Source organism: Daphnia magna, linkage group LG8 (genome assembly GCF_020631705.1).
Source record: "Daphnia magna isolate NIES linkage group LG8, ASM2063170v1.1, whole genome shotgun sequence".
In the NCBI taxonomy this organism is placed as follows: Eukaryota; Metazoa; Arthropoda; class Branchiopoda; order Diplostraca; family Daphniidae; genus Daphnia; species Daphnia magna.
Genome location: NC_059189.1, coordinates 8,423,558 through 8,495,646, shown reverse-complemented (window position 1 = coordinate 8,495,646; position 72,089 = coordinate 8,423,558). Strand labels below are relative to the sequence as shown.

At 42.9% G+C, this 72,089-nt stretch overlaps 2 protein-coding genes and 1 pseudogene across 2 annotated transcripts; all 3 read right to left on the bottom strand.

The window, feature by feature from the left end:
• Positions 1-2,053: 2,053 nt before the first annotated feature.
• On the bottom strand, positions 2,054-3,001 carry LOC116928667 (annotated as a pseudogene).
• Positions 3,002-14,653: 11,652 nt separating this feature from the next.
• On the bottom strand, positions 14,654-18,325 carry LOC123475563. Its single transcript, XM_045178429.1, has 2 exons — positions 16,048-18,325; positions 14,654-15,981 (listed from the first exon to the last, which is right to left on the bottom strand). The coding sequence occupies exons 1-2, from the start codon at positions 18,314-18,316 to the stop codon at positions 14,654-14,656; spliced, it is 3,597 nt and encodes a 1,198-aa protein (XP_045034364.1). The 5' UTR covers positions 18,317-18,325.
• Positions 18,326-24,159: 5,834 nt separating this feature from the next.
• On the bottom strand, positions 24,160-50,011 carry LOC116929676 (roundabout homolog 1). Its single transcript, XM_032936979.2, has 9 exons — positions 49,146-50,011; positions 42,227-42,550; positions 31,290-31,461; positions 29,930-30,060; positions 28,881-29,167; positions 27,290-28,760; positions 27,068-27,183; positions 25,820-26,950; positions 24,160-25,719 (listed from the first exon to the last, which is right to left on the bottom strand). Exons 1-9 carry the CDS (start codon positions 49,312-49,314, stop codon positions 25,138-25,140), a joined length of 4,383 nt encoding a protein of 1,460 aa, XP_032792870.2. The 5' UTR covers positions 49,315-50,011; the 3' UTR covers positions 24,160-25,137.
• Between the last annotated feature and the right edge of the window lie 22,078 nt (positions 50,012-72,089).

Below are 72,089 nucleotides of genomic sequence, written 5' to 3'. Positions count from 1 at the left end.
CCGGTGACGATCAGACATGGTGGAATAAGTGGTTCGTCACCCTTAAACAACTGAATTCAGTAGAAATGCCACGCTGTTTGTTTCCCGATGGAGCCAATATAGTGTCGTCTGAATTTCACTCTTCTGTGACGTGTCGAAGGAAGCCTACGCGGCCGTAATCTACATTTACAAGGTCTACTCCGACGGTAGTATAATCGTCCGCCAGGCGAGGGCGGCCAGCAAGCTTGCACCGAAGAAGGTAATTTCGGTGCCAAAACTGGAGCTTAACGCAGCACTCTTAGGATCATAGCCATCTAAATATAATGGGCTCTGAACGGGGAACCTTTCCTGCACCAGTTGGAAAAGCATCCTCCCACCCCACCTCCCACCACGACTGCATAAAGGCGCAACGTACCAGTTACACATCGTTGCCATTTTTTAAATGCATCAGCCAACTTCCACTTCCCGCAATACCTTCCCACAGTTAACATAGCGTCCCAGTACAAAAAATCGGAATGTAACATTGACATGGTAATTATTTGTTTCTTGTTTACTCTTTGTTACTTTTAACTGACATTTCACAATCTTTCAGGAAAAAGCATCGTAGTCTGCACGATGAAAATAAGAAAAGTTGGATGAACATACGAAAGAGGAAACACAGTAAATGCATTTGAAAGAGGAAAGACAGTAAATGCCATTATTCATTTCTGCAATTTCAAAACCTTTCGGTTTTCTGGTTTGTGATGTACTATTGGTTTGTTTTCGTTGTGCAAACTATTCTTCTTCTCTCTAGTCCGTAGACAAGATTTAAATAAAGTTTTCATCATAAATTTATAAAGGCCTTGAGTGTGTGTATCATCTGTAGAACATTGAAACTCCGGGCAAGCAGACAAGAATGGAGTAAGAAAAAAAATCATCTACGATATTGGTACAGTAGCGTAACTGAGGCAGCATCTTCTTAAAGAAGGTGTGTTTAGTTAAAAATCTAGCTGCAACACACTAGGTATTTCAGTCCACCTCTGTCTGTTTCAGGAAATATTATTTATTAGTTTATTTAGGTAGAATGTATCTTACGTATTTCTTCTTGTTTCAGAATCACTACCCAAGTGCTTTATTAGTCGGAGATATCTTGCTGAACTCGTTGGCCTAACAATGCGGGTATAACAGTCAATGCAGAAATTATCAAGCTTTCCGAATTTGTGGATTGCAAATCCAAGGACATTCACTAAGGTAAGTGAATCCCTTGTGAGAGGCATATGTGCTAAGGTTACATTCAAAGAATTGTTTAAATAAATTATTAATTATTGGAAATTAATCAAGTCTTTTACATGGGTCTCCAGTAAGTTATTGTAGTAGTTGAATACGGACCGGATCAGTTTTTTCAAGAACGGTTTATCCTCGTTTAAGTTTACTTAATCTTGGATTCTTAACTGTTGTAATCAATGGAGAATTTTGCCTCAATACCGCTTTTGTCAGTAACGGTGTGTTCGACGACATCGAAGTAAGTGATAGTTGTGTTCTAGAAATCTTTTCAATTGCACTCAGGCAATGGGCGACTGATGGATGGTCGTTACTGCCACAGTAGTATCGGACAGAACCGTGGAACCGTTCAATGTTAAAACAAATTTTAATCCGCTTTTCAAAAGGTAACGAATGCAGTTGGCTGTAGAGCGACTAGTAAATGCTTCTTGAGTTTCTTTTGTTAGACATTCGTGGTCCTTTTTTTTCTTCATTCCATTTCTTTATTTCACTGGGGAATATTTCGTCTAGTCAATTAGTCGCTGATCTGTAGTGTCTATAAATGGGTTTTAGCTTCAAGTCGTTGTAGGACGTGTTGCGTAAGATTTGATACATCATGGTAAGACCAAGTCCACATCCGTTCAAGAAATCGGCAGAGTGGTTCAACATTATTGAAACCGATTTCATTGAGATCACTCATGGTTCTCAAGGAAGCGACCAATTCCGGTTTAAATATGTCGATTGCCAAATTTACTTACATTTTTTCGTAATTTGTTGGCTCTACATGTTTTCTTGTTAGAAAATGACAAATATGGTAATTGTCGTTAATTGTTTTTTAAAATAGAAGTTTGATGAGGTCAAAATCAATTTTTTCTCCGTCTTTTACCAAACTTCTACCAATGAGTTGATTACGAACGTTTTTGATTAAATGCGTATAGTCATATGATGGGAAAAGCCTGCGCATCGGGTTGGCTGGGTGCGCCAAAATGAAATTTTCAGTATCGTTTGGTCGCCGGAGTAGTTTGAAATACGTAGACTGTTAAGAAAAACAACTGACGTCCATTTAATTTTTAAACTGGCCAGCACCCAACAAGTGCAGAAAATTTCTTCGTCAGACCAGTCATTACAAAATTGATAAGACTGTTTGCAAGCACTGGTTTTTTCGGATTGTTAATTTTCTTTTATTGTCGTCTTATTCGCATATTGCTCCTTCCGATATTTTTCCATCGTTTTTTTCGGTACATTTTCGAAACGCTTCATCAATGCAATCGTCATCTTCACAATCATCCTCTTTATTGTATACATCGTCAATGTCACAATCAACATTCACATCACCAAAATCACTTTCTCCAAAAAATTGTTGTCTTGACCGGATCCAAAGCAGTAGAGATTTGCAGGACATTTCATCGATCTCCAGACTATTTTTTTTTTCATAATTATTTTCACGAGACTTTAACATCATATTCTTTCTTCGTTCACATTGGTTATGCCAACTAGACCTTTAGTTCGTCCTGTATAGCTAAACAAAGTATTCAAACAGGGAATGGTTAGAACGTTATGCTTCCGGATGAAGTCGTATGTTGTTAGGCTACGTCCTTGGATCACAATGCAATACTTTATTGTCTATTGTCCGTATTTAACTTGATGTTTTTCTTTGGAAAAGTTCAGTAGCTACAATATTAATCAAAAATAAAGTTACAATTCATCTGTATAATGTGAAGAAATTTTTTTATACCTGATCAAGATTTGGCTTGATTATCTGAGTTGTTGTTTGTTTCTTCATCAAAGATCAGATTAATTGACTGTAAATACCGTTTCATACGTTTGTCTGATTTGCATAGGGAAAAGGTTTCTAATCCAACGAGACTAGTGATTTCCATAATGCTTTTTTCCAGCTGTGCTATTTTTGATCGAAGATTTCTAACTAATTTTTTTTAAACGAATATATGGGTTTCTACTCCAAGATTTATTGATCCGGAAATTGACGGATTGTTTATCAGTAGCAAGAAGAACGCCAAGATTATCCTTGGAAGCATCAAATTTCTCTTGCGCAGATCGTCCTTTATTAATTACATACTCCGAAGTATGGTTCTCGAACTGATTCTAGAATAAGGTAAACATAAAGGTAAACATTTACTCCATTGTACGGCATGTGGACTTTTGCCCCCTTTAACTAATGCCCCCTCGCGTTTACAACTGTTGCCCCTTAAAACTATTGCCCCCTTAACTAATGCCCCCCTAACTAATGCCCCCCAAAAATAATTAATAATTGCCCCCTAATTCCTATATCCTATAAGTAAGTTTTAAATCAAATTAATCATAATGATTTAAAATAGGTCGCGGTTACAATTTCATATGTACGATTAAGTATTCTACCGTTAATTGGCTTTATTTCTCGCTAGATGGTTCTTTTACTCACGTTAAACTATATTAATGCCGTAGATAGCCGTAATTCAAAAGAGTAAAAAAAACTTGTTTATTCTGGCCTCCCATTTCGTAGTAGCAGATTCAGACAAAATAGTGAAAACACTTAGATTGAAGTGATTGTTTTTTTTTATTGTTTGAAAAGTGTGCTGAACGATGGAAGGTATGTTATACAGCAAACCAGATATAGGAATTAAGTGCAAGAAATAAGTGCAATTTGAATTGTGCTTAAATGTTGTATTCTCTCTTAGACAGCTATTGATGAAGAAAAGTAGCCGACAAAGCCAGACGCAAGAGACTCTTAATTATGAGAAAGTTACATATTGTAATGGTCCAAAGCCTCTGTTTCTGCATACTTTGGGTGGGTAATTATTTTATTATGATATATACAAGTTCAGAATTATAAAATGTGACTATTTTCTTCCATGAAGATATGATTTTCCATGGCGACATGGAATTGTGAAGGCTATTCACCCTAAATGCACTCCTTTGAGATGATGAAATTGTCAAACTTACAAAATTGTGGGCTTAAGATATTGGAAAGTCAAGTATCCTCCCTCTTGCAGCATTCTGCCCCAGAACACCAATAAATCTATTATGAATTTTGATGAGGCTTTTGCCATAACATTTGACAATACTAATATGATTGGAATATGTTTAAAACCAAATTGACAGAGTTCGTTGGAGCCTGGATCAAAATAAACTGATTCCCCTAGAGGAAATCAATTGGGAATGGTCCTTGAAGTTCAGGTTTGTTTTTTAAAAAACAGCCCCTTGCATATAACATTTAGTGAGAATTATAATTGATTGGTTGTTTATTTTGTAGTTTGATAGCTGAAAGTGTAAGTAACCGGTGAATGATTTCAGACGAGAAATCAAGCGAAAAAATGATAGTAAAGTGTCCAGAGGTTTTCATGGCCACTTGCATTGGGTATGTCCTTGAACTGGCGATTCAGGTGCTTTCTCGAATTTACGTGCTTATCTCGATGTTTCTGACGTAAAGAAGGGCGTCATCAAAGCCAACATCCCGTTCATCACTGTCGCCTATGAGCAAGTTTAAAACAATTGAAAATTCAATTAGCCATACATTTAATTGGTTGATTAAGCAGGAGAGGAGCGGACAAGAATATCGAGCATTCAGCTGGCGTCATTGGTGATAAAAGTTATTTGATAAAGGACGATGGCAGCAGTGAAGCCAGTAACTCCAGTCCAGTCACGGAAGCATAGTCGAGTAATTTTAGATTTTTTGGTTAGAAGTTTGAATAAGAGACTGTTGTTTTCATTTGCGAACTTTTCAAAATACATTAACTCAATCTAGATTTCAGAAGTTTTTCTTATGTTAAATTTGCACGCACACAAACTGATTCTTGGAACAATGTTTTTTCTTAAAAGCGAAAACCCCATTCTCAGTTCTTGCCTAGCTTGTGTTCCTTGGAACCTTATGTCCTGTAGTTACCTAGCGCACAGGGCCCTTGAGAATATTACGACTAGGCTTGTTTGTAGTTTAGTCTTGTCGGTGTCTTGTGTGATCAAGCCGACTTCCTCTCTTTGCCTCCGATTGGTTTGCGACATGGTGTAACCTTGTCGAAAAAACATATATATAGGAAGAAGACAGCAAGAAGTGTTAATTCTTTCTTCTATGGCACATCTTGCACATCTTTCTTTCACATCTCCAACCTTTCAGTTTGTAAAATGTTTTTTGAAGAAGACGAGCATCCACTGATTGAACCTGTCAAAGGTGTTAAGTACACTGGTACCCGCTACAACTCCAAAAAGGCTTTATTTACCATTTCCAGAAAAAACGTAAGAATTTTGTTTCGTATTCTAGATTTTTAACTACATTTGTATTACTTATTTTTTTAAAACAGATCTAGACACAACATTTATCATTGCAAGTATTACAAGAAAGTGCATGGGGGTTGCAAGGCGAGAGTTAAATGTCAGCTTGAAGACGCAATTTTCACCCGCCACGGTGATGCCAAACACAACCATCCACCGGAGCCGGAGGAACAACAATTGCTCCGTGTTGTTAATGCGTGTGTTGATGCTGCAGCTATGGATCGCCGAAGACCTAGGGTCGTTTTTGACGCTGTTCGTCAACAGAAAGCCAATCTTAATTTCCGTTTAAAATTAAACGCTCATTGTCTAATTTATTTTAGGAATCCTGGGGTCCCCATTGGGTATGGCGACGCTATGCAGCGTAGAATGCAGCGATCAAAAAGAAGAAGACAGTCGCCCATACCAAAAACAGTCGAAGAAATTGCTGGATTTATTGAAGAATATCCGGAGTATAAGTAATTGCAAAATTTTTTCATGTTTTTAAAGTTTCAATATCCGTATTTTGATTATACTTACACCGTATCTTGATTATTATACCTTGATCTGAGGGAAATTCTTCAGAGGTCACGTAAAGACACCTGAAGGAGACGCACTGGTCTTTTTATCACCGACACTTCTGCCTAAACTCAGTGAGGCTAGTGAAATTCAATCGGATGCGACTTTTCGGATTGTTCCCGGACTTGTTAAGCAGCTTTTTACTCTTCACATCACTAAAGGACACTTGGTAATAACTGTTAATAAAACTCTTTTTATTGTTTGAATATGATATCAATATTTTATTTTAGGCATTTCCTTTTGCATACATTCTAATGACCAGAAAATCACGCGTTCTCTATGATGCCGCCTTACAAAAAGTGATCGAGATTTTCGACGAACTTTATCCGGACCGTTATATTGCCGTTGACCTCGTCATGTCCGACTATGAGGCAGCAATACAGGAATCTATGTCAGCCGCTTTTCATGGAAGCGAATGCATTGGTTGCTTCTTTCATTATGCTCAGGTATAATTTGTGCAATTATTCTATGAAATTTATTTCTTATTCTTAAATTGCGCCTTAATTTGATTTCATTTGTTTTCATTTAGGCTATCTCGAGGAGAGTTCAGAAGTACGGGCTTCAGTTTACCTACAAGAACCGTGCCGTCATAGAGAAATACGTCAAGGAGAAATACGTCAATAGCGCTTGCGCTATTGCCGGCGGATAAAGTTTTGAGTGGTTTTCAAGTAAGTGGACGGTAAAGAAATTGTTATTCGTAAAAATATAACAATCAAATTCATTACAGAACATAAAGGCTATTTTTCGTGATGGTCTTCGCCTCGAAACGGTAGCAATTCAGGACGGGATTAAGAAGCTTAATAACTATTTTCTTAGTTATTGGATTGGCGAAATAACCCCGGAAGTCTTTAGCGTGTTTGGTCTCGTCAACCGGACCAAAAATTTAGTAGAATTATGGCATCGGTGGTTGAATCAGCGCATGGGAACCTCACATCTGAACCCCTGTGACTTTCTTTGTAAGTGCAGCTTTAAATTTCATGTTTTTTTTATTATGATTGGAAAATCATTTTAATTTCCGGGTTTTCTAGATTTCCTAAAAGAAGCGGAGGATTCAAAAGCTCGTGATTATCTAGCGGTGTGTCAAGACATCCGAACCACACGAAGGCAACCTCTGTCGCAGCGAAAAAGGAATGAGTCATTTCTCAAAACGAAAAGGATTTCGTTGAAGAAATAATTTCTTTGCGTGATTTCTTAAAAAATCAAGGAATCTCACAGAACCAGATGTAAATTTCCAAAAAATTTCATGTAAAGATTTTGTGTTAATATTTTTTTTTTAGTTGATCCGTCGTAATCGAACCGATTCAACTGAAAGGCCAACTGTGGAACCAAGGAGAAGGTTTTTGGCTGGCACAATCAGGACACCAGAAGATGTTGCTCTTCCAGCTGAGCCTCTTGATGCACTTCTTATGGAGTTGTTGGATGCTCCTCCTGTCGAGCCTGAACCCGAAGCTGCTCCAGCTCCTCGTCGTCCACGTCGTGTGACCCAAGTACCTCGCCACTTGTCAGCAGAAGGGGATTCACCTATCACGCCTCCCAACCGCAGGGCTCGGGCTCACACAAGAGTAGCTCGAAGTGAGTTAAGAGAGAGGCTGTAGACTTCTCCATTACATTAAAAAATGTAAATTAAATGTGTTTTATGTACCATTTTGTACACTTGACAAAATATAACTCCGATATTTTTCATTAATTAAAGTATTGTGTATTTTACTGGGGGTGGGGGGGGCAATTGTTAATTATTTTGGGGGGGGCATTAGTTAGGGGGGCATTAGTTAAGGGGGCAATAGTTTTAAGGGGCAACAGTCTGGTGGGCAACTGTAGCAACCACGAGGGGCATTAGTTAAAGGGGGCGATCGTCGCCAACCCCATTGTACAGTACGTATGTAAGTAATACCTGACTTAAAGCATTGCAAAGTGGACTTGGTTCTACCACCTCAACCCTTTTCTCACAATGACTAGGCCCATCGCTGTTATCTTGTAACTCAGATGTCTGTCCATTTCCCGGTCTCTTGTTGGCGAGTCTTGACCTTATAGGATAACTGTTGGCCAAAACAGGCAATCGATTTGCAGTGTAATTCTGAATAATAAAAAGTAGTTAAATGGCTGTGTTTGTGTTTTTTTATTAGTGGTATACTTCATGACTAGAAGGGTAGGAGTTTTCCAAAACAACAGGAATAGGTTCTAGAGAGAAAAAACAAATAAACAACAAACTATCTGAAACTTAATCGTAATGTGTCAAACTTACTATGGAATATGGTTGGAACTGCTCCTGTTTTTAATCGACGAATTCTGTCAAAACAGATCTCCTCGAAGTGGTCACTACAGATGTAACTGGTTTTACATATTTTTATATCGGAGACCATGGTGAAGCCAGTAAAAGTACTGTTAATGATCAAGTTTTTGGCCCATTGATCAATGAGATTGCCGTTTTCAGGCCAACGTTGGAAAGCCACTTTCTTCTACACATTGTAATAGTTTCCTCGCGTGACTGCGTAGACTATTAACGACGAATTTTGGGGTTTAATGTAATTTTTGTATTTACCGCATTGAAAGTATACCGAAACACCGTGAGGAAGAATGCAGCATGATGATGAAGCAGAGGACAGGGATTCTAGAACATTGGAGAACAGAAATAACGCACAAGCTAAGGGAAGAAGGGTCCGTCTAAGAATCTACTTGTTTCTGCTTTTTTGGTCCTATTTGTTACCTTTCGGGGTAGGCTTTTCTGGCTAAGCGTCACTTTCTTAGAGGTCAAATGAAAAGGAAGCAGTATATGGTCTATTCTTGGCCTTGCCCTAGTGACAAGTAAGGGGGAATATTCTAGACTAGCTAGATGGGTTTCCGATTGAAGGTCACGAGTCGAAAGTCATTCCTACGGTCAACTCCCTGCATTGCTTTGTGACAATAACAAGGGTTACCCTGAGAACGTTGAACTCTCAAGGTTCTTTGCAATCTGAGACATCGATTCTTTACAACATCACCATAAGTTAAAATTCTCACAAAATTTCAAGAAACACTTTCTTCTCATTTCAAATTCATTGCATTAATGACAGGAAAGACGCGAAAATGGACTGGTGTACGACCATGTATTACCATGCCGTGTGCAGACTGCAGAGCATGGTGGGAAAAAGTGGGAATGTATTGCGGGAAGTGGAAGTTGGCTGGTGCATTTAAAAAATGGCAGCAATGTGTAACTGGTACGTTGTGCCTTCAGGCAGTCGTGGGTGTGTGGGAGGATGTTTTCCCAACTGGTGCAGGAGAGGTTCCCCGTTGAGAGACCATTATATTTAGATGGCTATGGTTAGGATCCAGATCGGATTGGACCGTGGAGGTCCAATCTGCCTTAACGATCAAAATTAAGAGTCGGAGGTTTTGGACGGACAGCAGCACTGTCCCGAAACTGGGTCCGAGCCACAGCCACTAACTATCAAGTTTTCGTCGGCAACCGTGTCGGTAAAATCCAGACTATTACGGAATCGGAGGAATGGCGATTCGTGATTCGTCCCGGGCATTCTCAATCCAGCCGACGCCGCCACCCGTTCTACTCTTGACGGGAAGACATTTCCTACCGTTTAGAAAACCGGACCGAACTTTCTAGTCCTTCCGGAAGAAGAATGGCTGGTAGATATACAATGTACGGTCAGCACGGAGGAAATCAGAACGGCTCGGGTCTGTCTCGCAACAGGTCAAAATTTCGTGTTCGACTGGACGAATTTCGAATTGAAACCTAGCGACGTCACCGCTCTTACCAAGTTAGATCCGAGATTTCTCGACCTCGTCAAACGTTGCCAAAATGAGGTCAATGTCGAAGAATTGCAGCGTATCAAGAAGGGAAAGCTGCCCCAGACCCCCTCCAGTTTGCTGGCGTTAGCTCCAGTTCTCGATTCCGACGGAGTCTTGCGTCTTGTGGGTCGAGCGGGCCGAGCGAAGCTGCCTTACGACCAGTTTCAGCCTCTTCTTCTTCCAATAAAATATTTGTTCTCGGAAAAAGGTCATCGGTGCTTTCCACGAGCACCTGAACCACGTAGGAACCGATTTCCTGCTCGCCTATATATGGCAACATTTCTGGATCATCAGAGGAAGAGAGGCGGTGAAGAAGGCCCGCCGAGCTGGTCTTACCTGCCGCCGTAATCGAGCCAAGCCTGGAGAGCCATACATTGCCGATCTACCGGAGTCACGTCTCGATTCCGGATCACTTCCATTTACCAGAACTGCGATCGATTTATTTGGTCCATTCGACGTGGGTCTCTATCGAAATCGAGCAGCCAAGCGTTGGGGAGTGCTGTACACCTGCATGGTGACTCGGGCGATATTTCTCGAATTGGTGCCGTCCCTCTCTACCTTCGATTTCTTGCTTCCATGCAAAAATTGAACGAGTGCTGCGGGAGGCAGTAGGAGCTTTCCACGTTTCTAAAGGAATCTTTCGACGCGGTATCACCGAATTATGTCTCCTGGAATCTAGCTTGGCCAGCTAACTGGCCCTGGGGAGAGTATTGTTACACTTGGGGGTGATGTGTAACACGAGTGTATTAGGACGTCCACACGGTAAGACGTTAAGTAAGAACATTACATTCAAGAGACACTACACCGCCTATTTATGGTAGGTGAACAGCAAGGTTGAATCATCGAGTGCTTTCGCCCTTGCTGTTTCTACGAACAATCGAAATAACCCGTATGACTTATTACTGAGCAAGGTCGGTTGTACGAGTACATCCGCCCTTGCTTGTTTCTACAAAAAAAGAAGATACCCTTAACCATTTACTACAAAGCAAGGCCGAACGTTCGAGTACATTCGCCCTTGCTTGTTTCCCCGAAGCGTTAGAGAAGGTGCAAGCGTCCTGTGATGCTACCGCAACATTCAGACAAAACAAGGTCGAATGTACTCGTACATTCGCCCTTGCTTGTTTCCAAGAAGGAGGTGAGTGTGTGGTGTGTCTCACGCGTATGTCACGTGATCTCCACGTGACAGATCCCCCCTCGTGAAGGCGGTCGCCCCCGACTGCTTGATAAAAATAAAACCCCCAGAACGGTAACCCCCAAAAAGTCCTAAAACCCTAAATCAGAAAACCCAACACACCAAAAATAAAGAACAAACAAAAAATCCCGAAAACAAAAAATTCCAAACGAACACCCCAAAAGAAGCATTCAAAAAAAAAAAAAAAGGAAATGTCGTGTCAAACCTCCGCCACCTGTTCGAGGTGCGGTAGGAAGTGATCGTCTTGAACATCTAATTGTTCGTGGGCCCTCATACGGCCTCTCAGCCAAACAGTTTGGTAACTGAGATAAGTTGTTGCCACCACTAGTAATAGTAACATGATCAGAAGTTCAAACGGATATCTTGGCTCCGACAGCTGAAATTCTTCGGTCGTCTTCTTCATTAACTCTTGAATCTGGAATCCTGTCATTTCAGACGACGCACGAGCACCGTCGTTTCGGCGCAGTAGGTCGCTGATGAAATTAATTGATGTGGCATTCGCCTTCGGGAGCTCGATGATGGCGACCGATTTGAACGTTGTTACATTAAACCCCACTGCGGCCAGCGTGGGTGCCACCAGAGGATCTAACGAGGCCTCCAATCGTCCGTCTAAACTGGCGGGGAAGACCCAGTCTTCCGTTCGAGCCGTACATCCAGGAGGGACATCAAAAATCCCAAACGGAGGCAGCAACAGTGATTGCGGGGGCCCTTGGCTGCTACCGATCGGACATGAGAACACCACCTCATGAGCTGTAACGGCTGAGAACACCCAGCGATTCTCTCCAAGATAAGCTACTTCGGATCCTTTCCATTCTTTAAATTGTTGTCTGCATTGCGTTAGCTTACGGTTGGCGTCATTGGTGAATAACGAAATCGCACAGGATTTCCGTGCTCCCCGTTTTCCTAAACCTGTATGAAAATTACAAATTAATCGTTCCAATTGTTTGCAACCCCGAACGTCGGCAGTCGAAAGTTCAATAAAAGTCTCCAAATCTGTGGAAACGGCCAGAAAATTCGGTAGGTCCCCGATCGCCACTCCATGGGTGCCATTGTCTGTTGCTCGTGGTAAACTGAAAATTTCAAACAGGGTATACTGCTGTGCGTGATCGTAGATCGGAATTTTGATAAAGAGACGAAAACGTCCCTCCACCGCTGCCACCGTCACCATAGCTTCACGATAGGTCACCCATAATTCTTCACTCGATACTGCCCAACCCAAGGGTAGTTGTCGATTAACTGCTTTCAACACCGAAGCCATTTGAGCAGGTGGAAATATCTGAGGCGCTAATCGGCCGTTTGCCAAGAGGGCCAACCCTTCGTCAAGAGCGTCTGCCAAGTCTCGAAGCCACTGCAGGCTCGCTTCCATCGACTCGAATGCTGTGTCTAGATTGATGAAAAAATCGAAATACTCGATCATGTAAGCTTGACGCTCTGCCATTCGTCCAAGCAAATTTTTGTAATTCTTTGTTAGTTCCGCCGTTTGCCCTTCCAATTCCTGGATCAGCTTGGTATTTGTCCGGATCTCCCAAAGTGATTCGTTCACTACAGTTGCCTGCTGGTCCATCAAATGGACTATTTCATTTTCCCGGTGTGTAAGGCCGGTGATCTTCTTATTCAATCCAGCGAGATCAGCCTGGGTGGCAACTCCGAACAGCCACTTTAACGCTGATCCGCCGCCATCGATCACCGCTCGACGTTGTTTGGAAGGAGAACCAATGGCGTCCCGAAAAGTTGCTAGTCGATGTTCGGATTGATTTAATTCACGTTCAAACCAATGACACTTGACATCAAGTTTTTGGCCGCCGATGCACCTTGTTGATTTCCTGTTTTACGGCATTTAACGGCCATGTCCGCGTACTCCTTCAGCCTCACTTTCAATGTCTGAACCACTGCCTCTGCCGGTCGTATATCGAGGTCTGTTATGACTGTCCAGAATGATTCTCCGAACGCGACACCCGGCTTTTCATTGAAAATCACGGTGTCTCGGACAAGCAACGCCTCTACATTGACTGACCCGAGAACGGCCAATACACAAATTGTGTAAGGCAGCAACAAAGCGAGGTAACGATTCGGTCGACCAGCTCGACGAGCCGGCTGTATCCTTGTGGGGAGGCGGGCCGGCCTGCTTGCTGTCTCTGGCTGTCGAACTCTCCCAGATGACGGTACTGGATGGACGCTGTTGTCGGATAAAACTGCAGCCCTCTCACCGTGGTTTCCATTATCCGTACCCGTCTCCCGATGAATCCTCACAGGTGGTTGAGGGGCGTTTGGTAGAGGTGTCTCACGTGTCGCCTCTGTGGATTCCGTATTCAAATTTGGACCTCGTTCGACCAAGTCGTGAAAAAGTTTCATCTTTATGACGTGCACAATCTCCGATTTTCTTGATCCGGAACTTAACTTCACTTCGTAGTTCACGGGAGTTGTCTGTCGGATCACTTTGAACGGTCCTTGCCAGCGATGAAGCAATTTTTCTGCTCGTTTTACTTTCGAAAGGGTTTGTACACCAGGACTTGGTCTCCTACTTGAAATTGAAGCTCTCTGTGTCGACTGTCATACTCTCGTCGCTGGTTGTCCTGGGCGACTCCCAATCGCGTGTGCACCAATGCTCGAGCCTTCGCCAATTCGGTCACAACCTGGGTTGCATAATCCGGAGCCGTTCCCGACGTAACCAGCCGAGGGTTGGCATCCGCACCTAATTCCAAATCAATAGGTAACATTGGTTCACGCCCGTAAAGCAAAAAAATGGTGAATATCCCGTAGATTCCTGCCGCGCCGTGTTGTAAGCAAAACACACGTAAGGTAATGCCTCGTCCCAGTCTCTATGGTCCGCGCTGACATACATTGAGAGCATAGCCGCCAAGGTGGGATTCATTCGCTCAACCAATCCGTTTGCCTGTGGATGGTAGCTTGACGTTGTCTTGTGGTTGGTTCCAAGATTCTTCATGACTTCTTGGGTAAGCTCAGCTATAAAACATTTCCCTTGATCCGAAATGATGGATTCCGGTGCTCCATGACGCAGCACAATTTGTTCAACGAAAAATGTTGCCACCATATCCGCCTTTCCGTTGGGCATGGCCCGTAGTTCCACCCACTTCGTTAAGTAGTCAACAGCAACGATGATCATCTTATTTCCGGCGTTGGACATAGGAAACGGACCTAAGAGGTCGATTCCCACCTTTTGAAATGGACGTGCCACCTGAATACACTGCAGGAAACCGGCTGGCCGTTTGTTCACTCCTTTTCGACCCTGGCAATTAGGACATGATTGCACATAATTCGTAACATCAATCGCCAAACGCTCCCAAAAGAATCGATTAGCAATTTTCGTTAGGGTGCGTCGAACTCCCATATGCCCTGATATCAAGTCGTCATGGTATGCCTTTACGACGCGTTCCCGAAAGGAACGTGGGACGCACAGGCGACGATACTGTTTACCGTTTTTAATGGTCTGTAAGCATAGTCGCCCATTGAATAGACAGAAGTTTTTTAACGTTGCACGACCTGCTTCCAACTGGTCCATCAGACGACGCCACCGCGGGACCCGACGCTGCTCCGCAACGAATTCTTCCTCCGGTCCAAAATCCACCGATCTGCCACTCCCCACAAGTCCAATGGCCACACAGCGATCTTCTTCTTGGTCTTCGGTCACGGGTAAAGGGCATCGCGAGAGGCAATCTGCGTTGTCATGGAGTTTTCCGCTTCTATACCGGATTTCGATGTCATACTCCTGTATCGACAAGCTCCAACGAGTAGCCGTCCAGCGAGATCTCGTTTGGTTAACAACCAACACAGCGCCTGGTGGTCTGTAACTACCACGATCTTGCATCCCCATACATAACCTTTAAATTTTTTTAAGGCCCAAACCAAGGCCAGGCATTCTTTCTCGGTGATGCTGTAGTTTATTTCGGAGCTGCTTAACAGGCGGCTGGCATAGGCCAACGGATGTTCTTGCCCTTCCACTCGTTGTGCCAATACCGCACCAATGCCATAGCCACAGGCATCGGGAATGATTTCCATTGGTAGGTCATAATTCGGATGAGCCAGGACTGGGGCTGCAAGCAGCGCTTGCTTCAGTGTGTTGAAGCTGGACTCCTGGTCAGGACCCCAATCAAACACTGCATCCTTTTTGGTTAACAAAATTAACGGGCGTGCAATTATAGAAAAATCTTTGATGTGTGGACGATAATAAGAGCACAGGCCAAGATAGCTCTGTACTTTCTTCACTTTAAGAGCCACCGTCTTTCCTTCGTTGCACGGTGGGAACTCCTTTACCGCTGCTAATTTGTCCGGGTCTGGACGAATACCATCCGCATCCACTACATGACCTAATACTTTCAAACTGGTTTCCGCAAAATGACATTTGGACACCTTCAACTTAAGGCCCGCTTTCTTTAAACTCTCCAATACCAACCTTAGTCGTTCGACATGGAGGTCGATTGTTGACGAGTACACTATAACATCATCCAAGTAGACGAGGCACGCTGTCCATCGAAGTCCGGCCAGTATAATATCCATGGACCGCTGGAATGAACTGGGACCGTTCGATAGGCCAAATGGGAGTACCTTGAACTGGTACAACCCATCAGCCGTAATGAAGGCAGTCTTGTGACGGTCCTCGTCTCTCACCGGAATCTGATGATATCCGGCTTGTAAGTCGAGGATGGAAAAAAATTCTGCTCCTTCCAATCGACTCAGCACATCCGCAATTCTTGGTAGAGGATAAACATCCCGTACCGTGACTGAATTCAGCTTTCTGTAATCGACACAGAATCTCCATGTTCCATCCTTCTTTCTGATTAGTACCACCGGTGCGGACCACGAGCTGTCCGAAATTTCGATAATTCCCGCCTCTTCCAAACTTTTTACTTGTTCGTTCACGATGGTTCTAGCCTTCCACGCGCTGGCATACGGGGCCTGATGGATTGGCGGGGAATCTCCCGTTTCAATGTTATGTTCGGATATGTTGCAGCGGCCTACTTCCGAAGCGTTTGCCGCAAAACATTCCAAATTTTCTTCTAGCAATTGGAACATTTTTTCACGTTTGTCTTTCGGAATGCCATGATTTACTTGTTTTTTGAGGTCGTCTATGAGTCTCCTCCGCTGATTCACTTCTTCCTTTGTTGGTGGTCTGGTCATTGGGGAGTTCTCTTCTTTTGTCGTTAGGCCACAGCTCAGCACTTCTCCGTCGTAGCCACTGATGACTCCCAATGTCGTCCCCTTTGGAATCCACACGCTAGTCGACGTTAAATTGGCCAACGGGGTGAAATCCACTTTGGCTGCCAGTAACGCGTGTCCCACCGACACTCCCTTGGTTTGTAGAAGTTTTCCTGATGGTTCGAAACAAAAGTTCTCCGCCTCTAAAGCTGGCGCTACTGTCATCACATTGGCCACTGAGAAAGAAGGGATTGTTACATCAGCGTTGGTAATCAATTTAACCGACCGTGTTTGGTGATCTGTCCGCTGCGATGTAATGGCTGCAAGAGGCTGATCTCCAAAAGTAATTGAGGCCTTCGGCTCTCGATAATCGATTTGTACTTTGCCATACTGTTTCAGGAAATCATTGCCCAAAATCAAATCAATTCCGTCCATCCCAAATACCACCGCTTCGCCAGTTGCTGTTCCCATTTTGTGGTTGACCGAAATGGTGGCTGCTCCCATCAACGTTGCTTGTTCTCCATTAGCCATCACCACCCGCGGTCCGTCCCATGGACGCAGCACGAACTGGGATGCACGTAGCAGCTCCGGTGATATAACTGTCAGTGCTGCCCCTGTGTCGACGACTGCCATTACTTGCCGTGTTCCACAAGTGACTTCTTCTCTGATCAGCTTGCTGAAATCTAGTCTAAGGATAGGTTGCTCCTTTATCTCCTCCTGTGATGATGAATCTGCAGTCGTCTCGGCTAGCTGGGACACGATGTTGATTGGCGCGGGAGGACCCAACGGCCCTCTCTGTGGGCCAGGAGGACCTGAGTAGGATCGTTGTCGGAAACGAGCAGATTGCGGATTTTCCCAACAATTCCGGGCCATGTGCCCCGTTCCGTTACAACAGTAACATTTGAGTACTCCGTTATTGTTTCTGTAGATTCTCTCCGACTCTCCCCACGTAACTGTCTTCTCGTTTCCTGGTCTCTGCGGAGGTGGAGTTGCTTGAATCTTCAAACTTTCTACCGCACCTTGCAGTTCTTTAATTACTTTCCATAATTCCGTATCAGCCACAGTTGGAGCTGGTTTTGGAAGGGTCCGAATGAAATCAATTGGAACATCCGCCACTCTGGTTGCTGCCACCCCGAGCACCGCGTCCGGCCAGTTTCGTCTATTGGCCAAGAGCTTGGCATCAGTAAACCGTTTCGCCGCCTCTAAAAATTCTTCGCCTGTTTTGGGTTGTAACGGGTACAATTTTTCGACCAACGAGGGCCGTAATCCCCAAAAAAGATAGTCGACTTTGGTGGCTTCCGCCATTGTTGGATCCACCACCCTACAAAGATCAATAACATCGTAATAGTAGTTAGTTGTCGCTTCTTCGATACCTTGAACCCGGTTCCGCAAGCGTGTTTCCTGGAACAGCTTGTAGTTTTGTTGCTGAAACTCTTTCAAAGACAGTGTTCTGACTCCAGTTACTGCCGGAAGATCAGCTGCGTTGAGGCCAACCCCCGGTCGTATGGGTAAATCACGCCACTCCGTCGGAAGTGTGGAGCACAGGTACCATTTTCTTGCCGCTCCATCCAGATACATGCTGAAATTCGCCCTTAGCTCCGTATCGCCCCATTGATTGTACGCTCCCGTTGATTCGTAACGCTCAAGCCAGTCGAAGGCGTCATCTTCCGGCGTTGCCTTAAAGACCTTGGGACTCAAAAACTTTATCTGAGGAGGCATAATGCCAGTACCTGAATCACTATCGGTATCTGCAAATAACTGCTCCTCGTCAGTGCTATCCCCGTTTTCCTCTTCTTCGCTTTCTTCGCTACTTTCGTGTGCGTCGTCAATACTCTTGTCTACGTTAGATTCTTCAAGATCTTTCGCAGTACTCTCCAACTCGTCGTCTTCACTTTTTTCGCTACCTTCTTTAACTGCCTCAATACTCTTGTCTACGTAAGATTCTTCAAGATCTTTCGCAGTACTCTCCAACCTTTTTTCAGCCTGGATTATCCGCTGCCCACTTCCCACTACGTCCTCTGTGCTGTCCGGCTCAACAGTTTTTCCTTCCAGATGCTGTTCCGGTACCGGGCGCGTAGATGGAGGCAAAGGGTGTAAACGTCTGCTCGGATCCCTTGGACAACTAGGCCAACGTCGATTCGATGACTTTCTCATTTACCTCCGGCAAAAAAAAATGATTAATGTCTTTCTGCATCACAATACCTCAAAATCTTGTCACAGCAATAAACGATTTCCTTGAGAGAAAGCTAATAGAAACCAAATAGTCTTCCCCACTGTCAGCCGAAAACGTGGCTCCGTATCCAACAATTTAAGATTTGGCACAACCCGTTGGTTAAACCGCTTGTGGTAGAGCTCCTAAACGATTTTCGCCTCTGACAATGAATAATACTATAAGATAAACTTCCTTGCCTTGTCTCCTTAGTAATGCTGCATCTCCACCATTTGTTACACTTGGGGGTGATGTGTAACACGAGTGTATTAGGACGTCCACACGGTAAGACGTTAAGTAAGAACATTACATTCAAGAGACACTACACCGCCTATTTATGGTAGGTGAACAGCAAGGTTGAATCATCGAGTGCTTTCGCCCTTGCTGTTTCTACGAACAATCGAAATAACCCGTATGACTTATTACTGAGCAAGGTCGGTTGTACGAGTACATCCGCCCTTGCTTGTTTCTACAAAAGAAGAAGATACCCTTAACCATTTACTACAAAGCAAGGCCGAACGTTCGCGTACATTCGCCCTGGCTTGTTTCCCCGAAGCGTTAGAGAAGGTGCAAGCGTCCTGTGATGCTACCGCAACATTCAGACAAAACAAGGTCGAATGTACTCGTACATTCGCCCTTGCTTGTTTCCAAGAAGGAGGTGAGTGTGTGGTGTGTCTCACGCGTATGTCACGTGATCTCCACGTGACAGTATGTTCCGGTGACAACGGCCCACTTAATTTGGCAACTAAGCCAAACCTAAAATCGCGCCTCGCTTTGTTTCCTCTCCCTACCTTTTCGTCTTCGTCTGTGTCCCCTAAGTCTAGTCTTTGTTAGAAAAGAGTCGATATTACACCGATAAACCAGACAGTCATGCTGTTTTCGAGTTTACTGTTCTCAGTATGCCATTTTCGAAAGAAAACGATACAGGTTTCAATCGTGGGAACAGTTGCAGTAACTTTTCTGCGCTTTGTACGTCTTCACTAAGCTCCATCATCACTTTAATTAGGTCTTCTGCACCGACAAACTTCGGCTGGCTTCGCCCCGTCGCCACCAGCAGATCCGCTGGAATCACTGCTTCCCTTCCATACACCATCATGATAGGTGTGTGGCTGGCCCTCTCTTGTCACGTGGTGTTGTAGGCAAATGTCACAAATCCTAGGAATTCATCCCAGTCTTCGTGACTCTCATTCACGTACAGTATCCTGCACAAAAATCCGAAAACCGATTTAAATGTTGAAAGCCACCTATTGGCGAAGTAACGGGTTTTTCGTTTGTTTTTCTTTAAGGGGGAGGGTAGACGGGTGATGGACACGACAGGGCAGGATTGGGTAAGTCTAGAAATTTTTTTTTATGCCTTAAGGTATTACGCTATAAGACAAGTTACAGGTCGGGACATTTTTGCAACCCACAGGATGGTGTGTTTTTTTAAACGGCAGTTGTAAATGTTGGACTTACGCTGTGTAATATTCCTTACCCGGATTTTTTATTCAGATTTTTTTTTTTCAGATGACATAGCGGCAGAGTTCAACGTCACATTTTTTTATATATTTATATGTGTTGATTAAGTAGGGCAATGCAAAGCCCTACTCTAGGTTTGCCAAAGGTAAGTAGCTAACGCTAGAAGACGTTTAACTTGAAAACTAGTTCATCCGGTTTTGACGTTTGTTAAAGAAACTGTACGTCCGTTGATATACTAACTTGATTTTCTTGATTAGTCGGATATCCCCTGTCATTATAGTTTTGCCGGCAGAGCATACGGTTTCCGGGATTTTTATGGCGACCAGACCGGTCCCTATTGAGAACTTCGCGAACGGATTGAGGGCCCCTAGTAAAAATAGTAAAATTTCCCGATAGGGATTCTATCAAACCTCTGGGGCACCCAGTGATACACTCGTTTTTCGACCACTTTTTTTTCCGAGACTTTGCTTCATAGCTGACACGGAAATTTTGGGGTATCGGCACTAATCTCTCGTTAATTGTTTTTTTTATTTTGACGCTATGCCGCTAAAATAGATCTGGTTTTGTAGAGGAATTAACGAAGCAGTCCGTGGTCGATTCCTCATTTTTTTCGGTCGAACGATGAAGGAGTGTGAAGCAGTTTAGGTAGTCAACTCAAGTCGATTTCGGGGTCTCGTATGTATCCTTTATACTTTTTCTTATTTTAGATGCTGGTGTCGCAAAAAGCAACATCGTCTTGTAGAGGAAATAACGCGGACACTAGCGAAGAAGTCGTATCAATCATCGGCTCAACGATGAAGGAGTGTGGAGCAATCAAAGAGTGACTTGGAGTTTCTGTCGATTTTTTTCAGAGAGATTGCGCGTCGATCACGAAGATAGGGAAAATCAGGCCACGAAGTTATCATTTAAGGTGGGGCTTCGTCTGCGTCGCCTGGCAACGGACTGGTTTATCTACAGGCCGTATGCGCTCCATTGTTTCGAGCAATGGTCGTCTAGATCAAAGGGGGAACCATCGCAGTTATTCAGTCACTTCGATTGGAATTTTAGCTAATAGCATGGACATGGAGCAGTTCAATTGGAGTCTTAATTGGCCAATTAACTAAAAACAAGTAAGTATGTTGATCCTCGTCCATGGATCCCAAAGCCAAGAAACAAATTTTATAGAATCCCTTCGGGAAACTCATGAGCTCATCTAGACAAAATCCCTATCGGAAAATGTATCGCTGTTTTAAGGGTATAGGTATAGTAAAAGTTTTGCGGTTATTGCATTGGGCCTTTGCCAGTGTTGTCAAAATCAAATGAAAAAAAGATTTAAATCTAAATCAAATGATTTCGCCAAAATTGCTAAAAACTAAATCTTAAATCAAATCAAATCATTCTCTAGAATAGATTAAAATCCCAATTTAAATTATAAAACAAAATCATGAAATAAATTAATGGATATTATATATTAATGAAATCATGAATCGATTTCGAAATCAAAATTAACATCACTTCAACATTTTTTGCTTGAATATAACCATATGTTTGTTAGCAAAGCAATGGGAAATCTCTTCGTCATTTCCATCCACAAACTCGTAATTATCCCTGAGAGATTTTCCTTGGGAAAGATTGAAGGCTATCCCGTGGTTATGGGCCCCAAAATGTTTATTGTTTCCCCAGGGGTTCTAGCCGGGTTTTGATTGGTTGTCAATTGGAGGGAATTATCGCGTGTAAACTGGGGAACTTTTCGTTTTCATTTATTTCTTATTCGATTCGCCGTATTAAACTACGTGTCTGAGCAGAATTTCCAATCTGTTGGTGTTTGTGTTCATTTTATATATTTATTTATTCGGTCGAAATTCACATTTTTGAGGTTCCAGCCGGTTTGTGATTGGCTGCAAAATTGGGGGGAATTATCGCGTGTAAACTGGGGAACTTTTCGTTTTCATTTATTTCTTATTCGATTTGCCGTATTAAACTACGTGTCTGAGCAGAATTTCAAATCTGTTGGTGTTTATGTTCATTTTATATATTTATTTATTCGGTCGAAATTCAAATTTTTGAGGTTCCAGCCGGTTTGTGATTGGCTGCAAAATTGGGGGGAATTATCGCGTGTAAAATGGGGAACTTTTCGTTTTCATTTATTTCTTCTTCGATTCGCCGTATTAAACTACGTGTCTGAGCAGAATTTCAAATCTGTTGGTGTTTATGTTCATTTTATATATTTATTTATTCGGTCGAAATTCAAATTTTTGAGGTTCCAGCCGGTTTGTGATTGGCTGCAAAATTGGGGGGAATTATCGCGTGTAAAATGGGGAACTTTTCGTTTTCATTTATTTCTTCTTCGATTCGCCGTATTAAACTACGTGTCTGAGCAGAATTTCAAATCTGTTGGTATTTGTGTTCATTTTATAACTTTTATTTTGTGTGTGACTGTTTGTTTACAAATATCGTACGCGGCTGTCGTTTGTCATTTGTTTTATTGGCATTTTAAGAACAATGAAGTCAGCCGTGAAAACTGCTTGTATAATCATTCATTCGTGTGGTGCCATCTAGTGGCAAAGGCAACGACGAAATGTGCGATCGTAACCTAACCTAACCCACCGTAGCGTTTTGGCACTACAACTATTTTACTTATTTTAGCCATCGTGGGCCTTTTATTATTTTTATATTATTATTTTATTATTGATCAACTTAACCGGTACTTGGTTTCAAACTAGGCTATCCCGTTGCTGTTTTTTTAATTGAATAATTGCGCAATAGCGCGCCACTTCACCATTCAGCCCGGTTCAGCCATTGACGTATGCCCAACTAAATCTCGAAGGCGGACACCCAGTGGCCTTTTTTTTGTATTTTTTTTTTTTTTTTGGCAATTGATTGATAGCAAGGGCAAAATTAGTGTAGGGTAGAATGGGTTCAAATGAAACACTTCGTGTATTTTTGGTCCCCCCGACTAAAGTACTGATTTAATTCAGCAAAAAAGTATATAATTGTGTAGAAAATTATCTATTCTTTAACGCATTTTTCAAAATTTTTGTCAGACGCCAAGAGCTAGATTTTTGTTTCAATTGACCCCGCGTTTCAATTGGACCCATCCTCCCTACAAAATCAGTACAAAACTAAAAGTATCGGGCGCGATTCCCACAATGATCGTTATATTTTAGAAAGAATGATGAAGGTTCTGTAATCTGTATTAAAATTTAGATTTTTCCAAAAAACGGTGATTTTGATTTTAAAAAATGATTTATTTTCGCATAAATCAAATCAAAAATCGCAAAATTTTTAAATAATTTTAATCAAAATTAAAATCATTTGTGATTTAAATCGCAATAGATTTGGACAACACATGTCTTTGCTCAATGATAAACGATGATAAGCTGTCTGTCCCCTACGTTATGTATCTGGGAATGGAACAGATTTTCTCACTTGAGCAGCTATTATTAAGAGTAAATTCAAGCTTTGGTTATGGCATTGTCTCTAGGTTAAACCGGAAACTGATGTTACAACCTGTGAGTTGCCGATTCTCTTATCACTGTATCTAATATATGTTATAAGGTTTCATCTTTGTGACAGCACAGCTCTATCTACGGAACATCTTATTGATCGTGTGTAAAGTGATTAGCTAAGAATTCTAATAAGAGATTTTTGAATGATTTCCTTAGGAATTAGGTATTATTTGGCCAATTGGGTTAAGGGGGGAAGAAAGTGAAGGTAACGAGAATCGATTACGGGAGTACCCATTACAAGCTGGGAAACGATAATCACGACAAAGTTGGAGCGACGGGAGGAAATGAATCTCTATTTCGCGCGTTAGCAAACCAAGGAAAAGTGGGGAACGCGTGGATACTGTAAATAGAAATGGCCTATATAAAGTTCCTTTCTTTCATCCCGAGGAAATGATCGAAATTGTTGACAAAATGACACAATTAAAACTTTACTCGTTTAACTGAAGTGACGAACCCCCATAAACCAGCTGCGAGAAAAATGACATGAAGTTCATCATAGAAATTCATTTAATAAATGCATCTTTTGAACACCCTTGATAGGAAAACGTCGCAAACAATAAAGCCCATTTTTGTTTTTGGCAATGAAGCGAGCAATAAACAAGCCTATTTCATCGTTTCGTGATATACCGTTCATTCGTGTAAACTCTGCTCCCAACCGCATCATAATTTCTTAAGTATTCAACTCGCTTTCCGTTGTTTGATTAGATCAAGAAAAGGCCTACAACACGTCGAATCGTTCGAGAACCGCCGAGAACGTGACTTGTTGTCTTCATTCACGAGTAGCCTAACTACCACAATAATCAAATTATCGACACGTAGTGAAGTTAAACATAATTTCAATATAAGGGCCATAGTTTGTATTCTCCATTGGCAGGAAATACGTGTGACAATGAAACGGTATTCAGACAGGGAAGAAAATAATACAGGTATACTGCAAATATATATATTTATATATATATAAACTACATTCATTGTAGTTTTGTGATGAAAAAAACAAAGAACGTTACGACATTCAACGTATAGATCCATATCCAATGATGTAAAATAACACGCAAGACTTATGATTGGAACCAGTTGAACACAGGAACATTACTGTACACGTATGCACAGCACAAAAAAAAATGATAATAATAATAAATGAAAATATACACTTAATTTTGACACAAACATTCAGTGGCGATGTGGTTTTTTCTATGTAAACCTATCGAGTGGCATGAGCTCAAAATGTGGGGTGAGATATGTGCTGTGCTTGTATGGCCGATGGACTTTATTCCGTCTCTCCTTAGACGTGTTGTTTTAGGAAGTTCGGCTGGATGCTTACAAAACGAAATGGAGATAGACACGGTGGAGTAGTCGCTTCCTGGTCAAGTGCCCCGTTAAGGTATAAAACATTGGCTTGCAAGGGGAAAGGATATGCAAATATAGACGACGGATGAAAATGAAGTAGAGCAAGAACAAACAAACAAAAAATGTTGATGGTATTATCACAGACCAGCGGCATTTTGCATTATCATTAATTTTTTTTTTTTTCAGTTTTATGATTATTATTATTTATTTGTATCCGATATTTATCATTTCACTCCGCCGCATTTTTCGAGCACAATATTCTGCAACGCAAACTGAATAATCATTAAGAGAGGGGGGCTGACAAAATTCATCGAATTGAAAATATCAAGTAGATCAAACAAAAAAAAGTTTCAAATGTATAGTCCTATAAAATCCGACAGGAGGCGACAATTATCTGGTATACTTGTATTGTAGCAAGATTTCGCAGTGCTGACTAGTAGACCGGATGGTGGACGGAGATGCCCAGCACATCATCAAGTCAAAGTCAATTGTTTCCGACGAGGCAGAGGAGCTGCCGCCTGCGACGGTGGTTTGCCACAAGGTGGCCGGTACACGACGGGGCTGTTGTCGTAAACAGAAGAGGCCACGTCGTCGCCATCAGAATGGCTGTCGTCACCCTGACTGTAATCCGCCCCGTTGCCACAGCTGATGCTGCGGCTGTAGTCGTCGACATCATCGTCCCAATCGGTCGTCATATTCTCCAACGGATTCGACTGATAATTCATCGGCGCTGTGTAGCTGCCCTGAGTGAAATTGCGCTCGGATCCAGAATCTGGATATCCTTTCGCTGCTGCATGTTCCATTTCCGTGTGGCATCCTGCAGATCTCTGCGCTGGCGATTTTGTTAGTTTGTTCCGCGCGTTGCGGGATATCTGATTGCGGTTGCCGTTCGGCACCGTTTCCTCATCGACACCGCCATGATACATCGGCGATGGCGGTTTGAACGTGCTCGATGTCGATCCGACGGGAGCACTGCGCTTCGACATCGCCGGACTGGGATTAGCAGAATTGAATTTCAATGAAGGTTTGATAGACGTCGGAAGTGGAAGAGATCCCTAAAATCGTCCCAATTAAAATATTGTGGCATTAGGAAAATGAAGAACAAAACAAATAAAAAAAAATAAATAAAAAAATCTGATATTAATTAGTATTTACATCTTTGGAAGTGGACACGGAGCGATCGCTATTCGGTGCCGGACTAGGCGGAGGCGGATGTCTCGGTGGAGGAGGCAACAGCTCTGCCCAGTTGGGCATCCGCTGCTGCTGATGGCCACTGCCGTTGGACAGAAATCCGTTGCTATTTTTGCGACTGTGATGGCTGTTGTTGTTGCTGTTTCTACTGCCGCAGCCATTACGATCCTGGTGTTCAACAATGTAACTACCGCTGCTCGAATCCCCCGAAGACTTCCCCGAATAGGGGCCGTGCAATTGCTGTCCCCGCACCGATGGGTTGACCAACGTCGTCGTGGCGTAGGCAGAAGGCGGGGCCTGCATCTGGGCCTGCATCAGCATCATGCTCGTATTATTGCGTCGAGGAAGGAAAGAGCTGAGGCTCAGTTGACTCTGATCCGACTGGTGTTGCTGCGAACTGTGCTGATTGAGAAGCTCGGCATACTCTGGCGGAGCTATACCGCTGCTTCCGTACTGTTGCGGCTGCTGGGGTAGTAGCGAGGCTTGCGCTTCCAGTTCGGCCTCTTTCTGCGACGCCGAAACGGTGCCCGATCGTGACGGGTGGTGGGTACCGTTGGTGCTCGAATGCCAGCCGCGTGACCAGAGCAGATCGCGGGTACCTCCACTCCCGCTGCAGACGCTATGGAGCAGGTTGCCGTCGGTTCCACCTCCCAATTCGACTTTTTGGACAGAGGAAATGGCCTTGTTGCGGACCCATCGACGGCGGATGACCAACGCGGCCACCAGGAGACACAGCGTGGCCAGGAGGACCCCGCCGATGGCGAGAATGAACCACGTTTCTTTCACCACCTGGGTTGCCACTCCGCCGCTGGGCGCTAGACGGCCGCGGGTGTCGAAGTGCGTGTACGCATCGTCAATATCGCTGTCCAAGTCGTCGTGGACAGCTGGAACTTGCGGGTGTTGCTGGAAACTAAGTACTTCCATGCTGAACGATGCTGGATCGGAAGCAGGTCCTACACCGGCCAAAGTCCACGCAGCTGCTCGGATGGCATAAGACGATCCGGCCACCAGGTTGCCAATGATGACCGAAGTCGGAGTCGGCGGCAATGTCATGTTAGCCAATAAAGTTTCTGAATCGTCCATAAACACGTAGATCTGAAATGATGGAGAAACACAAACGAGGAAAAAGAAATCAGTCTTTTGTGGCAATTACATTTTCATAAGAAAAAAATTAATTCATTAATTTAAAAAAATAATTATTATTATGTTTACTTGATATCCAGTTATGACTCCATTGCGTTGGTTATGTAATGGCTCCGTCCATTTGACTAAACAGCTACTGGAATTCAACTGTCGTACTATCAAATCACGCGGAGGTCCTTCGGGGGCTACATAATTCGAAATTAAATAAGGTCAAACATCAGTCGTCATGAACAGAGCAGGACATCCATTATCAATAAGTGTACTCCAAAGTGCACCGATTGATCCGCTTACCGGCTTCTAACGTCATCAAAGTTTGGCTGTTGGATGGGCGACCGTCGATGTTGCGGTAAAACGGCACCAGGAAGAAGAGGTAGCGTGTCGACGGTAGCAAATTAGTAAGCGTGTACGTTGCGCTGGATACGGCCGGTTGGGTCACAGTGGCCATCCGGAAAGTAGGCAGCATGGAAGCTGACGATCTGTCATGGATCTCGTCTTCTTCATTGCCGGAGTAGCGGACGGGCCGGTACCAAATGTGAATGCCTTCGAAAGCCGATTCCGCCGGCTCATTGCCATCAGCGCCATCTAGCCATCGCCAACTCAAGCGGACAGCAGTGGCGTTGAGCGGGCGGACGGGCTCGAGTCGGAGCCACGCAAGAGAAGACGAAAGACGTTGCCGGCCTTCCTCCAAGTCCTGGATGCCACCGCTAGAGCCACCCGACGGCAGGGTAGTAAACCAAGGCGAAGCTGGACTGGGAAGCGAAAGCCCGTGTGAATTCTCTGCCCTGACAAGCACCGCGTAAGAGGTACTTGGCTGTAAGTCTGTCAACACTAGCTGGTCGGCCTTCAGGCGGCGGGTGACTATCCGCCAGCTCCGTTTGATCGGAACCGTCGGTCCAGCCCACGTCCAGCTCTGAGCAACGTCTATATTTGAATCAGATTCACCGCTGCTAAATATTTCGACAGTGTAGCCGAGAAGAGGCGACGCTCCCATTCTGGACCCACTCTGCCATCCGACCGTCAACGAGCTGGACGACTTGTGAAGCAGACGTGGCTGCGAAGGCGAACCGGGCAAAGCCATGGGGTCACTCGGACTGCGCGAAAACGCCACGTTTGAATGGCTCTGACTGGCCACGACGAGTGAGGCCGTCCAGGCTGCGGCTCGTTCGCCCGTTCCAATCCAGCAAGTGTAGACTCCAGAGTCGGACGGTTGGAGGTCCTCAATGCGCAGCGTGCCCGTTTCGCCGGATTGCGTCATGCGGACAGACAGGGCCAGCGGGGCGCCATCCTTCCACCAGCGCAGCGGCAGGTTCTGGCTGCCGGGCTCCGTCGTGCTGCACGCCAGCGAGGCAGGCGAGCCGAGCGGCAAAGTCTGATTGGCCGGACCGACTTCGATGACGGGCGGCGGGGGTGCAGAGACGGTGATGATCTCCAGCCGGGTACGAGCCACCAGGCCGCCCGCCTCGCTGACGGCACCGCACCACAAGCCGCCAGCGTCTTCGCGCCGCAGTCGGTTGATGACTAGCGTTCCGTTGCGGAACACATTCCACCTGCCACTGGGAGCGGACGAGTCGGACGTGAAGAGTTCGGCGTGAGAAGCACCTCCGTCGCGGCCCTGTCCTTCCCTCTGCCAAAAGACGAGCGGCGGCGGTGATCCGTGAACGGGACAGTCCAGGAAAATACTTTGTTCCAGGAAGCCGCGAATTTCGCGCGGCAAAAAGGCCTGCCCGCTGCTGCTCAGTCCGGCGCTGCTATTCCACGTCGGCTGTAGTTTCGCAGACAGCAAACACACATAGTCAGAGCGCAAATGTAAACCAATTCAACAATTCAATCTCTGATGAGCACATGAAACATGAATAGTATAATTAAAAAACATGATGCATACCGGAATTAATATAGAGAGTTGAGCTGAAGCCGAGCTCGATCCCACCGCGTTCTCGACCTCGCAAACGTATCGGCCAGCGTCGGATGCCACCAAACGCTCCAGCCTCAAACTAGTCCGGCTTTGGTCGTTGGACGCTGGCCGTATCCTACCGGTAGGTATTTTGGCTCCATCCTGTCGGCGCCACTCGACGTGTGGCGGTGGATCCCCCGTCACGCCGCATTCGAGTGTCACGTCCCCGCCTAGTAGAGCCGTTGTGTCCTGGGGTGGACGCAAGATCACCGGCCGGACTAAAGGCGCCATTCGCGATAGATGACGGAGTGATGACGGAGTGATGAGAGAGAGAGAGAGACAGAGGGGGGTGGGAAGAAAATAGAACAAAGAAAGACAACAAAAGAAAAATCAAATATGAATCAAAGGGTGACGGCAAACAACGTTTGAATGCATGTATGCAGAACAAGAAAGAGGGCTTTCGTCAATTTTCAAATACAAGAGGAAATTTCCCGGGCCTTTTATTTATTTTTTATTATTTTATTTAGCCTAGGGATTCAATATCCTTGTGTAGTGTCATCCGGCGTTCGCAGTCGGGAGTTCAAAAGATTGAATTGACGTGGACCTCCATCAATTCCGCTCGTATGCATTAGCAGTAGCGGGAAGTATCTGACGGCATCAGGAGATCCCGACCAAACGTATACACAGAACACTACTATTATTATTGAAATATGAGGAATCCAATTTGACTCATCTGACATCATTCAATATTTCTTCCACTAGAGCATGGAACGCTGGAAGTGAACCACCCCCCCCCCCTTCCACCGCACCCTTCTTTCTCCTTGATCCGTGGGGGGTTGGCATTTATAGGGAGAAGAAGAGTATTTTTGGGTGTGTGTGTGTGTCTCTGTGTGTGTGTGTGCGTGGAAAAGATCAATAGACGGATCGATACACCGAGACGGTAGAAATGTACGGATGGATGAATCTGATAGCAACTTTGGCTGAAGGGGGGCGGAAGACGGATGTCGCCCTAGAGGGGTATGAAAGGCATATCAACATACCGTGAACCGATAACAGGACAGCCACAGTCTCCCGCGTTGCCACAACATTCTGAGCCGAGCATTGGTACCGTCCCTCGTCCGATGACATCAGTTTGGCGAATATCAAATTGCCGCTCTCGTCCATCCGAATTCTGAAAAAGAAAATACACAAAATCAATATTTTCAAAAATATAATAGCGATGCTGACGGTTGAAGACGTTGATTGGTGTGCCTTATACCTATCGATAGTCAACTGATTGAATGAATAGCAAAAAAAAACAACTGATTTTTTCGCTTTTTTTTCTTTCTAACTGTAATCTAAACAAAAACTTAAGAAAGACAATCTTATATTTCACTGTTTGAAATTAGTATCTTGGTTGTTCTATTTTGTTTTTTTTTTCTTTTTTTTTTATCATGGTCATTTTGACGGAGCCGTGCCAGCGTGTACACACACATACTAAAATAGATTAGGATCTGGTTTTCCCTGTTTGGAATTCAAAACAAAACAAAAAAAAATAATAATAATAAAAAAAAAAAAGGCGAACGAGTTTGTGTAAAGATGCCGACGGGTCGCTGAACGACTTTCTTCGCTTAACTGTTTCGATTTCTTTGTGTTCGCTCGATAACACGTTTGAACAAAATGAGACGACAAGCAGCAAAAAAAACAATGAAATTTGAATTCATTTTGATAGTGTCTATGTAGAATAAAAAAAACAGAACAAAAAAGGCAAAACAATAAGAGATAACGCGAAAGAAGAAATCGTGGCTGCGGATGACCGCATATTAATAAATTTCCCTGAGAAAAGAGGAAAATGTAATCCAAAGACTCGATCATATACAGGACCAGCTAAAAACAAAAAACAAAAAAAAACTGTGGCCACGGCTCCACACTTCAGCTTCGGTTCGCATAGGTGAAACACTATAGAGAATTTCCTATTTTTCGTACGCCATGGGAACCCCTTTTTTTTTCTCATTTATTTTTTTCCCTATGATTTTTACATAAGAGAAAGCTCACGTGGATCGTTTCGTATAAAAACGAAAAAAAAAAAGGGAAAAAAATGAATAACCAAACATGGACCACATCCGGTGCAAAGCTATCCGCACTCAAAAACTTTCAGGCGAAACCGAGCCAGGCGCACGGTGTTTAGTTACAGCGCGCCCATCTCAGTAACCACAACAAACACACACACACATACACACACACAAAAATGAATAAATAATAATTAAATCACGTAACAATACTATTAACACCAATGGCGCATCAGACTTTCAGATATGTGTAGTGATACTTGCATGTCGTTCGAGTAATGTGAGAATTTGAAAGTGGCTTTCTATGCAACTTGAAAAAACAAAAACAAAAAGAAAACAAAAAATGTTTTACCTGGCGGAGTGATCCCGATGCTGTCCAACGGCAAGGTCCATCGACTGGCCGTTTTTCTTCCAGCGCACCTGCGGTTCGGGATGGCCGCGTGGCGGTTCACACTCCAACGTCGTCGGCTCGCCAAGAATGCCGCGTGTGGCCAAGGGAACCGTTCGAAATTCCGGATGCAAATCTAATCATAATTTCGTTGAAAAAGAGAGACACAATTCCAGTTAAAGTTAACCAGTGTTTTTTTTTTTTTTTGTTTTTTAGAGATAAAATAACATAAAAGACGATTCAATGTACAGCTGATTAAACGTCTTGATTAAACGACTATTAATTAACTAAAAGTCCTTCATTTTGTCAGGGAAAAATAGGGGAGGGGGGAAGGAAAGGAAAAGGGAAAGAGATATTCATAAAAGCCAAAGCTCCAAATCAAGTAAGGAATGACTATTTCTAACAGAGTGTGCAATGATGCACACATTGTACTACATCCACCGAAATAAGATTCCCTTGGAACTAAAAAAAAAAAGGGGGAGGGGGAGGAGGGAAAGAATATTGACTTGACTCTTTTAACGATCCATTTTGTTTGTTCCATGTTCTTTTGATCCTCTGCTATGATAGCACAGCTGAAGACGTCGTGTAATACGCTCCGTCCGCTTTCTGCTGGTAATCATCATCAGCCCGTCACACACACACAACACACAACACACATATATATATATATATCGAAACGACACCCGGAGTCAGTTCTCTCGCCACCCCTTTAGCCGATGTCATTAAAATAAAAGCGACAAAACGAGCATGGCGTTCGGTATTAGAGAGAGAGGCAGGGGAGGCCACTCCGTTTTGGGGTTGATATTTACGACGACGTATGGCCATCCTCTGTGGGGTCCTGCAGTCATATTTATCGAAACATAGCAGCTGTTTCGACAGCGCAGAGTGCTTTACAGTATATAGTACATGCGACGGATGTATGGGCTGTACTTGATACGGTGATAGGTTGGTGTTGCCACGATCCGGCGGCTAAGCCATCCAAATTCCGAAAATCATGGAAGGGTGTGGAACACCCCCTACCCCCCCCGTTCGCGGTTCGCTGCCTTTTTCCCATCCGATGGATCGCCTTTTTTTTTTTTGTCGAAGATGAGGGAGAAAATAAAATCGCAGGCCAATGATGAAAACATTAGCAAAAAAAAAAACTTTGTCGTCAAAACGCCGTACTTATCATCAACTGAAATTACTTTTGGTGGTGGTGGTGGTGGTGGGGAGGGGATGTGACTGCTGTGGATCGTAAAATAAAAGGACGGGAGAAGAAAAGACGGTCGCGTTGAGGGTTCACACACACAATAAAAAAAAATTAAAAAAAAATATATGCGACACGTCTTCAGAGTGGAAGCAGTCACATCGTCAATTGGCTATTATCGAGGCAACAACCTCTTCAGTTTGGGCCGCTCATTATTATAAACGACAACTTGCAGCTGCAATGCTGGCGCACTGCCTCCTTCGTGGGATGTTCGACTGTCGCCGAAGCTACAAGTCTAAAAACGGACGAGTCTAAAGGTAGATGAACGATCCATCTCCTTTTTCAAAAGGAAAATATACAACAAAAAACAAGACCGAGAATCCCAAAAGGGGAGACGGAAAAAAAAAATAAATAATAAGAAAGGAAACATGTTGGTCGTTGTGTTGATCCAACACATCAGCCTATGTCATGGTTATGGTCCGTTTCTAAGTAGAAATTCAATGAAGGTTGATGTACGACGATTCTAATCTAAGCCTGCCTTCTTTTTTTTTTCTTTTTTTTCCCCCCATAGTTCTGAAATGAGGCGGTAATAAATCATGGCCGTCTTATCGAATATACCTGAACCTGAGGCAAGGAGAGTAGATGGCCAGCAAAAGACGAACGAGCCAAAAAAGGGACGAGAAGAAAGCGAGAAAGATAACGAAAAACCAAATGTCTCTTCAATTGAACACCAGATAAAAATAGGAAATAGATAGAAAAATAGAAGAAAAAAAAAAGGCAAAAACATATAGTTGTTTATCTTTTAAAATAAAAACCCCTCTCTGTCTCTCATGAAGTCATGTGAGAGGAGCCACTGCGGCCCAATGAAAGGTATTTTGTCAGCCCAGGTCACAATTGCCGCCCAACTCCCATGTGTTCGGTCGTTCTCATACTGTTAATTAGACTCTGACCGGCGAAAGATAAGATATCGAAAGAGATGAGGAAAAAAATAAAAAAAGAGAAAGAACGCGCCACAAAACGAAAAATGCAGCCACCAGCTGGTAGGAGGCGACCCCATATGCCCTTGATGTAATACAAGAAATCTTGAACAAAAAAAGAGAAAAGAAGGGAAGTAAATGGCGAAGCTTCAAACAGAATGACCCAGCTGGCAATATAACTCTCTAATGGGTCCGAAAATCCATCAAATGGACACGTTTTATTGGGAAAAAGATAAAAACATGGCATTTCAAAGTGAAACGGCTGAATACTAACTCACAAGCGGAGGTCTTCTTTTTCAATGCCACCATGCCGATACCCTTTTGTTGCTTAATGCCCAAACATTTGTTTCGTCTTCTGCGCTCTACGTACGTACACACACATACACACACACACGTATAGCAATTTAAGCATTTGTCACGAGCCAGACATAGCGAAACGTAATCGTCTAGATATAAGGACGCATGAGTCAAGTTCTCTATTATTCCCCTGACACGTCTTTGTTGCTTCAACAACGCACAAGATCATCGTCCAGCAGCCCTTCAACGACGCTTTCTTTAGCCAAAGAAAAGAAAAGAAAAGAAATGTGTACTATATTTGACAAGATTTTTAAAGTATTTTGAATGAGGATATCCTGCGTGAGCTGGCAGTCAAAGAGGTTTCACAATCAACAGGGAAGGAGAAGCTCTTCATCAGCGTCAGCCCCATCCATCATGGGCCAGTTCTCTGTTTAATCGCATTAGACGATGTTCTTCGTTTTCTCGGTGCGCGAGATTGGGTCAGAACACGGCAAAAAAAAAGAATCTACGAGGCTTGAAAAAAAAAAAACCCCAAAAAACTGGCGACGCACGTCGGCCACGAGTGGGCAAAAAATAATAACAATAATAATTTAAAAAAAAAAAAAGACGGCAAAGGGGCGACGTCTGTCGGCGGAACTGGCTCTCATCCAGACAATGACAAATTAGGTTGTCCATATAAGACGAAATACGTCCGGCTACTAGACGGTGTGTCTTGGGGTCTATAATCCGTCGCTCAACGTTATTTCTTTTTCCTAGGCTAGTCAGCCCCATCTCTCGCATCTGGGACACTGTCGCCGCCGACGCCGCGACGGCTTTCACCCTTGCCACCGCAAGGACTTTGGAACGACATCAAAGCGCTCCGTCTGGAAAAAAAAAACACCCATTTTTTGGGGGGTTTTTAAACCTGACCTCCGCCATCTAAATCCGAATGCGTCCTTTTCTGTTCTGGAAGCGAAATTTCACATCCATTACACACGAGTCGTGAGTGAGTGAAGACAAATAAAAAGCAAATATAGCGAAGCGGAACGAAAGAAAATAGCAACAAAGGAGCGTCTCGGACATTAATTATCGATCCGTCCAACAACAACAAAACTTGGAAGCGCCATTGTGTCCGTCGTGACATCGTGTGCCTGGCAACTTGTGCAGTCAAGACGGACGAGAGCGATGAAAGAGAACGAACGAAAAGAAGAAGAAGAAAAAATAAGAAGAAAAAACGGGAGTAGAATGGATGATTACCTTCATTATGTGGCCTCTTATGTTATTCCCTTTATATTTTTCCTTCCTTTATTTTTTTCTGTTTGTGTATAAATACGCGCGTGTGCGTACATACTTCTGTTCCATTCCTATTCCATTATGTCTACTTGTACACCATCTATCTGTTTATGTTTATGTGCCTGTGTGTGTGTGTGTGTGTGTGTGTGTGGATGGTAAACGTGCACATGTGGGCTGACGACGGCTTTTCATTCCAGCGCAAAAAACCCCCAACAAAAAATAAAAAAATATAATAATAATACAACGCAGACTATATAAACCATATAGACGTACTAGTCTGCCCCTAAATATGCACTATCTTCTATACATTTCCTTTTTTTTTTTTTTTTTTCTTACCAGCTCTCTATCCTCGCAGCTGGTATATAAACAAGACAACTGCGTCTACATGATAGAATCGGAGATGAAAGATATCCGGCCGCCAACAACTGGGCAATTAACAAGAGTGTGCGAAAAGACAAACGTAATAAAACTTCAAACATTATTTTTTTTTCGGCTGAAAAAAAAAAAAAATGCTAAGCTCCTTTGATGATCCGAGTATATCAGTTAACGAGTGTTTCAAGTCCGAGCCTCTCCTAATCCAGTCTCTTTCTAACAACGTTATACGGCGATATATAGGACGTTGGGGCTGATGAGTTGACGTTGAGAACCATTAGCGCCAACGTCATATATACCTAGCGGGGGTATATACACATCTGTATTGACTGGGCATTCCGTCGCCGTGGCGGCAGAAACGTGCGTGAACACACTCTAATAATAAAAATTAAAAAAAAAAATCAACCCTTCATGGCCGATCGTTTGGCATCGGATGGCCAAAAAAAAAAAAATCGGTTCTCCACTTTCTTGGACGTGGCAAATCGCCGTCATTTGCGCTCGAAAATGTTTCCCGACAAAATGACGGGTGTTAATGGGTCGAGTCCGTTCACCAAAGAGGGGGGGAGAAGGGGGTCTCTAAAAAAAAAATAAAATAATAATAAAATAAAAAGCCGTTCTTATTTCCAAGACGAAAGACTCTAGACAATTAACAGCCGTTATTGACTTCACTTCGGGGGGTGTCTCTCTCCAATCTTCTTTTGACTTTGGTACTTATTCTTTCCTTCTTTGGCGTTTCGTCTACAATTTTCTTTTTCCCTTTTTTTCTTCTTAGGGCCTGTTTCGTTTTAATGTCTTCCTTCCTCTCACTGTAGGAGGTAAGAGGTAATAGGCCTACAAGAAAAGAGAGAAAAAAGAAAAGGGACCAAAAAGTATTGGGTGGAACACTATCGTCACTGCTGGGGCCTTTCCATCAGTTCTACAAACAGGGGCCGGCAATAAGCTAAGCGACCTATATTTTCAATGAGCATATTTACCCAAAAGTCTTTACAGTTGACGGACACGCACCTGTCCATTTACGTTACAGCTGCTTTGTTTTATTTCGCTCGTTTCGAAAGGAAACAAAAACTCTTAAACGAGAAAGGGAAAATAAAAAAGGAAAAAGTAAAGAAAAAGGTCCCACTGAGAAATGTTGCAAAAGAAAACATGAACGAAAAGGTTTCTCGTCGGGACAACAAAGTCGTCTCACTTTTAAACAAATGTCCCAAGGTACAAGACACAAAAACGAAAGACACAGCGCGTTGGCTTCTCATCGAGCCGATAAATCTTTATCGATTTCGATCGCCCAGTGATGTATCTTGTCTTCACATCTGCACACACACACACACACACACACACACAAAAACCCCATTTTCTTGGCAGAATGGCCATCGATTTGACTCTCAAATAACGCCGTTCCGACCGGGTCGAAAACGACCTTTTCCCCAATCAAAACATCACATCCTTAAAGAAAAGTCATTCGATAGGTCATTAAACAAGGGGAAAAGAAAAAGAAAAAGAAAAAAAAAAAAAACAAGGAAATAAAAAATGACAAAACAACGACGACGAGAGACTGGGAAGAGAACAATAAAGAGCGGCCTAAGCATTTTCGATATGAAATGTTTCATTCCTTTGCTCCTTAAAACGTCGTGTGGCAATCAAACGCCAACTAAAGACGAAAGATTAAGGAGACGATAAAAAGAAAGAAACAAAAAAGTCAAAGCTGAGATTGTATATCGTATCACACACACAAGTCTTTTCGGCCGTTTTGACTCTTACGTCATCAAACACGGAGGGGGCCGGCGCGTGAAATACGTGTTCGTTTCCTTCTTCATATTCCGCCATAAAACAGGATTTACCATGCAATTGATGCGTCAAAAGAGCCAACTGATTTAGCGCTAACACAAGAAACGCTGATGAGGGACGCGGGGGACGGGGGGACGGGGGACGCATTCAATTGCAGTTTTTATTTTTGGAATGCAATTGATTTGTTTCTATATGTTTTAGGATTAGCCGATAAAAGTGATGTTTATTAGCCATCAATTGGACGGCGCCGTCCTATTTGTGATTATTTATGGGCTCAAATGCGACGCACGTGCCAACAAGCAACTAGAAAATTCATTTAGCCAATCCTTCCGACATGTTTGACTGCCTACGTATATACGACCATTACTACCTTATAGAGAAACGGAATGGCCATCCCGTCCCTATTCACTGGCGAAGAGTGTAGACAATCGATTGGTTCCAACTTCTTGGACAGTTGGCCGATCGATGCGACATGTTGAACGCAACAGTTTCGATACATCCAATGCCGAATGATGCGACCAATGTATACGAGCTTGACAAAATCCATTCATTCCGCATGCAGCTTTGCAATCAGCATCATCATCATCGCGTGCCACTGTTTATAGTCGGCCCCACTCTCTTTGGTCTGTCCACAATACGATGGAATATCCTATAGAGCGAGGGGGTTATTGCAATCTGCAAACCCCAAACAATCAGGGCGTCAGCTCGGTCGCATCAATTATTCATCGGGCAAACAGAAGGGGCCGGACAGACCAAGGACGCGGCCTAAAGTCGTCAAGGAAAAACCGAAAATCGCCTACAACAAACTATGGGCCACATTTCGGGGAGCTGGCCAATTCACTCCCTTGTTCGCCCCCCCAACCCTCACCATTATTTTCTTTTCTTTTTTCAAATGATTCCCGGCTGGTGATATCATGTTGGACTGCCGCTGTGCAAGGCTTATAGAACAGAGAGAGTCGGAAACAAACAGCCAGCAGCGACCAGCTGTTCGGTACTACGCGTGCGCGCGCCTGGACTTCTCCAAAGACGAAAACTAGTTCACTCTAAAATGGCCTTCTCATTTTCACATTCAAATACGTTCCTTGTCTGTTTTTTTTTTTTTTCAATGATTTCCTGACATAAGCCAATTACTACGTCAATGCGAAAAAATAAAAATTGCATTACCTTCGTCTATCAATCTAACGGCTGTGGGCAACCCTTCGACCGCCCATTTGAAAACCAACGGGCAAACTTTCTTTGCTGGCCGTCAATCTCGTTTTGATTTTTTCTTTTTTTTACATTGACAAACCTGACACTCATGCTTCAAAGCGTAAATTGGTAGAAGTTGAACCTTCTCAACCACCTTTGATCTCTGTCGAGCGCACTAAAAGGGTTTTTTTTTTTTTTCTTTTTCTAAAGGCGATGGGGGGAGTTGGGCGGCCAATTAAGGCGAAGGTATATCGTGCCCATCAGCGACGTGTACTACATCGTCAGGTACTACACATAATATTCGCACCGCGTGCAGTGAGCGCACGCGCGCAGCTACACCCAAGCGAAGCCAGAAAAAAGAAAAGAAAAAAAAAGGGAGGACGAACGTCGTGTCACAACAGGCTGACAGCCCCGACCGCCTCATCGTCCTTTTTGATGATCACGTTTCGCAGACACCTCTTTCTTCTCCTTGACGAGATGATTGCTGTTCGCTGTATACGCGCACACACGCGCGCACACAGCGAGAGGGGGCTAGCGGATGACAAGCAATCCCTGCGGCACGAAACTTACATCAACAAAACAGTCGGTCGGGCTAAGTCGATTTAGCGCCAAAGCCAGAAAAAGAAAACTGGTCTCGAATCCAGTTGGATTTTTTCCCCTTTTTTTTCTCGAGAAATCAGAAAAAAATAAATAAATAAAGTTTTTTTTTTTTTTTTTATATCGTCGGTACACGCAAACGGCAATGAGCCACGTGCGCCATAAAGTTTCGCTTTTTTTGTTGTTTTTTTCCCCAGTAAGACTCGTATCCCGAATCTTCATCTCCCACTTGAACGTAACTCTATTAAGTATACCTTTCTATCGCCATCTAACGTGAATTGTGTGTGCCATTATCGACAGTTCAATTTCTAACGAAAAGAAAAGAAAAGAGACTTTGATAGGGGCGGGAATTATAAAAAAAAAAAACTATTTGTAATCGTAGGTCTCAGGGACAGGTAAGTTGATGAATGTCGGCGGTCGAAAATCTAATGATAGACGAAGGTGAAAAAAAAAAAATGGGCGACGATGGAGGATTTGTTGTTTTTTTAAATACCCAACCATTCCAATCATTTTCAACTGTTTTTGTTTTCCTCGAATCGCTTCATTCCTCTTCTGTATGATGAATGTCTTGTCTCGACGGATGTTTTCCCCTTTTGCCGTCATCGGTCGTGATAGGCCACGATAATCAAAAAACAAAAAAACAAAAAAACAGAAAAGAGGAAGAGGTCACAGAAAGAAACAAAACAAAAAAAAGGCATGAAAGAATAGCGGCAGTTGTCGAAACGATATAGAGGGCCAAGTTGTTTGGCCCCTGCCTTGCATAACTCTTTCATTCAAATTAGACGCGGCAGTAGGTGGAGGGCGCTGACACACACTCAACAAAAGAGCGGCCACAGAACCAAAGATAGACCCCCAAAAACAAAAACAACAAAAATAAAAGGACCTTACCGACTCGTGTGAGTCTTATCGCTTATTGCGTCGGGCATTTTCGTGAAGCCAAACCAGAGGGGGAGAAACGACAAGGGGAAAAAACAAACTCTAAAGTATAAGAAAAAAAGGGGGGGGGGGACAAAGGAGGAAGATCCCGATGATTTGCAACCGAAACGGGCACCACCAGGTCATCATCAAGATTTTCTCTGTTGGCCCTTTAAAAAAAAAAAAAAAAAAAAATTCTTTTTTTTTCTTCTCTTCAACACCCTCAACGTTGCCGCCTCGTTTAGTTTCCTCCTCCATTTCTACAAGCCCGTTTACCGTTTAAGGCCGATAACAATCAAATACCTTGTCCTCCTTTTTTATTGTCTTTTAAATAACATTCAAGCGCGACAGGCGAAGAGGGAAAAAATAAAATAACATGGACGCATTGACGGTGTTGATTTTATAAACAGATTTTTTATTTTTCCCCCCCTTCTCTATGCAGAATTCCAAAAACCAGGAAACTCACGCAAACATTTCCCACAAAAAAAAATAAATAAATAAATAAAAAAAAACAGTCCACCACTCCACCAACCTAAATGGACTTGTATTGCAAAAGCCTTTAAAAAAAAAATTCAAAAACGGAGCCTACGCAATTGCGGAACCCTTCTTCAAATAAAAAATAAAAATAAAAATAGATAAGCACCAAGAGGGCGGGTGGAGGGTGGTCATGTAAGAAGATTTAAGAGGCGTGACGAGTCTATGCAGTGGAACCGACAGAGAAACCGGAGAATTTTTTTTTTATTTTTCTCACCTGGAATCGGTGGGGCGCATCTTTTCCCTCTCATTGCTCCCCTTCCTCTTTTTTCTGAAAAGACGATTTAATTTTTTTTTTTCCTCTTACGGTGGAAATCTAATTGCCCGGCATATGATCAAGAACTCATTTCTAGCAACGGTCCATCCCATCACACACACACACACACAAAAAACTCGCATTAAAGAGGCACAAATAAATCGCCTAGCTATTTCACACGTTACGCACACCTGTCCCCCTGCGGTCACTGATCTTTAATGGGCCGCCGACATAAATATTACGTTTTTTTTCTTTTTATTTTTCTTCACAGAAATCATGTGGACGCTCGTGCTGAACGCGCATTAATACACAAGACTTGATGCTTCCTCTTAATTCTTTTTGACTTGCTCGTTTAACGGCCTCCCTCACCCCCCTTCTTTTTCCCGCATGAACGTCGAGCGCCGTCGATTTAGAAAAAAAAAACGAATGAAATAGAACCGCTTTCGTCTAATGTATCCTAGCATTAGTGGCGAACGCACCGGCCTCGAAACAATATTCACAATGAATGGAACATATTCCATCGGTCGTAGAAATCTCTCGATTGGCGGCCTTTTTTAAAATGCCTTTTGTTGCTCTTTAATAACAAAAAATAAAAAAAACTAAAAAAAAAAAAACGGACCAAGAGTTTATCGGCGTTTTATTGAAGTACTCATCCGTTGCTACCCAGGGATTCCCATTTTTGTTTTGTTGGTGTGGCCGCATCGTGGCGTCAATGTGTTCATTCCATCGGTGAAGAAGCAACCGCCGGCCAATGGGAAACACGAACAGAAGCGTTTTCCATCAGCAATCTTCTCTGCGCCGTTATCTCCAAAGAAAAACGTCGTTATTTATTCATTTGAATTTCATATTTAACTTTTCCTCTTTTTTCTTTGACTTTTTCTTTGAATTTTTTTTTTTTTTTCGAATCTCGCAGGCCAACGTTTCTTTATTTTCCGGGCTGGCCGACTGTCGTCACAGTCATTGGCCCCATACGAATGGCCATTAAAAGTCGTTCCGCTTCAGCGTTCGACTAACTAACGAGCGCTGACCGTTCATTTTATTTTCTATTTATTTCATTTTTATTTTGTTGTTGCACTTCTTGTGTGTGTGTCTGTGTGCAACGGAGAAGACGAGCTTCATCAGATCGACTTCTTAAAACCAAAAAAAACGGACGAGTAACTTCAAAGCAATCTCAAACATTGTGAGTATGCAACTTCCTGTTTCAAGTCTGACCGGTCGAGAGAAAAAGAATAATCAAAAAAATAAATAAATACGATACGTGTCTTGTGGACGACGCCAAACGTGCAACCGAATCAAGAAAAACTACAACTCGTGCACCGTCGTGAGAAATAATAATAGCCGTCCCAGACGGCCGAGAGATGGGCGAGAGATGGACGAAAGAGAAAAAACAAACAAAACAAACGGTGCCAGCATTTCCCATGGTATCGTTGAAATACGGTAATTGCCCGACAAGCCCAAAAGACAAAAACAAACAAAAGATAAATTGAAAAACAAAAAAAGAGAGAGAGAGAGAAAAATGACTTACAAGCGACGGTGAGGGTAGCATTGCGTGATCGAGACGAGCCTTGCGGGTTGCGAGCCAAACACCAATAGACGCCGGCGTCGCTCTCCTTCCGACCGTGGACGACGCGGAAGAAAAAGAGATCGCCACCTGGAAGCATGACCCGATGGCTGTTGCCGCCGCTCTTGTGGCCGTTGCTGTTCGAGCTGATGATGAGCTCGCCGTCGCGGTACCATTCGATCGTCGGCGCCGGAATGCCGTCAGCTGAGCATTTGAGCGTCACGGGATCGTTGCGCGCTACCGTCATGTCCGTCGGGTGTTCCGTTATGCGCGCAGATCGCATCACGCCTGTGCACGCACGCCAATGTAATAATCCATCGGACATGAATCAAATACGAAAAAAAGGAAAAAAAAAACACAAAAAAGTTGATTATATTTGATTATGCCACTTGAATCGCTCAACGAGTGGATGAATTCGACACGAACGCGCCAGCGCGTGAAACGCTCACGTGACCAAATGGAGATGGATTTTCACTTTCTTTCATCTGGATAATGGCCATTTTTGTTTTTTTTTACTTGATTGAACGACAGAGTATTACGTAATAAAAAAAGATAAACAACTTTTTCTTTTCTTCTTTTATTATTCTTCCAAACTACCTGAATGCAATTGGATGAAGAACGAATGAAAGGTCGTTCAATTTGTTAGTTTTCTTTCCTTTTTCGATTTTATTTTTCTACTTTACGACTTCAGCATTCAATTGGTAATGGAATTGAATAAAAAATATACGAGGCAGGAAAAAAACCCTTCAGAAGCCAAGGACCGACCTATCGATTTGACAAAAGAGACCGAACTACAACAGACCGGTGACTCAATACACCAATAGTCGAAAAACGCAGCTACACTGGCAAACTTGGACTTGGACTATTTATATACTTTATATTATATATATAAAGTATATATTACCAAAGTGAAACATCTGCTGTGGCACTCTACTATACACACCACTACGCTGGATGATGAACCCTCCCCTTTTCACTGCACCCCACCAAGTCTCTCTCACACACACACACACACATATAAAAAAAAAGAGTCCCAACTGACTTCATTCATCACGATGACAGCCGAGCAGCAAACGTTGGCTTCGCTAGGATGATGTTGCGTGTGTGTGTGTCTATCTCTACGCGTATATTTATACATATATATATATAAAGTATATACTACGTGTATGTGTGTGGCGACTCCCATGTCGTCATCGATTTCCCAATCGCCTCCACCCCTTAGCCGTAGATGCGAGACGGCGGTTTATTCCATCGTCCCATAGTCCAATGTGGCAAATATCGGTCGAATGATTCACAAAAAAAATAATAAAATAAAATAAATCTCAGCCATTGGAGATGATCATTCGTTCCACAAGGATGGCACTTTTCGGCCCTTATCCCCCCCCCCCCTTTTCCTCCTATTGGAAAGGGGACTAGGCAAGGAAAAAGAATGAATCCATAATAATAACTGGTAATAGATTCAATAGAGTTCCCAGGTGAGAATCGAGGATTTTGGGCGGGTTGAAAGAGAACCAGCATATACAATGCGTATTGCTTTGCTGGATTTCGGCCAGCGGGAGAGTCGTTTCTTCTTTCCATCTTCTTTCTTCTTTTTTTTTTTCGTTTTTTTTTTTTTGTGCGTGTCTGATGTGTCCTTCTATTCGAGACACACAACACTCGAGAGAAATACGAGTTTCTAGCCCTCGTTACCTGAACAACTTGCGCTTCTCTGTGACCTTTATTGTCCGCGCCCAACCTTGTTCAACATCATGGGCCATTGGGCCTCGGTTCATATAGAAACGAAAAAATGTCAAAAGAACCTCTTCACTTTCTAGTCTTTTTTTTCCTCTTTTCTTTCTCTTCTACACACACGCATACACACAAAAATGTAAAAGACACACTTTGTGTTGGATTCCTTTTTATTATTATTATTATTATTTTTTTTTTTACATTTTCTTTTTTTAGTGCGTTACTTCGGTTGCGCATTCCGTGATACAAAAAGGGTCTTTCGTATTGTCAGTTTCTACGGTCATTTGCTCTTAGTGTATGACCGCTATACACATTTTTCTTCCTACACCCGTGTGGTTGTTGCTCTCTTTTTTCTTTCTTTTTCTCTTTTGCCCCCCCGTCTCTTTCCGACCTGAAAAATGGCCATATACGTTTACAGACACCTTTTTTTAAAAAGTTGGTTTGCTCGCTATTATAATCATAAAAAAGAAAACCAGTTGCTTTTTTTTTATTTTAATGAAGCAATTCAGTAAAGGACGTCCTAGGTAACCAAAAAAAAAAAAATTAAACGTATTGAACCGTAAAGAGGGTGTTGAACGATCGCGGCCACCTGCACTGTATACATCCCAAGGCAAACGCATCTGCAGTTGCAATGTACCATACACGTCATGTTCTTGTGCTTTGTTGGGGGCATTCGAGTGTCGGGTCTAGGTGAAACGCTTCATGCCACTGTATCGATCTGATCGAACACGACAAAAGACGCCGGCCATGATCTCGCATCAGCTGCATCCACGTCTTCGTGGAGAGAGGAAAAAAAAAAGAGTGCAAGAAGAGTCCCCTCCAAGGCGGACGTACACGCACGTTACGTGCAGACATTGTGCTTTTCTGTGTGTGCGTGTGTGTGTGTGTAGGGAGGCGGGTGAACCGAGCGGATCGATCGTTTCGAGATGACGCGCTCAGTTGCATCTACGTAAATGAATCGATGACACCAACTACTACACTCTGCAATTAGAACGTTTTTCTCCAGTCGACTTTGCGTTTCCCACTTTCCGGCTTTTGTAGCCCACGATGCGAGTGAAATCGACGCCACTGACGTGTGTAAACACACACCGCGTCGACACCCCTGCGAACCTGGAAGTCGAATCAAGACAAGAAAGAGGTTCTATTTGAATCGTAAGAATAATTTTTTGGTTTTTTGGTTTTTCTTGTACGCGAGAGATGCGGCAAAGTCAAAGGCGTGATAGGAATTGAATGACGAAATGATCGAATCCATGTCAGACGCGGTCGGCGCTTAAATGCACTTCCTCTAAAAACTGGTTAACTGTCAATTTTCAGTGAATCCAGGACAGAAAATCAGTGCGGCTACTTGCGCCCCATTACTGCAGAGTCGGCCGTTTTGGGTTTCTTTGTCCGGCCAGCCAGAGGAAACGTCGTATTCGCAGTGCACACCTCCGCTATTGTGGCATTCGTTTTACGACTAATCATTTTGGTGGTGAACCCATTTTAGAACGAGCCCTCCATTTATCGGCTATTTAAAAAGAAAAAATCATAAAAAAAATAAAAAGGGCCAATTTCTAGAATGCCTTTTTCAAACAAATCGATTGTTGGCTATTGTTTGCGACAGCACGACACAGGAAGACAAAAGGAATACGCCAAATGAAGTCGATGATGCGGGGCTCGATATAATCTCTGGCCAATTGAACGATGACAATATACGAAATTGGCAAAGGAATTCTGTCTTTTGTTTCTTCTTTAACGACACCACCCATTTTATTTAGAAGCCCCTGCCTAGACTACCCCCCCCCCCCCTTTAGAAAAACACAAAAAAAAACCCGTGGGCAGTACGATAAGTCAACGGTCACCATCGCGACGAAACTTGTTGTTATTTGAAACGGTACGCCTATATGTGTGGCACGCTAATTATTGCGTGCCACGCGGCCGTTGGATGGAAATAAGCTACGGCAATCAGTTAACCTTTACACGACCACACACAGCACAAAAGAGAGAATCGACCAATACCTCTGCCATCTCCCTCAATTTTTTATTTATTTTTTTTTGTCTTTCAGGACATTTTTTTTTATTTCATTTCATTTTTTTGCTTGTTGCTATTAGACACGCGTCTTGCCTACTACACCCATGTATGCGTTCGATTAGCTATGCCCTTCGCAGCCAACAGCTGTTCAGACTCTTCTGTCGTTCATATTTATTCACGGAGTTATTTATGCATTGTATATTGTTGTGTTATGTATTTCTCTCCCCTTCACTCTCACACGCTCTCCGTGTTCCATACGGATGAATAATTCAGTCGCGTAGTCAAGTCACACCATGCCCATCCGGCCGACACATGATTAAAACAATACCTCCCCCCCCCCCTTCCCTATAAATGGTTGACGTTGATCCCATACATTTTTTTTCCTTCTTTTCTTGAAGCTAAAGGATTAATACGAAAGCGATTTTAAAACATCGAAATGTTCCAACAGGAAAGAAGATGAAAAAAAAAAATGGCAAAGAACAAACAAGAGAAAAGCAAACAAAAGGATGGACGGCTGTTTTGTGAGACCTCCTATGAAGAGGTTCGAGTTGTGCGTGTATCATGGTTACGGTATTTGCATTTGAAATGCAAACGATTTGTACAGTTGAAAGGGGAATGTAGTTGAGAGAGACCCCGCCTACTTTTTTCACGCCACGGCTCACCACTGGGAGGGGGGGGGGCAAAATCCACCTCGCAATAAATCAGCATACGCTTCTGAAACGTCCATATACTCTTTCGCAATCAGGCGGTTCGACAGTTCATTTTCGGGAAAGATTTAGTTTGGGGCCAAATGAATAACGGAGGCCAACGTCTCGATTTGAGCCCTTAAACAAAGAGACAAAGGGCACACACATCTTCACGTGCCAATTGTTGAGGATAAATTATGGACGTGCTATCCGTTCGTGTTTCAGTCGGTGCCAAAGAGTAAGAAACCACGTCGCATTTTTTTTTTTTGTTTTAGCGTTGCGGCCATAAAGTGATGACCGTTTCTCTATACGCTTGTCGCCCTAGGTTTAGCCGTCACGACAGTATTACGGTTTAAAGGTGGGCACGGCTCCACAAATTATAGCAATGACATACATCAAGTTGGGGGTGGTGGTGGGGTATCCAGGGCTCTATAAGACATATTTTGTATTCCCAACTCGCTTAACAGCTTCGGAAAGCTTCGTCTTTCTTGGCCTCCTAATATATATGAAGTGTGGAAATGGGAGAGAATATAAGGAGACAGGAGCAGAAAACGAGAAAAGAAAAGAGAAAAAAGAATAAAAAGACAAATAGAAAAAGTGAAATGCAAGAGACGGAGGGTGGCAGCGCTTCCATGTTGTTAGTTCACTTCGGCTGTTGACATTCCAAGCGGTCGCGGCCAATGGATTCGTCCGTCTCTTTTCGCTTCCAACTGCTCTGCCTTTTCGTTTGCCCATCGTTTCCCTTGTCTTAAGTCTACCACCCATCCTCCGGTGTGTGGTTCTTAATGACTTCTTCACTTTGGCTCCGATGCAGAAGACCATGTCGCGTGTCAGCTAACGACGTTCACGGCCAGCGGCAGCGGCAGCAGCAGCAGCAGCGAGCAACAGCGCCCCGGCGTGAAAGATGTCGGCGCAAAAGTGGCTGAGAAGCAAAAGAATAAGAGCAAAGACAAGACAGCGAAGAAGGGCGAAAGAGACAAGAGGAAGAAGAGACTGATTTGCTCGCTCGTGCCTTATTTTGACTGTTTGTCTTCTCATCCTATTCCTCTCTACCGGGCCCGAACGGGACCAACTCGACGTGACCGGAAACGTTCCTTCTTCCACACACACACACACACACAAAACGCATACCCTCCTCGCCACCCACAAAATGTGGATGGGTTTTTGTCTTTTGTTGTTGTTTTTAATTCCATTTCTTTCTCTGCCCGTTGTTGTGTTTTCGGGGGGGGATGAAACGACGTGAAATCCCAGAGTTTTTGCCATCGTGAAGAAGAAAAGATGCATTTAAAAGTCGGTGTGGGCTTAAGGTCTCTATGGCGGTGGGTTAAGGGAGGATCCGGGATAGCGGCGAAGGCGTTGCTGAGGTAAACAAAACAGCCATCGCCTCAGCCTCTAACCATCTTCAAATGTAAATGAAAGAAAAAGGGGAAAAATACGTTGACTTAAACAGACGATCGTAGCAGCGAGTCAACAATCGATGACGTGGGTATACCGTGTGAACGACTCGAGTGTTTCTTCTTCAGGCAAAAAAAAACAAAAAATTCAAGTGAATCGATGCCGCTGATTTCAAGAAAAAAAGAAAAACTGTTAACGAAGGGCATCAGTTAAGAGAAGCGAGACGTAGCTGACGTCGTTATTGTCGCCATTGTATAACCGGGATTATCAAGACGCTCTTTACGGCGCCGCTTTAAGTAATTGGATTTTTTCTTTTTTCTTTCTTTTTTGTTTTCTTTTCCAGCCATCAGAAACTTTTAAGTTTATCTGTGTTGACGTCTCACGGAATCAGAAACGTTTGAAAAAAGAAACATACCTGCGCTCTGTAATTGCCTATTGATTATGCAACCATTTTTCCGAACGAGCCATCATGCGGAGGAAACGTTGGAATTACCTGATGCCCAAACGGGCAAGTCAAAAAGCAAGAAAGAAACAAAGAGAAGAAGAAAAGGCTCAAACGATGCACCTGGGTGGTGACTTGGAGGTAAGAGAAAAAAAAAAAAGAAAAAGAAAAAAGATGGCCACAACACGCTGCGAGCCATCGATCCATCATTATTGAACATGTGTCTCACGTCAAGATTCGGAGGACCGGCCCATCACATGCCCATCATTGGAGTACGGCCTAATTTCTTATCTCTATTTTTTTTTTTTCTTCTGTCTTGATTCCACTCATTTTTTTTTGATTATTTTCCTTCTTCTTTCTTTGCTTCTCATTAACGGTTGAAAGGGGGGGTGAGCAAACGTATCTCTATCGTATCTTCGGACATGTCGGGACAGATCGAAGAAGAAGAAGAAGGAAAAAAATATAAAAGAAGATCGAAACGATGCTGTGGCCTCATGATCCAAGGCCATTTTATTTGATGTTGTTGTTGTTTTTGTAACAGCGTTAGACTTTGCCCAAACTCGCTCCAGACGGTTTTGAACGAGAAAAAGGTAAAAGAGACGATGGGAGTTGTGACCTTACCGTTGGCGACAGATGACGATGGCCGATGCAAAAGCAGGACAACAAGACAATAAAGTAATCCGGTGGGCGTGAAACAGTGGCATCGATAAGTTGGCGCCATTCTCTTAACCGGCCAGGACGTGGTGGATTGACGATTCTTGCCAAAAACATCAACATGAGTTCGATGCATAATCAGTCGGCCACTCGCTGCTTAGAGGCGAATCCGCGTTGCGTCATGAAACGTGCCGGAGTTGCGTCGAATCGGCGAACAAGAAAACAAAAACAATTCCAACCCAGCCGTCAAAATACAAAGTTCAGAGTTACAAACGGACGCGCGTAATTTAGATCTCACAACGTCACTACCTGTTCCTTTAGAGAAGGAAAGTTAAGAAAAAAAAAAAATGAAAAACGTGGGCTGCTGGGCGCAGGTAGAGAGCTAAACAAACATGCACACACGCGTTCATAGACACAAACAAAACGCCGTCTACTTGTGACTGACAACTTGTTCACAATTCGTCGACAAAACGAGCACTGATGTGACCGCTCAAACAAAACGGATAAACAAAATACACGCCAAAAAGGGAAGCCCGTGTTGGAGCCGAAACAAGAAAACAATCCCTATGCAAATCAACTAGGTAGCCATAGTTGTTTTTCAACGCACACGCACACACACAGACACACACACACACGCGCGCGCCGTCAAATGTCTGACAGCAGCTAACGTTTTCCTCACTAGATTCACGACAGATTAGAGCAATTGTTCGATACTTTCTTTCGTTTCTTTTTTCTTTCCGGTTTCTCCTTCTAATGCTTCTCAATCGATTCGAACGCTGACAACAGGACGTCTGCACGAGATTGAGGCTGACGGCCGACTGAAAAGACCCAAGTAAAACGAGTTCTTCAATTCTCCGAAGGTTTGCTCCGCCCACTGACTCTTGGAAAACAGCGCCATTCTACCCGAAGCGGTAACAATGCGCAACAGATTTTTTTTTTCTTTCCTCACTTCAGACCTTACCCCAACCGTGTTCTATGATTTAATCAATAAGTCAATCAATATTGATCTTTAAAACAATTTTTTGACAATAGTTTAAAACAATTAAATAAAAAATTCAATTTAGCGCGAAATTCTTTTATCCGTTTGGCTGATTAGGACAGGTAGATTTTGAATTCGACTGTACAAAAAGTTTCCTGCAACAAATGAAAAATCCAAAGGGGTGAGATGGGCTATACAGCCTACGGCCCCCGGAGGCGTTCTACTAGGCGCGATGAGTCATAGAATTACTGCATCCGATATCGGGCAAAAAAAAACAAAGTAGGGAAATCTATTGCATGATTTTTGATTGTTCAAAACTAACGTGAATGAATGAGACCCCGTTGAAATATCAGGGGAATGATATTCACACCATTTTTAATTTTGTGGGTGGTCTTTTATCGATTCGTCTTTAACGTCCCTTGCCTCCCCCTTTCGCCCTCCTTCGTCTCTCTCTCTTTGCCTGCGTTTTTCCTTTCGTTTTCATAGCCGTTGTGTGGTTCGGTCAAGCGGCCTCATCCACCATACAAAGACGTGAAGCAATATGTGAGGATTGATGTCCGCCGGAATCTCAATGCAATCCGTTCTTTTTGGTGGATGGCTATACCGAAGACTGCGTGCACAACACACACGCACCGTACGGAGGTGGGCCACTCGCTCACATGTGTACAATACATCCAGCGACTACATATATGAGGCAGCACCACTATACGTAATGGGTCTCAAACTATAGTGTGTGTATATAGCGGGAGCGGCCACCTTCTATTCGACAAAATCCGACTAATGCAGTATATAGCATAGCGGCGAAATAACTATATATATGCCCAGCTGAGCTGCGCTCGTTACCTTAGTAACAACAATCTTGCCTCGCAGCATCTACACCGGAACTAGAGCCTTAAAAAAAGAAAAGAGAGAGATAGATAGAGAGAGAGAGGCGATCAGTGCAGAGGAAAAAGAATTGAGCCGGAGAAAGGAAGAATGAGAGAGGCTTTATTACATGGAACCATCTCGGATTCCACTATTGCGAACAGACCGCTATGTAGCAGATCATTATCTACGGCTTTTATCTGTATCACACACACACACACACACGGTAGAAAGCGGATTGCATTAAGAAGAATGACTATGAAACTCTATGACTTAACGCTATCATAGAATATACATTCGCCTATTAGTGCTGCACGCCCTTTTAATAGCACCAGCTAGATGTACACTGTACAGTATACGTATACGAGTAGGAAGTTGTCGCCGATAATCAACCGGTAATGCGTGTCAGCGTGCCATTAACTTTCGTTTTTTTTTAGAATTTCCTCTTCCAATTATAGTTAACCAGGTGTACTTTACTTGGCTTGCGTCATGTACACCCCCCCAGATTTCTTTTTGAAAAAAAGCAACATTGAAAAAAAAAACGATGGCCAAAATGGAATCATGAAAGGACAGCAAGTTGTGGGAGGTGAAATGGAAAGGGCAAAGATTGTAATCGGAGACAGCTACTATATTTACTGTACAGGAGACCATTAGCGTTTGTTGGAGGGCACAAAAAAAAAAAATATATATATATATATGTATTATAACAGACTGAGAAGAGCAGGGGGGTTATAGACGCAGCAATATAAGATTCCTGACTGACAGTTTGCCTAGCTCTCCCCTCTGCTTTTCCGTTTGTTTCTCTCTGCCTATAGTGCACGTATACAATATACGTGGAGTATATAGCCATAGTATAATAATAAAAAGTTCTTGGTAACATAACTGGGGGCACACACCGGTTGGATGGTATAGGAAACCTTTCCTGTATAGGGAAGGCCCCCCTCGCGTTCCAGAGTAAACCGATCGGCAAAAAAGATCTCAATTCGAATGTTTTGGTCGGTAAACTGACTCGCTTTCGCTCCTGCCATCTACTATAGTACTAGACCAGCGCTGCCGCTGCTGCTCCTATCCATATGCGCAGCTGTGTATTACGTTTAGAGCCCATCGTAAAAATACACAAAGAAAGAAGCAAGTGGAGGGAAGATGTGGAGGAAGAAGAAGAAGAAAAAAATCCATAAGGTTCCATGAATAATAATCGCTAGTCGAGGAGAAACGCGAAGGCATCAAGAATGTTTTCTACCGAAAAAGAAATAAAAAAATAAAAAAAAGATGTCGGAATATGTATATTTCGATTGGGATCCTTACAAGGATGTGCAGACGTCGTCACGTACGGAATTGTTTGCCGGCAAACGTAACACAGAGACAAAAAAACCCAACCCGCATTATATTAAACCCGAAATGCTTTTCGTGAATGAACGACCGGAGTCGACCGCGATCTTTTGCCGACACTAACAAACTATTTCTAGCCACCATTATTGATGGGGTGGTGAAGAAAAAGAAAACATTCCGTCCTATATACCATCGGGGGAATTTGCTGAAAAAAAAATTAAAAAAAAAAGGCAATGAAATATATTGAAAAAAGGGATTTTTAGGACTGAAAAAAAAAAACTTTGGATTTGCCCTTACGTTTGAAAAAAAAAAAAAGAAAGAAATCAGAAAATCTGTGCGGCCATGTACGCAGACGGTGTAAAGGGCCGGCGGGCGAATAAAAAGGCAAGCGCCATCGTAAACATTGGGCCCCCATTTCAAAAGTTTCTTACGGCAAAACTAACAATCAGGAAACATTGAGCAGAAACTCGAGGCAAAGATCAATACTAGACGAAAAAGACTTATCGTTCGTGAGCAGGCATAGCAGTTTTGCTTCCAACTCTCAACTTTTTTTTTCTTTTTTTTCTTTTCTAAACCATCTGCGAGAACAAAATTTGTGCGATGGAAGAGTGTTGGACCAGTACAATAAATCGGTCGTAACTTTTTTTTTTTTTAAATACAAAAGTCCTGCAGAAAAATATCGGCGAACCGCGGATAGCCAAATCAAAGAAAGACTTTATTTATTTATTATTTTTTTTTAACTGTCAGACGACTGTGAAATCTTATAGCCGAGAGTCTTAAACGATTGAGCCGCCTCCGTGGTGTATACGTATCCGTGGCGTGATTGTTGTCGGATGAAATGTTGGGCCATCATTTCGGCACGAATTCGTGTGTCTCTCTTAAGCGTGTACACGCCAGCTTGAGAGGGGTTGAGCGATGGTTGTTTGCCATAAAAACAGATGGTCCGTGTCTCTCCTGGCGCTCGGATAACTCGAGTATTAAAAACCCGAAATTCTTTTCGCCTATTTTCTTTCTCTCTCCTTCCGTTGGCATTTGGCAGGGTGCATGAATTGTATTAAAATCGGAAAAAGAGAAGCGAAAAGAGATGCCGCCAAAAATGGGAAAATGTTGGATTTAAACATTGTTGCCAATAATGCCCTATAGATGACTAGCCAGCTAGAATAGAATTGGCAGCCAACGCGCGCATTGTCAGACCTATTATGGTCAATGATGGAAAGGAGCGTTCCTCTCGCCCAGCCGGCCATCACAGCACATTGTAGTCTCCAAAATTCAAAGCAGATGCCGGACAGGTCAGCTTATCGTTGCTGCTAACCCCCCAACTGCTTGCGCTGTTTGGGGCAAAAAGAACAGCAAATAAAAAAAAAAAAAAAAAAAAAAGGCCAAAGAATACAAATAAAATGCCGTGAAATTTTTATTTTTCCATCTTCCCTTTTTTTTTATTTTCTTTCCTTTCATTAAAAAAAAATATATAATATATAAAAATCAAATCTTATATCTTTTTTGTCGTGAGCGTGCGAGTTCTAGCCGAGCTATGCAAGCGGGATTTTGCTGTGTGCCGCAAAGCCCCGACCTACAGTTAACACTTGCGGGAGATAAATGAACAGATCATCTATTGTTGAACGAGTCCGTTAGCTGGTGCTGTTATTTTTGGACTCGCGTGCTGCCGTTGTCGATCCGCCGTGATTTTTCTTCCCCCTTTTCTTTTTTTTTTTTTTTAATCCCTCGAATTTCTTTGATTCTTACGTTTTCGACGTGGGAAATGCAACAACAAAGGAAAAAGAAAAACAACGTGGAAATACGAATAGGTTGTTTCAACGTCGTCCATCCGTCCGTCCAGTCGGGTCTAGAGTCCGTCGGCTTCCTTTCCTCACAATGGCCATCCATCTTGGCCTCTGACTGCAGCTTCCACCTCCTTCGACTGCATTGCTGACGTGATCCATTGTTTCGTATTCCGGTTGGGGAAGAAGAAGAAGAAGAAAAAAAAAAGAAGCAGAAGAAAGGGGGCAAAAGAGTACACACATAAAATAAAGGAATTGAATATTGATGGCACGAACCCTGTGTTGGCGACTAACGAGATGAACAACATATACACACTTTTGATTACCCCTCACCCACTTTCTTTCTCTTTCTCAATTTTTTTGTTTTTTTGTCCTGTTATTCTTGTCTTCCTTCGACTTCCGCCGCCCTTCCACATAATAAATCGCAACGTGTATATGCGCTATTCATTCGAGTCCATTTTTCAAACAGCGTCCCTGTATTTCTATTTTTTCTTTCACCGTTTTGGCGGACGGGGCTTTTCAATTTTGGATAGCTAATTGTTTTTGACTTGGTTCCTGCCATGCCAGCAATCGCAGCACGTGGCTCTTATTCTTAGTCGCTGTACGCACGTTTCGATCCGCACAGTAGCCAGCCAAAAAAGAAAACAAAACATAAGAGAAAAGGAAGCAACGGACGCAGTTCCCTTTCAAAGAAAATGGGGAGCGGATAATTGGATGTGATGGCCGCCCCCCCATTAATCGCTTCAGATCCATCATTCGATCCGTGCGTTCCTTCTATACGACCGAAACGAAACGTAATCCATTTCCATAATCCTTCATTTCCAAATCTCATTTCTGCTGCTATTTTCGTTTCCTTCTCTATTATCATCTGAATGCGCGTCCAGTCGTCCACAGTCTCGAACAGCGCCATGCAAAAGGGAACGAAGACATGCTTGACAAAACGATACTGATAGTATCCATTCGTCTCGGCTGCATGTCCACACAGCGAAATATGGTCAGCCTCACCAGGAATTTTTTTTTTTTACAAATAAAAAATGAAAAATCCATCAGAAAAAAAAGGGTTAAAAGAGGCCGAGAGTAGCCCCCCTTGTGAGGTCAACTCGGATCGAATGACCTAGCACAGCATGTCTATTTGTTCTTGCCAGCGATTTTCTGCTTGTATTTCACTTTTTTTTCTTTTTTCTTCTTCTTTACAGGACAAACATTCGTCTGGCTTCTTTAACTCGCTGCCACGTTAAAAGGAAAGTGTGACCAAAACAACTGGGGGGTAATATGAAATGCATACGGTCAAAAAAGCCAGAAAGAAGTTCTTCTCTTGATTTTGTGGCTCTTCATTTTCGTAGCAGCACTTTCCATATAGTATATACCTGTCAAAGGTCGTCCTGGGTCAGTTGATGAATGAACGGTCAGCTGCTCGTCTGCTCTTTTTCGCTTTACTCACCCGTTATAGTGTCAAGTACTTTGCTTCGCTATAACCTCTTTTTTTTTTTGTTTTTTTTTAAATATTTTTAGGGGGTCTCTGTGACTTTTTTTTTTTTCAAATCGATTTCGAAGCCCTCTACTCTGTCGCACCCTCTCCCTATAACGTTTCGAATAGAAGAAAATCTGGCTTTTCTATATGCTTTAGGAACTGTGCGCAAATTGATCCGAATACCAGACGTTCGCGTAGCGCAAGGAGGGGGGCTCTCCTTCTTAAGAGTGTAGGAATTTTCTTTTTCTTCTTCTTTTTTTAAATAATAATAATAAAAAACCAAAAACAACACTGTTTTCAGCGCTGCTGGGTGTTTTTTAAACCACCCGCGCTCTCTCACTCCAACGGCGCACCGCAAACCGAGCGCACCAGGCGCTTGCATAGGGTAATGCGCGTAGGGCTCAAAAGACCATTAAAAACATCCAACTCTATGGGTATTTATTTTTTTTTTACTTTACTTGTTTTAAGAAAAGGAAACGGGTCGAAAATAGCAAAGAAAAGAGAAAAACAGTAATGCTGCTAATGCGACTCGTTGAAGCGAGAAAAACCTCTTTGACTTAGTGGCACGTCTGGTGCCAGCACTTGATGCCAGCACGGATCTTAGCGTTGCCATTTAAGGTGTTAATAGCGCAATACATTAGCATCTATATGCATGAATTGAATAGACAATTTTATACATTCGGCGGGGGGATCATTCAACTTGCGGCACTGGACAAGCCAGAAAAAAAAAAAAAAACTTGCAGAAAACGTTGACTGAGTCCTTTTTATTTATCGCTCGTGCAATTTACGGTACAATGGGTAACGACGATGACTCTTACGTGATACCTCGGATGTTGCTAGACGTATGTGTGAAAGGTGGTGCATCTTGCAGGTTCGTCTCGCCCTTCTCCTTAGATTATTGTTGCATTCTACACCTTTACTTGCAAATGCGGGCCATAAACTACAGAGGCAGACTTCACGCTTCGTTCTCTAAATGAAGCATTTCACGTTCTCTATGTCTCCCGTTTTTCTTTCCTTTCTCTCTTTCTCCATGTCTCGATTAGGTCATAGCAGATAAATCGTGGTGACCAAATAACCGGTTTATGCGTTGCTGATGATATCATCCACACACCATTCACGGAATGAATGAAGAAAAACATTTATTAGATTGTGCTCGTTCCCCAGAAAGAAAGAAAGAAAGAAAGAAAGAAATATATTGCAAAAAAAATATATAAATAAATAAATATAAATAAAAGAAACTTAACAAAACCGACGGGGGGAGAGCATCGAATGAAACTCACACGCACGTTTCGCTCGGCCATTTTGAATCGAACCAAAACCATCGAACGGGCGCACCAAACACCTTTATTGCGATTGAGACGCAACTCGCATTTTTTGTTGTTGTGTGTTTCATTTTTGACGGTCAATTCGAATTCGATGGCAAAAGATGCAAAGGAGGCGCAACTTTGGCCCTTCTTGCCATCCCGGCGTCAGCCAAGTGGATCCGTGCTGATCAAAAAAAAAGAAAAAAGCCTACGACAACAAACTTAAGAAGAAGGGTGCGATGAAAGTATAATATAGAAAAAAAAATGGACACGAGAAGATGAGAGAAATGAAGAAAAGAAAGGGGAAGATAACCTCTGCGAACTATAGGACGGCATTCATCCAACTGTCTAAGCTCCGTTTTAGACGTTGGCGGCGACGGTCGGCGTCTCGACACCGCACGTATTCAAGGCGTGGGGTGTGCAACTAGGAGGAGGAAGAGAAGAAATGGGATGCCACGGCCTTTTTGGCTGCCGATGCCGCCGCACTATATTGTGTACGTATACTTCTATTCTCGTTTTGCACCGGCGTCGCTTTTTTGTGTACGCACGCGTTTTTCATGGGGGGGGTTAGTTCAGCACGGCAGCCAGATGATATTCCTCCTCTTTTGTTCAAGAATAAAAGCAGAGTCTATATAGGCTGTTTGCTTCAAACGCAGTAAAAAACCAAGTGACTTTAAAGCATATACGTGTGTTTGGTAAGAAAACGACCCTATCTATTTGGACCCGCGCGGCGCGTGTCTCACGAGACGCTTGTGTGTGTCTGCGCTGCTGTTCTCTTTCTCTCTTTCTCTCTCTTTTCTTGATTGAAAGAAAAACGTATAGTACACAGACAAGAAATCGCACATGCGTCGCAATGGGTTCATCGAGTTTTTTTTGTTTGCCATTGTGGACGGCCACTTCCTTCCGGTCGTCAACGATGGCGAGTGCCCGCTGTCCTAGCAGCCGTCTCCATCCGTCTGCCCTCGTTTTCTTTTTCTTCCTTCCATGTCACATTTGTTCTATGCGAGTGTGCGTATACGTACAGTGTGTACACTCGAGTCGTCGACTTGTCTTTCGACTTTCGAGTACCTCCCTCCCGCCCTTCTGTATAACCGACATCCTCCTTTTCAGCAGTCAAAACAGCCAAGAGCCGCGCTAACTTATACAGCGAGTCAAAGAGACTTTTGGGATGATGAACTTCTTTTCGCTAAAGGCTGAAAAACTCGCATTTCACTTTGCTTCGTCTCTGAGGAGAGCTGGTCTTTCATAGAGCCAATACTGGAACGTGCAGTACTGTCTGCATGTCATTTGTCTCACTCGGATGAATAAACAAGGAGGGCCAGACCCACCGACCAGAAGGCCACCAACAAGTCCGTCTTTTCTTTTTCCGCGACAGCTTGTTATTCTATTTGCCTTTCTGTTTTTTTTTGCTTTGTGTGTGTTGTTCGTCCTTCTCTTATTCGCAGAGGAGGAAGCTGCGCCGAGACTGTTGAGTGTATAGCCGTCTATAGTAAAGGAGCAGCAGCAGCAGTCAAGAAGGACTCATTAATTTTATTTCCCGTTTTAATGTTGCACAGTTGTCGTGCCTGTTTTTCTTTTCCTTTGCCTTTTTTAAGATCTCCTTTAATACTTTCCCTTTGATCAGTATTCACGTAGACGAGCTAAGGCATGTGGCTAACGGAATGCCATATAATTTCCCCTTTGTTTAGAAGCTATGTGCTACGATGTATTTAAATACTCTGTCGGGTGGCTTATTTCTTTCGGGAATGTGTCTGAATGCAGAGGGGAAGCAACAAGAAGAAGAAGAAGAAGACGAAGAAGACGAAGAAAAAGAGATTTACGTATTGTTTGTCCAGAGATTTCCTTCTTCTTTTTCGAGTTGTATCAAACTTTTTTCGTGTTGCCTATTTGGTGTGGATGCGTGCGTGGCCGTCTTCCTATGGAATGTGGCTGCAGCTGACTCGTTACGCACACACGACGCGTGATCGTGCCTGTCGATAACATCAGACTCGCCTAACCAAATTGTCCAAATTCGGTGACTACACAAAGTACTGGGTCAGTCGTTAACAGCCATAGGCTTAAACTTTTACGTTCTCCCTTTGAAAAAACAAAAATAACAACAAAAAAATACTCGCACCCATCCACCCAATCTGCCAAATCTTGTTTGATGTGGCTGTTATCCCAATCACTATAGAGTATACTTTACGAGCTGGCAAGTACGAAACAAAAGGAATGAACCCATCCTGACAATGTCCAGCCAAATGCAACAATGTATCTTAGTTATGTGCACCCAACTATATCTGGCTCATGCATCAAATAGCTTCAATGGCGCAAAACGTCCATGTTTTTTAAAGAGAAAATTGGAAAGAAAAGAGAAAGAAATTGAGCGAGTGGAAGTAGGTTTAGTTGGATTGTGGGAGGGGGGAATAATAATGGATGGATCACCCGTCGTTCAATCAGATTGCTCGCTCGCACACCTGGAACAAAAAAGGAATGAAAGTGTGCCATCGTTGCCCATCAGTCAGCCTGGCCGGCCTACAAACCAACTGTATTTCAGAAAAGAAGCAATTCAGACTCAGCTGGACGAAATGAATTGCTACTTTGATTTTCGTTCCGGATTCCGTTGTCCATTGTCAAACTTGAATGGGGCCATTTCGATTTCGCACGCTCAGTTTCTATGGTAGTCTATAATATGAATCTATCGACTGACTTTGCCAAAAAAAAAACTCAACGGCGCCTCAATAAAAAAAAAAAAACTTCTCAAAATCACGTTGAGCTACAACTCAATTGACCCGAGGTGTATTCTCTTCATCTAGACCCGACTATTTTATTAATTGAATGGCCGAAAATTCAAAACAAATGGCCGAGGAACAAAAAAAGAGGGGCGTTGGATGACCAGAGGAGCTCCAAAACGTTCTGTTCATTGTATATTCACTAGCGTGGCGTGGTGTGTATTGAGAGCTAACTAAATATGAACGGCGCAGCACGAGAAAACATCACAAGGCTGGCACACACACACACACAAAGAGGCACGGAGTGAGAAAAAGAGACGCCACGCACACAGAAAATCACTCGGCGATGGTGCGGACAAAGACGTTTTGCTGCATCATCGACTATAGCAAAACACACACATAAAGCTCCAAAGCGTAGAGCCCCCCTTGATCAATGTCTCCATTCAGCACAACCTCGGAACTTGAAAGGTTTTTTGTTTTTTTTTGTTTTCAGTTTTTGATTTATTTTGATTTGATTTTTTTGTGTAGAGTTTTTGCTGTGTGCGGTCCGACCTCTTGAACTGTTGTTCGACTGGCAAGCGATGTGTGGCCTCACTGGCCTGTCATTAATCTAAACAAGGCAAGTAAAGCAAAGGCAGCAGGATCGAGCAGCCGGACCAAAAAACTTGAAGAACAAAAAAAAAAAGGACCATAGTTGTTTGTATGCTAACATGTGTTCAACTCGATCGCATTATTCACGGCAGACAGCAAGAAAACAAAAGCCAAAAACGTAAACACAACAAACCCGCAAGACAACATACAAGAACATGGAAAGAAAAAAAGAAGAAGAATGGAAAAACACGCCACCAACTTGTATATATAATAGACTTGCATCGTATATATATTGGTCGGCCCATTGGTGACCAGAACACGCACGCTACACGCTGAATTGGTTTCGTTATTCTTCGTTATTCTTCCTTGGAAATTCCCGGGGCTGTAATCACTTGTCCCAATTAGACCCGATCTATACCGCCGGTAGCCGAGCAACAGATGGCATCTGCCACATTTTCATTTTTGAGAAAGCATTGAACGTTTGCTTTTATCACACGAGATGAACGTTGACTGGAAACCAGCCATGCGAAATCGGCCGTTGCCATCGCAACACTATCATCACACGCAGTGAACATCAATCTGACACGACACTTGTTCGTCTTTTGGCTTCTCGGCATCCGGTCATTTTCCTAATAAAATTAAGAACAAATCTCAGCGCGAGCATTTGCGGCCATGACCGCCAGACCGTTAAATTCGTTGACGGATGAGCTGCAAAAATTTAGCGATAACCATTTTGGCAGCCAGTGCTTGTTGTAAAAATAAAAATAAAATATAAAATTCAATGAAACACCCGTGCTCGTATCGGGTATCAACAAGTCGTTCCAGTCCCCGTTGCCTCGTCGTCAGATACTCTGTTTGTTTACAAGCATTCGCTTACTATCAATCGGACTATTGGCAAATTTCCCAAATGTTTGTCTATATACGATCGAGTGTGTAGCTACTTGTCTGGCAGTTGTGTGTGGATGTCCACATGTTTATGTTACTTGTTTTCGGATGTCTGGATCCTCTTAGAAAAAAAACAAAGCAATGAAACCTCCTTTCGCCACTTGTTCAGCTCAATCGCTACATCGATTCATTTAACGAATGTCGTATCACTGCACGAATGTCAAGACAATCACAAGATTAAAACCAATAAGGTTTTTTTTATTTTTAAATGACGTATGTATGTTTATATTCCGTCCTCAAATCGAATTGAAGAAATCAGTCTTTTATCCCCCATTTGTCTCCGTGAAAAGCTTTCGAACTTTGTGTAGTAATCAGAAATCTGGCCGAGTTTATTGATGAACGTCTTCGATCAGATTGCTTTAAAAAAGAAAAAGAAAAAGGGGAAAGAAAAAATTGTCTCCTGACAGATTGTATCGAGAACAATACGGTCTTTTGTGCGTGATGGAAACAAAAGATTTGACTGAAATCTGGCTGCAAGCGTAAAGGCAAAAACCTCCTCACCCTCACAACAAAAGTTTGACACACACCGAAACTATTTGTTTTTCTGCCTCGCCTTTTCTTTCTTGATGAAGATATGAGACTAAGGAAGGGCCGTCAGTACGTGGACGGACGTGGAGATGAATACTTTTTGTCGTAACTATCGAACGAAAAGACAAATAATAGCACAGGAATGAAAAGAATAGGAATAAGAAAGTTTTGGAAAGGCAGGCGCAGACAACGGTGAACGAAGAAAAGGCAAACTCAAGACAATCATCAACCGCCATCGGCAAGCCGCAGCCATTTTGCTCAGCCAACCGGCATGCAAAATCCATTAGCGCATAGTTGAACTGCTCGCAATTGATTGAGAATACGATCCGAGTGCAAGAGTCACACACTTGCACGTCTCGCAACCAGATGAGTTGACCGACACGCAACGAAACGCACTCTGACCAAACGTTTCATCAACATCTCTTGCCTCTTTCCTCGTAGCGACTCTTTTCTTTTTTGTTTCTTTTCTTCTTCGTTTTTACCCACGAATATGTGCTGTGTACAGTATAGACGGTTTCTTACCATCGTTTCTCATGCCTTTATTTTTCCCAGATGGAATTATTCACACTCGGCTGCCTTAGATTTTCCGCTAGCGAATTTGATTAAGAATCTCCTATTTTATTTATTTTTTTTTTTTTTCTTGAGCCGTACTCCGCGCGTATCGTATGTTCAAAACCACCGCCATGCTGGCAAACAGAAGGTGTGGCGTCTGGTTTGAGGGATAGATAGAACCTAACCTTTATGCGTTGTTTCAAGTCAGGTGAATCGAGCCGCGACCAAGACCGATTTGATTACATTTCCTGCATCACTGTCTGCTTTCTTGTTTCAATGCATTACCGAATAAATTGAGAACAAATAGAATATGAAATCGTCGCATATCAAACAGATTTTTACCTTTTTTTTATATTTTTTTGGTGGCTTCCGGTGAAAGACAAAGTGTGAAACGTGGAGAAAAAGGAAAAAAAACAAACCGGTCAGACTACATTTGACCCCATAGTACTAGGAAGGTTTGAATGCTACTAGAAAGTGAACGAAATGAACACAAAGAAATGAAATAAGAAAAAAATGGAAAGACATCCTGGCCGCCATGCCAACAGGTACCGTCAACGGAAAACCATAAAACGGCTAGATGTCAATAAATATTTTCTGTTTCTCAAAACAAGTCAGATATCGTGTTCCCTTTGAAAAGACAAAAATAAATAAAAAAAATAAAAAAAAAATAAAATAAAATGTGTGGCTTTTCCTTCTTCTATGAATTGTAGTTGGGGTAGAAAAGAATAAAAACCACCCCAAAGAAATGTGGCGTGTCAATGGTCTCACATCGGCATGTGATTATTTCCACAAGCTCCGGGAGATTTTTCTCGCCTCATCGGAAACTGTTGAAAGACAAAGCGAAGGATTTCGACTTTTATTTTGTTTTCGAAAATAAACATTTATTTATTTTCAACAACAACACAAAATGTATGCCCTGTGAATGATACGACCAGCGAAAAGAGCCCGTGGAACTTGGTATGCCCTTACATGGCGCCTATGATAGACAAGACCTTTTTTTTTTTTATTGCTATCGTTTTATATGTGCGTTATATACACAACTATAGTGATGCAGCAGACCCGAAAAATGTCGAACGATATGTCTTCAAAAAAGTTTAATTACTTTTGTAATTCGCTTGGTTGTCATATCGGATGAGTTTTCCCGTAGTACGTCGTCCATCGCATCACGCGTCAATGCGCCGACCTTTAAACTGAACGATATAGATCTAGACGTGTATAGGCCACCTTATATATAAATAGAGTACAGTATACATGTATACGTATCTATATACATATATGACTTACGCTGTTTGGTTATTGCAAGTCGGGGCTGCTTCGGAGGCTTGCATTAATGAGAAGGGCATCTTCATCACGCCATGCCTTGCATGATTGCTGTTTCGTGGCCAGGCCGGCCAGTCGGGTGATGTGTGGCTCAGGCAATCTATTCTCATTAAGTATAAAGGCAAGTGAAATGCAGGACCCCGTGCGTATAATCCAATCAAAGCAACCTGGCAGCGCAGCGGCGCTCCTATATAACTACAACGACGTACATCACATACCATTGACGTTTGATAAGGGCCCCCGTACTGTATACAAAGTACATATTCGGCACACATCCAAATAAATCCAGCAGCTTTTATTCTGTTTCTTCTTTGTGTGGGTTCATTTTCTTTTTTTTTTTTTGTAGTTTTCTGCGGCCAAATTCGTATAGTTTCAGAAGCCAAACCGATATGCCTGCGATGGCTGTAATGTTAAAGCGTTCGATCATCATTCATCAGTCGACAAGTCATCATCATCGTTTGATGGAACAGGAAGAATGGGGGAATGAAAGAAACGGAGAAAATCGAGGAGTCAGGAGCTGGAGGCACCACAAAAGCAGAGCCGTCAAAACCGGTATTTTCCTGTGAAACTTGGAAATGAAAAGAGGCGAACAAAAAATCATAGATCGTATGCTGAATGATCCACCACCAAAGACACGCTCCAGTGCATTCTACTTACGTGATCTTCACCCAAATAGGAAAGAAACGCACTCGGTGTTTTTGGGGGTTTTTTTGTTTTTGTTTTGTTTTTCTTACATATTTTATTCTTCTTTCATTCTCATCTCTCTTCTTGTTCAAAGGGAGCACTAGCCAAACAATCGATTGCGGATCATCAGTGCTGTGCGCAAGCAATCAAAGTGCGCATTGTTCCTTTTGTTGTTGCCAGAACACATCAATGCAGCAATTTGACCAGCTGTTTGCCACACGGGAAACTATAATAACGGCCGGTGAAACCGTGAAAAGCCTAGAAAAACGTAAAAAAAAAAATATATATATATGAATGACTTTACTTGACTAGCCAATAAAAATCTATTAGATTCCGCCCGTCCTAATTTTTCTTCGATTTTCTTAGATATACAGTAAAAGGACGAAAAATGTGGAACAGTCTTATTAACAAACCCGTTCCTCTCGGCCGCATCAATACACAGATGAGGTGAAGAAGCGCAGAAGACCCAGGGTCCAAGAAAATTGCGTTATTGTGTATATACAGCATTTCTGTCTGGATGTGCGCACGTCATAATTTACGATGCATGTTTAAGAACGAGGAGGTACGTATATATATGTAATATATAATATCGCTGCTACGAGAATGGGAAGACGCGAGCAAACTTGTTTCATTATTGCTTTTATTACGGGTTGCCAGCGTACGGGAATATTTCGGAACTCTGATGCGCTTTCATACTTCGTTCTACTGCCGCCCACCGGCTTTTGTCATTCATTATTCAGTGACCACTCAAAGCTTTTTTTTTTCTTCTCTCTCTACCCTCACTCCCCTTTCTCCGTCTTTTGCCTTTTTATGTGTATACGACTCACACATTCGTATTAGATATGTAGAGTTCTTTGAATGTGTATTGCGTGCTGCACATCGACAAAAGGGCGCCTTCAATATTGATCAGTTAGCTCTCTTTCTTTTCACGTATGGTTTTTTGGCTGCGCGTGCCACTGACGATGCTCATCCACCTGAATAGCTTCACGTATAGAAATGTATTATATAAAAAACGAGAAACTTGAAGGGAAAAAGAAAAAAGAAAAAATAACGTAGTTCCTCTTGCGGGATTTCAGCGACGTCCCAACACGTAAAGACCATCGGTCTGAACACTCTCGCAAATGGGAGTCCATAGCATTTGGGCTTCTTTTTTTTCCTTTTTTTTGATTTTCTTGTGTCTGTTTTTTGTTTAATAGGGAAACATTGTAAGCTATATTAGGCACTGTCGAACGAGCTAATGCATTGCACTTTATGATTAGTCTACGAGCTTGTACAGCGTTCGTTATATCCATTAGATGATCATTGTACCTGGCGCCCAATCGTGACATTAAATGACGTTTTTATCCTCGCCTGGCGCAGTGAACCAAAGCTTTTTTCGTGACTTGATTGTATACATACTATATACGTAGGATGACATCTCATGTCGCATTATTTGCTGATAAGCTAACGGCAACCTCGTTTTCTCTTGCGTCAGCCTAAAGACTTGCATCCACCAAGGTTTCTACGGTAGAACCAAAAAGAAAGCCTAAGTTTCTAGTATATATAGCTAGAAAACCCATTACCAGTGTTTGCCAATTTACTTCAAAATGTCTAGGGGGGAAAAAAAATAATCGATAAATATATTCTTAACTCAAAAGGCATGAAAGGTGGTCCAACGGTCATAACCCTACCCAAAAACCCGTTAAGCTATAGTCACTCATTAGCTATGCTAAAAGCACCAAACATTCAACGGACTCGTTAGTAATCACTAGACCATCAATACAGTAAAAAAATAAAAAATAAAGTCCTTTGTGATCTTGGCCGGCAACTTGGCTATGCTAAAAATGGTTTAAACATCGACATCATGTTTTTATTTATTTATTTTTTTTTTTGAGGCAGACGTCCGTAATGTATAACGGAGAGACTTACAACATTACCGTTGTCGCTCTTCAACTGTGGCTTCGTCAGCAACGTTCATTCAACAGCGGAATCATCGTCTTCTTTATTCCTTTTCTTTTCCAGTTGAAAGGAAAAACCGCATAACAGGGAAGCGGTGTGTTGTTTTCTCTTTTTACAGTATATATACGGCTTCTACAACATAAAACTTTGAACGGATATGGAGGAAGAGTAAGCTGTAAATCAGTATCTATTTCAATAACCATGTGAGTGGTATTGAATCTAGTGAACTTGGTAGCAATAACAACAACACGAAAAGCAAGACGGCAGCCTCGAAGCAATTGCAAAGCAATTGAATTCAGTCCAGGCTGCAACATTGTAAAATGGGGAAAAAATCAAATAGAAAAAAAATAAAAAGAAAGAAAGTACCAAATACAAGACCGAATGTAGTAGGCCTATATATATATATACAATATTGTGATTTCATTTGGTGATATGATGTCGCAGAGTTTTTTTTCTCTTTTATTTCTCCCGCGCGGCCTTTTGTAACTTACATATGGTTGAGTGTATAAGAATCCGCTGCCTTCCACGAAAATGATATATTCCCTGTTGATTTGAACAAAAGAGGCAAACTCCAAGTGTATACGTTTTTTATTTTTATTTTTTTTTTCATCTATTATTTCTCATTTTAGCCGAAATGTTTCTTCCTTTCCGTTCTATCGTTTCCTTTTTTCTCGACGTATTCTCCAACGTCTCGCCATAAAGTTGAGATGATTTCTTATTCCCGAGCTCGGCTGAATGCGTCGATGCGTTTTACATAAACAGGCCGTCTCCACGGGGCCATCGGTTGGCCCTGTTGCTGGCAATGCCTTTTCGGAATCGAACATTTCCCCCTTCGCCGTTCGTGGAGGCCTTATTCATTTCGGCTCGTAGTTTTCCTCATTCCCGGTGCTCACAAAAGAGCCACACTATTTAAATACGTTCAAATTCTGGGGGCGCAGACAACAAGGCAAATAACAACAACAAAAGATGGAACATAACGCTCTCGCAACACCATACTCGTAAATTGCCTGACGTGCGCACGAAGAGGCTCTCGCTAAGCCGTTTGCATATCAAAGGAAAAATACATCCCCCATATATTCTCATGAAAACATGAACTGTTAACCATTAAGCGCAATTTCAATGGTTCCACCTTTATCCACAATGACGACTTCCCGATTTTTGTTCGTCTTCTTAACAGAACACGTTTCGGCGTTGCTGTGCTCCAAAGTTCGGCACACGCATAAAAAACAGGTGAATCGTTGGGTTTCCGTTTAAAAATATAAATAAATGCTCGTAAACGAAATGTAGATGGTCGAGGCGGCGGCAGTATTAACAAGTCGAAAGTTATGGCAATGAAGTGTCCATCGTTTTAGCTTTCAAGTTGAAAAAGGAAGGGCGAAAAGCCCATCAAGACGAGTAAATGGCGGTAATGAAAACAAGTTTTTAGGGGGCGGGGGGGGGGGACCCAAAAAATCAAAAGAAAAAAAGGAGCTTCATCTGCTTGGTTTAGCGGATCGTCCTGACACCTTATCACCGCGAACGGACGGCAAAAAGAATATTTACAACCTGAAATGTGGTCGTCATTTGCGGCGCCGCGAAAAATAGGGAAATATACAAACAGCGGAAGCGCTTCTATCGACTGAGACACGCACAGCTAAAACGTCTTGTTGACGCCAATCATTTCGATAGCAAAGAACCGCGTCTTTTGCCATCAAATTGTTTCGAGCACATTGGCCAACGACGTATGGGACCTTCACACATTACAGATGATAATGTTCCAGCAAAACGTCCATTCTGGAACACCATTTGAGCAACGATGGATTCTTAAATCTTTGTCGATGCATTTTTCGTATATTTTATTGATCACGTCCTCACATCCTATCTCTTACAACTTTCATGCTATTAAGATCTTTTATCAACGTGTTTTTTGTTCTCCGCTCGTTCGCCACAGTCTTCCATTGCGTTTGTTAGCTATACCCTTAAGAACATCTCGCATTAGATCTATAGTCTTCCAACTTTTCTTCTTCTACTTTTGCCTCTGTCTGTTGTTTCATTATTTTATACTTCCTTCTTGCCGCGCCGTGTTTGCGCAGAGGAAACTTGACGTTCTGCGATCCATAATTGCATCCGAGTGGATGTCGGTTATTTCGGCAGACAGTCACGTTCTCTCACCAATCAGACGGCAAGTTTTCGTTCCTGCCTTTAGGAACGGCATGTGGACGAGTCGACGGTATTACGGAATCGCTCGTTCACATCGTTTCGAGAAAAAAAAATAACAGCCACTAGCCCGCAGTACTTGCATGCCAGTGGCCTTTTTCCAGCTGCGCAACCGTTCAAACCGGGTTTGCTGCGGAGACCAGTTAAAAACAGTTTGTTCTTTACCCTGGATATTTATAATTAGTGGACTGGTTTTTGGCGATTTGATTTATGAAGGAGATAAAGCTTGATTATATTAAGCAGCACGTAATTTGGTTTCGTTGTTGTTGTTTTTCTTTCATGTCGAATAGATCGAGCGATCACCTTGGTCACGAACTGCCTTTTACGTTGTGTTTTATGTTGCCATATTATTATGCAGCAGGCATAATGGCATGGGAGATGAAAGTTGTTGTTTTTCCTTTTCGCTTAAATCGATTTTTGGATTAAAGTTGATTTGCCCCACCCTTTTGCTGTGAATGTTTACACATAAAGTTGTGCAACTCGCTTGTATTTGGCGTTCTCGTTACTAGGGCTGCTTCCAGCTTTGAGCTTATTACAAGAATTTCGTCGTCGCTCATAATTTAGCTGGGAAGAACTGTCAATCACTTTGTCTCATTCTCGAAGGAACGACGATTGGAACCCCCCCAATTTCATCGGATTTAAGAAACAAACAAACCACACAACAAAAAGCTTTTATGTAAATGCGGTACTACTTTTTGGTTGGAATCCAATGTTAGTCTTCTATCTAGAAATGAAAGCAAAGGGAGCAACGTAGGCACAAATCATCTGCAATATATGAAAAAAAAAAACAAAACAAATGTAGATGGCAAACAAACAGACGTTGTTTACGCACTATATAAGCTTCGTGTTGATTCTGCCTTCCTTTTAAAGAGGCGCTCAGCAGGCCTTTACGCACGCTCTCCTTCCTGTCGGTTCTACTTGTTGATTCAAAAACGTTCCTTGCAAATAGTACCCTAGTTGGAATGACGACAATCACGTCCTCGTTTTTTTCTCCCCCCTCTAAAATCCTTTCGTTTCTTCAAATAACGTCATATTATTTTTTTTTTGGGGGGGTGGGAAAAAGGCTTCGCAGCCAAAATGACATTTAACTTGTCAATTAGCGACTGAAATTCAGCCGTCGTTTCTCGCAGAAATAGTTTGTAAGACGTCGTCCGTCATCCTTTTCAACTAACCCGATTTAAAAATACGAAACTGTATGAATGTCAAATGAGTTCTCTGTTTCTGACTTTGGATTTTCACTTTCACCGGAGACAACGGGCGACGGTGCAATGTTTAACCATCACGAAGCAACGAAAAAGAAAAAAAAAAAGAAAAGAAGGAGGATGAAGTGAAGGGCTAGATCGTCTATATTCCAATTCTAGTAGAGGGTTGTAACAGCCTGGCTAAGACTAGAGTCCTGATGGTTTAGACAGCACGCAGGCACGCAAAACGCACTCGACAATCCTCCATGTCCTCCCTCGTCCTTCTCGTGCAGTTCTGCTCAACTCGTTTCCTTTGGTTGTGTTCCAGCTTCCAAGACACCCAATTTATGACACCCAATCAAGTCGCAACAAGCAGCAGCTAACTCTTTTTCCACTCTCCCTCCCTCCCCCTCCCCCCCACACTTTTTATTTTTTTTTGCTTTTGTGTGTGATGCGGCGAACGATTTCGGCCATGCCTTTTCATTCTGCGTTGGTGACAGCCACGGCAAGTTGGGCCCGCCGCACGGTTTCATTTGGTGTGCCATCCAACAATAGCGCGCGTATAAAACCCATCGCAGCTGTTGCAGCGCTTTTTTTTTTTTTTTGCGGCCCAGCTCGAAAGAATATTGCACCGTCTCTCATGGGGAGCGAGGCAAATGCCAATGTCATTTTTCGGCGGTAAATAACGCAGCTGTTTTTGAAGGTTTCTTTTTTTCGCCCCCTATTTTCATTTTTTACCAATTTTTTTTCCCTCCCCAAAAAATAAAAAAGTGTGACGTAAACGACATTTTTCATCATTATAATGGTTTTTTGGCACATTTGAGTTGATTGAATTGTGATTTATTTGCCCTTTTTCACGTCGGCGACTGCAAGTTATTCCTGTATGGTTTCAAAACGGCCGCGGAAAAGATGGAAGTAAAGTAGACTGCGTCTCTTTCTAGTTTCTACCTAGTTCACGCGCTAGATATTGTTTTACTCTGGGCTATGCGAGCGGGAAAAACAAACAAACAAAACAAAACAAAAACAAAAAATCAGATTTAACCAACCACCAACGGACGTCATGCGGCGAAATATTCATTTCAAAAGATTTGTTTTCTGGCTAGTCTACGGACATGGCAACAAGGGCAACGCCCCGTCTACCCTTTCAGTCAAGTGGCCACACTGGACAATATCTGGCGAGATAAAGTGAAGACAACGTCAAGCTGTTCACGTTGGCCGATAACAGTTGAGCGCATCTGAATGTGGCGCCAACCGCATTTTTCTCTTTTCTCGTGCGCGTGAATAACGAGAAGGTTGAAAGCGGCACCGGTGGTATAGGGAACATTAACAAGCAAACGGGGACCCCGCGATTGCGCTTCCGAAATGGTAGGCGTGTGATTTGTCCCGATCGAAAGTGTAGATATACTGTACAGCAGCGTAGAAGGCCGACGTGGTCATCAACAGGTCGAGGAAAAACTAAATTTGAAAGGCGTTGACGCAGCATTATTTCAGCAGCAGGCTTGTCGTTAATCGTGGCAGTGACGTATCGAACGTCTGTCACCTTTGTGATATCGAAAGGCGGCTGGGTGGGGCCTCGATCGCTGATGCCAACACATGGTTGCACATGGCTCAACGGCCTATTTCGAAATGGTGGAGGTAAATTTCGAGAAAAGAAAAAAACACAAAAAATGGGGGGCTTTTAAAATGAGAATTGGAAATGTTGAAGCGCCGAGGGTAAAGAAAAGAGACGAAAACTGCTTATTTATATGCCTGTCAAAAGCGTCGAGAATTATAGAGAGAGACCTCGAACGGCCGTGTTGAGTAATGTGGACGCGAAAGAGAGAGAACGAGAAAAGAGCTATAGAGCTCCGTTCATCATTTGTCTCGGCTTCTTAATTACCAGCCGTGTCTCTTCAGCTCTTCCTTCCAGTTAATTATCGATGCGACTTAATGGACGTACAAAAGACCAGCATAAATCTCACTGCGTGAAGAAAACGAAATTTCATTTTTAATTTCTTCAATTTAAATTTCGTTTAAATTTCCAATATGATTCCTATCCTGGCGAGGACAGCCAGGATGAAACGATAAAAATGCACTTTCAAGTTTGTTTTTTTTTTTTTTTTTTTTTTTTCTTTCTCTGTCAACAACCCGAACCCGACAAGACGGATCGGTGCGATGAATTCCGGTGGAGAGAAGGCGTCATTTTATTTGGCTTATTCAACAAAGTTGTTGGACTTGGAGACCACCACTTGGACGGTTGACTTCAAGTACGAACCGAGTCAATATCGTTGGCTCCGAGTTGTTGTTCGTTTCTCTCTTTCTCTCCATTCCTGACTTTTTCTTTTTCCCCCCGTCTCGGCAGAACCGACTGGAGAAAAGTCAACACCAACCAAAACCAGATCGGATTGCAAGAACTCTTACCCAGAACACACGGCATGACTTTCCCGATGGATTTCGATGGACAGCTCTTTGGCAGAGCGTCTTTCTGGGTTTTCCTTTTCCATTTTTTTTTTTTTTTTTTCCCTGGGTCCCTTTACATGGCTTTTTACGATAGAAGCTCA

Excerpts from the sequence above, each read along its gene's own strand:
- LOC123475563 (XM_045178429.1), bottom strand. The coding sequence starts at position 18,316 with ATGAGAAAGTCATCGAATCGACGTTGGCCTAGTTGTCCAAGGGATCCG. Across the intron at positions 15,982-16,047 it reads TGGCATTCCGAAAGACAAAC|GCCGCTGCAACATATCCGAA; the intron begins GTGAAAAAATGT and ends CTTCGGAAGTAG.
- LOC116929676 (XM_032936979.2), bottom strand. The coding sequence starts at position 49,314 with ATGCATCGAACTCATGTTGATGTTTTTGGCAAGAATCGTCAATCCACC. Across the intron at positions 30,061-31,289 it reads CATCGGGATCACTCCGCCAG|AATTCGGATGGACGAGAGCG; the intron begins GTAAAACATTTT and ends TTTCTTTTTCAG. Across the intron at positions 27,184-27,289 it reads TTTGATGACGTTAGAAGCCG|CCCCCGAAGGACCTCCGCGT; the intron begins GTAAGCGGATCA and ends CGAATTATGTAG.